The sequence below is a fragment of the Morus notabilis genome, unplaced genomic scaffold (assembly GCF_000414095.1).
Source record: "Morus notabilis unplaced genomic scaffold, ASM41409v2 Scaffold329, whole genome shotgun sequence".
NCBI classification, from domain to species: Eukaryota; Viridiplantae; Streptophyta; class Magnoliopsida; order Rosales; family Moraceae; genus Morus; species Morus notabilis.
In genome coordinates, this window is record NW_010358084.1 from 485,172 (window position 1) to 556,507 (window position 71,336).

The following is a 71,336-nucleotide window of genomic DNA, read 5'->3' on the forward strand; positions in this document are numbered from 1 at the left end:
AACTAACTAAAAGTCGTTTTTCATTTTTCTCTCATTTTACAATAAATTAAAAAATTATTTTTATTTCTATTTTTTATCTTTATTGTATCAAATGCCGTTTTAAAAATATATATATTTTTTTTTCTTAAAAAACATGAGAAAGAAAAATGAAATCAATTCTAAACACGGCATATACTTTCTACTTATAACGCTAAAGAAAAATACTAAACAAATTGAGTGTAATTATAACTACAAAAATTTGAATTCAGAAATATAATTTACCTCGAGTGTACGCTAATTTGGGTTAAATATCAATTGCTATAATTGCGAAGGTTATAGAGAGATATACCAACTTTTCCACTTGTAGAAATTTTAACCCAGAAGAAGTCATTATCCTCTAAAAGCTTAAAACGGCAAATAACAATGGTAATTTGGCAGGATCTTGATGGAATTAAAAATAGAGAGAGATTTATGGTAGGATACCCTATTAGTAGTATCAATAGTGTGTGCTCCTGAAAAGACATCGTTAAAAAAAAAAAATTGAGTCAATACAAAACTGGGATAACGTGATGAGATACGACACTACTTTAAAACGTGGTAGGATTCTTAAAAAAAAAAAAAAAAAAAAAAAAAAAAAAAAGAAAAAAAGTGAACAAGACTTAAGAGGAAATCTTGAGAGGTATGACCCATGTAACTGGAAGGGTGTTAAAATCGTGATTATTAGTTACTACTAAAACTGTAAGCTGTAAAGTTACTGGGTTCAGAACTTTTAACCTACCTTGATTTCTTTACGCAACAAAAGCACATATAAGATCATCACAAATGGCTAACACGTTTGGTTCGATCTAAAGAAGGATAAAATTGAAAAAAAAAAAAAAGAAAAGAAGAAAAGTTTGGTCGATCTAAAGGAAGGGCCCTGTGAATCCATTTGGTACATGTTCTAGAGCAAACTTTGAACTCAAATCAAATAAAAACGAGAAAATTGTAAAAACTGACATTTAAACCCATCATTATGGAGTTCTGCCTTTTTTATTGTAAGACCCTTATGATAATAATTTGTTAAATTATATATAGTAATCTGTTAAATTACGTTCGCTGTCGATGATCGGAGACCCGCTGTCGATGATCGGAAATCCGTCACCAACGTAATTTGTTAAATTATAGATAATAATCTGTCAAATTACTTACTTTAAATGGACAAAATTCAATAGGACAATATTGAAACTTAAAAATCTTTAATGGTACTATTTTAAGAAGTACTTATCAAAATTACCTGATAAAAACATGGATTCTGGTCCCAACTCAACAAACAAAAAGTAACATATTTGGGCCCGAATATGGAGATCTTGATTTCAACCAACTTCTTCTGTAGGGATTTTACATTTTGGTTGTGACTGTGTTAGGTAGTAGACTGCGAAAAAATTGAGTAACATGTAGTCAATTGAAAATAAAAATAAAAGTTTGCGGTGTGTGGATTTTTGGTGGTTGTTGAACGAATGAAACATATTGTAGTAGTTTCAATGTCAAGGAAAGCTAGCTAGATAATTGTGCCGGCCAAGTGCCCCAAAAATCTTTTATATATATATATAGAGAAACAAATATATATATATATATGTTTGTGTATAAAACTAACCTAGAAATTAATGTAATTATAATAATGATGCAGATTGGACTAGCTAGCGATCTGTACATGATGTTCACCTAAGAAAACAAGAAGGTTCGTTAGAATTTCAATTAGTAAACCTAATACCGATTAGCAATAGATGATAAGTCAAATGATTTTGTCATTAATTTTAGGACTATTTTGTTAGTACATTCTTGTCACTAAGATATATACTGTTTTTGCTGAACTAAGCCCCTACAATATATTATCAAATTAACAATATTATATTACACAGATACCTTGAAAATAACGAATGCATAACGTTAAGTGGGCGGTTAATTTTAATTTCTTATATAACACTTAAAAACGTATTTAATAGATAACAATGATTTTGATTTTTTTTGATTTATTTCATTTTTCACTGCAGATTATTCTAGTTTTAATTACCCCAAATCATTATTGTGCATACGACGTCCATTGGTAATTAACAGTAACATAAAAGAAAATAATCAAATTCTAGGTATCCATGAAATATTTTTTAGTGCAATAGAAAAATTTACGAGAAAAGAGACGAATATCTTTTAGAGTGCATAAGTTTAGATTTTTACCTCTTATTATTGATTAATTTTCTTTGTAGTCAAATAAAAAGGTATTAATCAAGAGTACATAAAAAATCTAGACTCATAACTCTAAAGATAAGTTCAACAAATTTCTCAAAAATTTAACTAGAAAAATGCAACCATAGTCTTTACAATGTATGTGAGTGTGAACTTTGGATTAATAAAGGCAACGACAATAAGTGTATTATTATGACCAATATTGCAGTTAGGCAGCTGCTAGGAAAGAGACGTCATGCAATTTGCGTTTGAAAATTGAACAAGAAAAGGGTGTTAAAATTCCAAATTCATTTGGTTCCACGCATTAATGGATAAGCTTTTGGCCTATGGGCCAGTTTGATAGTGTTCTATATTTTAAAAAAATTGATGTTAGTTGTGCTAAAAAAACAGCTGTTATAAAAAATAGCTGAGTGTTTGGTAAACTATAATTATATAAGTATTGGTTCTAAGGGTATTATGAAAGTTTTATTAATTGTACTTTAATGTGATTGCCGCACAATCTAAAAGTCAAAGTTACCTTTAGACTGTTATTGATTTTGATTGTAAATTTTTTAAAAATTCTTTAAGAATCACTTTATATAGTTTTTACTAAATACAAATTTCAACTACGGATTGCTGGAGAATTAATTTTATGCTCTAAGAATCCCTACGAGACATACCATATCTCTTAACTATATGAACGTAGGCAAAGCCTCCATTAATAATGTATATACAAAGACACATGGATATAATATCATAAATATATGCATATCGATTGATCGTTTTCAAAACTAGAATCTCATGAAAGAAACGTGAATTGGGAAAATGTTGAATGTTACAATTTTCTATGACTTGTGGTGATAAAAAGGCATAGTTTTTCGGATTAGATGACGCATTTTATTGACAAATGACAACATGGCGGTTAGGTCCTCTAGTCAATCAAACAATTTTTTTTTTTTTTTATCGTAAATTATAACATCTTTCTTTTTTTCGCAATTTTCTTTCGGTACTTCAAATATTTTATTCTCATGTCCAAGCTTTGAACGAAGATTACACGTAATACTAATTTTAAATTATTGGTGAACTAATCAAAAATATTGGACCATGATTAGTGCTGCTCTAGACACACTAACGGAAGAAAAGCAACTTCATCAAAAGTAAACATTTATGCTTCTTTTTTTTTTTTTTTTTTTGGTTCCTTCCGAAGTGTTGGTAACCCATCTATTTGCTAACAAAATATATAGAACTTTTAAATTGATATTTTCATAATAAACAAAATAGTAACACAAGAAAAATAATTTATTAATTAGTGACTGATTTGAGGGCGATGGAGGTTGAGGCTTGAGAGTAACACCTTGACGGATGGCTAGGTTTGCTTCTGTTGGATGACCAACATATGAAATAGTTAAATTAGAGACATATATGTCACATTATTTTTCATTGACCAATTGAGGGCCCACAAAAACTATGTAAGATTCGTACCCCACTAAAACGAAGAAGTTTGGATAGGAAATGCCTATCAAGTGGCGTTGTGCATGGCTAGCGTGGCAATCTCATCCTAATCACAAGAAGAATATGCATGACCAAGTTTTATTTGGTTGCCTTATCATGAAAAACTTATCCTAGTATATTGGTGTATATTCATCGTCGAATGTTGCTTTAAACTAAACACAATAAATATATGAGTTTCTTCGTTGTTTAACATGCAAAATAATGATAATAATAATAATAAAAAGGAAAAGGAATTAACATCCATGGAACTAATTTACATGTTGTTCATAATCCCCCTTAGATACAAAACCAAGCACTTTTATGCCATTAGAAAGAAAGGGAATTGCTTAATTTGGTGTACGTTTTTTCTTTTGGTTATCGCTTGAAGTGCTGAAATACTTCCAAATTAGTACTTGATCAAAGTCACTAGGGCATTGGTTTTGGTCATGGAATAAATGAAACGTGAAGCACTTCCCCTCGTGTATAATTAAAAGATAATTTTTAAAAATACTCATTGAAATGGAGCTTCTTTTTATGTTTATCCCTAACATTAGTACGTATATTTTTACCTTTTAAATTAGAACTACTTAAGGAGTAGAGTTTTTAAAAAAAAATATCTTTAATAAGTCAGGTATTTAAACAGTAGAATATGTAAGGCTTTATTAATTTTATCGATTTGAGTTTTTAATTTTAAGTTAAAAACTCTCATAAAATATCACATTTTAACTTGAGTTGAAAATTTAAATCTACGAAGTAAACGAGTCATAAATAACCCATAATTAAAGAACTTTGATAAGGCCCACTTGTGTGGCTGTATAGTAAGCATTCATGATCAGGAGGGATAAGCACCGCATTGGTTCTTCCCCCTATCCATATCCATGAAGCAGACTATTTCGTTCGAAAAATAATCACTCTTGAAAAGAATTATTTTCATATAGGTTTTTTTTGAAAAAATTATTTTAGTATTCTTTTTTTTTTTAAGGGAATTATTTTAGTATTATGAGTTTTTAATAATATTTTAAAATATTTTGATTATTTGAAAAATAATATTTGGTATTTAAGCCCTTTTTTAAGACTAAAGACTTATAAGATACCAAAATGTTATTTTCTTAAATCATATTCAAGGTATCTTTTTAATATATATAATTAAAAATACAGGACATCAAAATAAATTTTTGAAAAAATATAGAGTATAACCAAAGTGATTTTTTTTTCCAATTTTTTTCCTTATAGTATGGCAAACGAATTTTGCTTTAATACATTTTTCTATTTTTGTCTTTAGAACAGATTGATTAATTTCTTTGAACTCAGGGTGTGGGAATTTAAATTCTACACTTCGTGGTGGAATAAAAATCTAAATTATCCGTGAGTTATGCGTGTAACCACAAAACATATCGATTAATTGATTCTCAAGGAATTACGTCATATATCTTTATAATAAAATAACTTATAAAATTCTAAAGAGAGACCGCTTCAAATGGCCAACTCACTTTTTCTTGCTTAATGTATCATTCATATGATTAATATAGTTATTGGGGGCAATAATTTTGCTTTTCAAAGACAACAACTTTCTACTAACACAAGTTTTTTAAGTGAATTAGAAAGCTTTCACATCAATTAAAAAAAATACTATTTGATAAATAATTAATTTGGTTATTTCAATACTACTCTAATTAAGAGAAACTTAATTAGCGAAATATGTAGTGCGTGTTTTAGTTGGAACTTAGCAATGCCTATAGATCCCTAATCAGTGCTTTATCAGTTATCTATAATTTTTTGTGATTGTGTCCCGTGCACAATTAATTAGGGAACTAGAGCTTAATACGTCTCTTATAAAATAAATAAGCTTAATACGTGTATGGTTTATACTGCTCTTGAATCATATCAAAACACAAGATCATCAAAGCCGTCTAGTATTTTTCGATACTTGCACTATTTTTCCAATAAAAAAAACAAGGCACTAAAACAAGAGCCTCCTTTTTCCTGGATAATTCTATGACAGGAAATAACACAATATATATATATATATATTAGTAGGACCGAGGACACAGTTTTAAATAGTTAAATCTTTATTAAATTTCCCAAATTATTAAATTTTTTGGGATAAATTGTTTATAATTTTATTTAATATAATTTATAATCTCTGACGGTTTAGAACTATGATCCATGGTTGCTTTTCAATACCTACTTACCACAAATTTTCTCTTTTTTCTTTCTTTTTCTCTTCCTATTCTGATAAGCAAAACAGGAGACTGTTGTTCTAAATTTCTTTTTAACAAAAAAAAAAGTGCCAAAAGAAGCATTGGGATCTTTTTTGTTTTTAACTTGGTCACGTAATTGGAATGCATAACAGGATTGTAGGCACTTATATATCACTTTCGGAACACTTGTTCCTGTCGTTCATCTCTTTATATGCCTTTAGTGCATTGCTGTTTAAGATTAGGTATAACAAGAAAAACAAACCAAAAACTTTTCTTTCCTCCTTTTATTTTTTAACAAGTAAAATAAAAACGTTAAACTTGCATACTTATAACCCAGCGTTTTCTCACACAACCAAAAAATAAAAGTGGTATAGAGAACCTAGTATCTTTTTTCTCTCTCTCTGTTTTTTTTTTTTTTTTCTTTTTAAACTTTTAAATATAAAAATATGATGACGTGATGTGTAAACAATCTAATTTCGTTAATTGTCATAAAATTTTTTCATCAACTGTATAATTTATTAACACTATTTCGAGTTAAATTAGAAACAGTTGTATTTAATAACAAAATCCCGATTCCCGACTCCACGTTCAATTGAAATTTGTGAGATTATTTAATGTTTATCCGTGAAGCTCTCTCATCGCTTTGATAATTGTTTGACTAATAAGTCTTCCTTCATATTAAAATAAATTTATTATATACAAATATATATATATATATATATAATGACAATTTGCTTACTCTATTGACTTGGGAATTGGATTTGATAAGTTCCTCAAAATAACAATACATTTAAAGAAGTTAGGTCATTCAAATATCATGCTGCATGCATAATGGAACTCGTGGGATTAAATTAAGTTAAATATATCTACATGTAATCGTATATTATTTTTTATTTGTTCAAATTATATGATGTTAGAAATCAATAATTTGGCGAAAACCATCACTCAAAAGCAAGAACATTCATGTTAGATCATCAAGAATTAATAAATCTATAAGCGGAAGCGTACCTGAATTCATATTGCTTGATTTCTCTCTAGAGTCGTGCAGTTTGTCTTCCAGATCAACACGTTTTCCTAGAGAACCCTTTAACTTTCTCTCTGTATTTTTTATGATGATGGGATGTCAGAAGGAATGAAAATGTTACATGTTATATGGGGACCATAACTGCCATTTATTGATAACTTTCCTGTTATCTTTTGGTATTTCTATTTTAGCCCATCAAAAAAATAGAAATTACTCTTAAGTCTCTACACATTAAAGGCTCACACCTTATTAGATACATTAAAGCCCAAAATACTTAAACCTTAGTAGATCACTTTTAATTATGCTTAACCTTATATGACAGCCTGCAACACATAATTATTCACATATAAACCCAACATTGGATTAAGGATCCAACATATGAAATTTCAATGATTTACTCCAATCAATATGGAAACCCTCTATTCGAAACTTGACTTTAGTAATAATCATTTTCTTAATTTTTAGCGTGTGTCCTAAACATTGTCCTATACATTGCAATATTGCCTCCATAATTATTCTTACTTGCAATTTTTTTTGCTTGGACTTGACTCATCCTAAGATGCTAAATGAAGTTAGCCATTAATGGGAAAGCCGACAAAAACATAATTCAGATTTGATTTTAATTGTTAGGAATAATTCCTTTGTTTTTCAAGTTATGATTGTTTTATGATGAGTAACTCAAATCATCACTATTTATTTTGAGCACCATCGGTTTTCAATAAATTAGAATTAAGTTACATAATAGTATACTACTCAATGAAATTTATGTGTCACGGTGAATAATAAAAAAAAAATTGTTCTCAATGTTATTAAATAATGTTCAATACTTCTCTTAGTTTATAAGTTTATATTATGCTTCCACGCCAATTTAGCAGACTAATTTGGTTATGTTTTATTGTCAAAATGATGATTAATGTTTTTTTCCACTCCCTACTAAATATATTGTTTTCAAGGAGCTTATAAATTGTTTAGTTGGTCAAATATTAGCAATTGTAGTAAACAATCGTTTTTTAACTAAATTAAGTAAATAACAAGTTTTAGAATATTTGAAGTAAATAATAATAAAAAGATTTTTGACCTCGTAAATTTTTTTATGACTAAATTTTCTTAATTAAAAAGATTTTTTTTACCACATAAAATTTTAATTTACTGCTATTTATTTTAAATATAATATTTAAATATGCTATTTAAAACAATTATTTACTTCATTCTCCCCTCAAATATTTATGTCACAGCCCAAGCTCTAAACCGCACAATTTATAGCTAACACGCCACATTGTATAATATTAGTGTGGTTATGTAGATACCTTTTTTTTTTGCTTAATTTTACCATAGTTACTAAAATTCAATTAACAGCACTTGTAATTTAACGCATATAAATATTTATTATTAATAATCATTTAAATCACGTTGCACTCATCCTTCTGATTACCAACATATGAATTGGCCCTAATTTTTGTTCTCTCTCAGTTTCATGGTTTTATAACAATCAATTATCGTTTTCAAATCAATTATTGTTGTTATACTTCATGATGTAGAGTATAAATTACATTATGCTGTTTATAATGTCATTTTACTTAAGTAATCAAAAACGAAAAAAAAAGAAAAAAAATTAATGAGCTTCTCTAAAGTTGTTTTTGATTAAGGGGCACCGCAAGTTGATAATTACCTGCAAATATATATAGGGGTTGTTCTTTTGTAACGAAACTCAGAAAAAATTTGAACTCGAATTATAATTTTATTTAAGTTAATGTTCTTTTGTAAAATTTGAGTTTGAACTTGAGTTTGGGGCTAAACTCGAGTTCAAGTTTCCCCTTCAACTTGAGTTCATAAACTCGAACTCAAATTAATGAACAATATTTTTTCTATTCTTAAAAATATCATAAATTTTTCATTTTAATTCTTATTGAGATGATTTTTTTCTGTGCATTCACAATGAAAAGATTAATAAAATCCCACCCATATACCCTATTAAAATTTTTCATTACCATTGAGTTTTTATTAAAATACTATCTAAATACAAATTTAAGTTTTGATCCACCCAAACACAAACGAAATGATGTTTGTTTTCTGTATTCGTCTCTGATTCTGAATCATGATTTATGGTTCTCTACAGTGTTTTTCTCTCACAAAAAATACACGTAAAACGAGAATGATTCTGAATCATGATTTTAAATCTATGAACCAAACATATTCAAATTCAAATCATAACTCAAATGTGCACATTCAAACACAAACTCGAGTTACAACTTCAATTCAAATTATAATTTAAACTCAACTTAAAATCATCACTTAAGTCACTCTAACTTAAAAATATAAAAGAACAACCCCATAGTTTAACTAATGCTCACAACCGCATGCACTGTAAAGATTTGGATGCCATGTGTCTCACATTACCTCCGGTTTGACCTATTTCAGGATTGTGGTGTGTCGAATAGCCGATCGCCACGTACACTGAAGCATTTTCATATGTAGTTTTTTTTTTTTTTTTCAGATTTTAAGAATTTGCAATAATATTACTGTCCTTGATGTCAAAAGGATTGCTTTTTTTTTTTGGGTTGTAAATAACGCCAAAGTATTAATGGTGAACGCGTGACCACGTGGCGTTTTTGGATTGGTTCTCGATAGGATAGGGTCGGTAATAATGGGAGAATTGCGTCAGAGACGCGGCAACTTGCTATTTTATTCCTTTCAACGAACGTGACCCAATTCACATTATTTGCAAAATGTCTGCAGATTTAGGTTAAAAAAAAAAAAAACTGATTGTAGACATGCATTGAAGGCTTATTTTTTTTTTTTTCATGCAATGAAAATTTCACGATTTCTCAAAAAAAAAAAAAAAAAAAAAAAAAAAAAACAAATATAGTTTGAGGCAGATCATTGACATTGGAAATTTAGTTGTAATTAAAAAAAAATCTCCAACCCTTAAACTAATTTTCATGTATGATTGTTAACTATTATGCTCCATTTTTACAGGTCGAAGTTTGTTTTCCACGTCATTATCTAAAGGATGTCAAAATTACATTTAACTGATATGTTTATAAGAGTGGAATCCAGATATAGCAAAAATTTAAAAATAAATTAGGAATAGAAAAAATACACAGTAAGTATTGAATGAATAATGATTTTTCATGTTCTGTGTTACAAAATTAGTATGTAGTGACCAGCTTGATATGTTGCAGCACAAGGACTAAGACGATCTCTAATTATTAGTCTTTTTATATGTGTTATTAATAATTCTCCCATCTTAATCAGCGATCAAACGATGTCTAATTATTCGTCTTTCTATATATGTTATTAGCATTTGAAATAAAATGTGACAAAAATATAAGCATAAAACATAAGAAATACAATTGTGGAAGAAGAGTGAGACAAGAGTAAAGTTCCAAATTCCAGAAAAATTTTCCCCCCTAAGATATATTCTCTCGTCTCAAAGAAGGAAAATGAAGATCCTTACATTAAATGGTGTCCATACTTAATTAGAATCACTTTTATTTCATTTTTTTTCTCTCCTTTGTTGAGTACCAAATGCAAAATCTTATCATCACCCTTTTGTTTCTCAGGCTCAAAATAAAGCAATCACCTTAAGTACTGCATGATTCAAAGGTGAAATTCCAACAATCTCATTTCTCTTTTAAGTCATACTTTAACCATTCTTCAAGAATCGTGAATATTGCAATCTGAAGTTTTGAAAAACCACTTGAATTGCATCCTTCGTACACAATAAATAACAAATATAAGACTTTAATAACATGACAAACTCACCCCAAACGTTAAATTAAATCCATATTATATCAAAATTAGATAGAATGAAGACGAATATAAGGGAACATGATTGGAATTTTATGTTTTAAAAATTTGTACTATAAGTCACAATTCCCCTAAAGAAATGACAAACATCCTTTTCAGTAGTGTTGAGTGGAGTTAAAAAGATTCCCATATTACAAACGTATTTTTGGGGTTGTGGGGAATCTTAGTCCAAGGAAAATAAGCCAAGATACAACCAAAGGTGAAAAAAGAACACAAATTTGGTCTTTTTTTTTAGACACCCAAGGTGTCCAAAGATGACATTTTCAGACCTCATTCAGTTCACAAATTTTTAATTTGAATTGAGATACAATTTTATATAAAAATTTTTTACTATAATAAAAAAATTAAAAATGATTTTTTATAAAAAAAATTTAACTGTAATAAAATTAAAATTTAAAACTTAAATTAATAAAATTAACGAGCCCTCACAAGTTATAAATGCTTTCTGCTCAAAAGGAATACCACGTAAGTAAACCAAAGCCAAAAATTAAAAAAAAAATACTCATTTTCAAAAAATACTTCCATCGTATATAGTTATGTGTATACAAAAAAGTACAAGTTTCATTTCATAGAGATAGGCCCCACAACAAAAAAGTGACCGAGTGGGACCTACATCCTCCTAATTTTTCCCTCCGTTCTCCAAATGTTTATAAAGCGGTTGGGTGGGGGGAGAGGCTCCCCAAGCTCTCCGCAACAAAACTCTCTTCCATCAAACTAACTAAAAAGAAAAAAAAAAAAAAAGGAAAAACAACAACAACAACTCCAAACAGAAAAGATAGTGCGTGAAACAACCAAATCCAAATCTCATCCAATTATCTCTCCCTCTATATAAATAGTTCCAAATGAGATAAAAGAATCCAGATTAAAGGAAAAAAAGAAGGAAAAAAGTGGTGGTTTTTAATGGGTTTGAGAGTTCAAATGAGGAACATGAATTTCATGTTCTTGGTATTCTTTTCATGGGCTTTTTCATCTGCCACAGCTTCTGTGACTTATGACCACAGAGCTATAGTTATTAATGGCAAAAGAAGGATTTTGATTTCTGGGTCAATTCATTATCCCAGAAGCACTCCTGAGGTAACTTACTTATAATAATGCCAATGCAGTTCACGGGTTTCTTTTTCTGGCCCATGTGTTTTTTTTGTTTTTTTGTTTTTGTTTTTGTTTTTTTTTTGCATATTTTTCACGACGTTTTGACTTCTGGGTCTTTTTTTATTTCTTTAAATATAGTGCTCGTGAACTCAAAAGCTCCTATTTTTGATTTTTTTTTTGGTGGGCTTTTTGCAGATGTGGCCTGATCTCATACAGAAGGCAAAAGATGGAGGCTTGGATGTTATACAGACCTATGTGTTCTGGAATGGGCATGAGCCTTCTGAAGGAAAAGTAATGAAAAAATGTTCTTTGATTTTCTTCTTCTTTTTTTTTTTCTTTTTTTTTTTGAAAAATCCTAACTTGAAGGTTTCAATTTTTTTTTTCTCACTTGCAGTATTATTTTGAGAATAGATATGATTTGGTGAAGTTCATCAAGCTGGTTCACCAAGCTGGCTTATATGTTCATCTCCGGATTGGTCCTTATATCTGTGGTGAATGGAACTTTGGGTAAGAGAACATCAATTAATAAATTCAAACAAAAAAGAAAAGAAAAGAAAAGAAAAGAAATTTATGTTGTTTGTTTATTGGTTGATAAGTGTAATTCATTTACTCTGTTTTTATGCTCTGTTTCATATTTCAGAGGATTCCCAGTTTGGCTGAAATATGTTCCAGGAATCGCTTTTAGAACGGACAATGGACCTTTCAAGGTTAGGAAGCCAGAATCTTTCATAATCTGACATACCCTTTTTCTCAAAGTTCTTTCCTTTTGGTCTCAGAAATTACTTCACATATTTTTTATAATGATTTATTAACTGCCAGAATTTTATTTGTAAAATTAATTGTCATGAAGTGGCACATGCAAAGGTTCACAGAGAAGATTGTCAACATAATGAAAGCAGAAGGATTGTTTGAAACTCAAGGGGGTCCCATAATTATGTCACAGGTAAGGAAAATATAAGCTCAAATAAATTTTTGTCATGTTTCTAGAAGTAGTAAGTAATATATTATGAGTTTATTAGTCTTAATTCTCTTAGACAAGTAAGCAGCCGTTGAATTTTTTTAATCTCGTTTTCTTTTTTGGTTTAGTCAATGTATAGTTGCTTAAACTTCAAATTTACGCTTTTTCCACACTTGAAATTTGACAGATAGAAAATGAATATGGACCAGTGGAATGGGAAATTGGTGCTCCAGGCAAGGCTTATACCAAATGGGCAGCTCAAATGGCTGTTGGTCTTAACACAGGAGTTCCATGGGTTATGTGCAAGCAAGATGATGCCCCTGACCCAGTTGTAAGTTTTTTTTTTTTAATTTATTTATTATTATTATTTGGGATAAAATTATTTTAGTATCCTGTAATATAATTAAGCATGCAGTTAGTACCTTATGTTTTAAATAATATTAAAATGGTGTCTTACCTCTTTCATTAATTTACATGTTTGTTCGAGAAAGAAGTTTTTTCTTTTTTTTTGGGTTAATTTTTAAATGTTTAATAATAATTTTAGAATTCTTTTAAAATTATTGATTTTAATTTAATTAATAAGGAGGTATAAATGTCATTTTACATCTCAAAAAAGACTCTGAAGGTACTTAAAAGATATTTTTAAAAATTTTAAGCTATTATTTTAATATTATTAAAAATATAAGATATCAACAGCATGTTTTAATATAACACAAGGTACCAAATTGATTTTATCTTTTGTTATTTTACAAAAATCTCTCACATTTTCTTTTGTCTTTTTATAATGTCATTCTCAATCTGGCACGGCATAAGTGCACTCATTTAGTGCATCTCTTGTCGTTTTGTTGGTGGGGCTTTAAAAGAAACATCTCATTGTTTTGCTTGGTTGGTCTTTCAATTGTACATTCTCAATTCATGCCATCATGGGGCATGCCATTGCTTGCTTCCCATTTCCATATGATTATTCAGGGTCCTACCTGGTTTGGAGTGGTATTAAATTAGAGAAAGTTTTAGAAAAACAACTCCTTTTTGGTCTTTCTGGTTTAAAAAAAAAAAAAAAAACAAAGAGGCTCACATTTTTTTTTAATACTAAGTTTCAGCAAAGGGTATGATTTTCTGTCAGAAAAATAATGCATTTTAATTGCAAAAAGACAATTACAAAATATCTTTTCTCAAATCTACATCATTTCTTGTGTAACAGATTGATGCCTGCAATGGCTTCTATTGTGAAAACTATAAACCAAACCAAGTCTACAAACCGAAATTGTGGACAGAAGCATGGACTGGCTGGTAAGTCACACAAAGTTGGCTGTATAGAGTATAGACCGTGACTTTCTCGTATTTTCTTGAAAATAGTGCAATTATCTTAAATGTTACAACTTTGTCGTTTAGTGCTAAATAAACTCTTTCATAAAAACTACTTATTTGTAACTGTCTCACAGGTACACAGAGTTTGGTGGGCCAGTTCCTCACAGACCTGCTGAAGACTTGGCATTTGCAGTTGCAAGGTTTATTCAAAATGGTGGTGCTTTCTTTAACTATTACATGGTAAGTCAAAATCTTTATTCTATTATATAGTAAATTTTTATTTAGTTTATGTCTTTTGTCACCTATAATATATTCTTACCTTATATTTATTTTTTTTACCCCAACGTTTGTACAGTATCATGGAGGAACAAATTTTGGCCGTACAGCTGGTGGTCCTTTCATTGCAACTAGCTATGACTATGATGCTCCATTGGATGAATTTGGTATGCAAAACAGAAAGTCATCTGTCTTAGATTAGGTCGAGTGTCAAAGTTGTTTATCTGTCTTGTGATCCTTAACACATTTAAATCTCTGTTGACATTTTACTTTTCTTTTGCTCCCGTGGACACCTAACACTATATTGGAGAAAGTCTAGCATGAGCATTCCTATTCATTCTCATGGAGTTAAAAACCTCGCTGCTCACACAAGGCGGGTCCTGTTGAGAGACAGGTGGGATCCAACTTAGTAGGACCTACTATTTTGTGACTGACAGAGATTTATCTCCATGGGATGAATACCATTTTTGGTCTGCTATACTTGTGTCTTGGATGCACCTAATTTTAGACACTTTTTTTAACACGTGCAAACAGAAATGTTTCACGTGGATCTCAATGTGGTTGTCTATTCCTGTGCTAGGATTACCAAGGGACCCAAAATGGGGACATTTGAGAGATTTGCATAGAGCCATTAAGTTGGCTGAGTCAGCTTTAGTGTCCTCTGATCCCACAGTTACAAAACTTGGAAACAATCAAGAGGTAAGGTTTATTGGGTTGCGGCCATTGTGATCATTTTTCTTCTGTATGTTTTATTACCGTGCTTATTCTCACCATCACCACTATTGCATTTCTAGGCTCATGTCTTCCGGTCGAACACCGGTGCTTGTGCTGCTTTCCTCGCAAATTACGACACTAATTACGACGTAAAAGTGAGCTTTGGAAACGGGCGATATAACCTGCCACCTTGGTCCATCAGCATTCTCCCCGACTGCAAAACTGCAGTTTACAACACTGCAAGGGTGAGGAGATGGCCTTTCGTTGTGTTGGCTTGATGAGACTATTGTATTCTCACAAAACATTTATAATTAAACATGGATAATGTAAATGAATTTTGAATCTCAGTGTCTCTTATTGGGTTCTATAAGAAAAATGTTTGAGATGAGATTGTAATTTCTGTACAGCTTGGTGCTCAAAGCACAGTGATGTGGATGACCCCCGTCTACAAAGGATTCTCTTGGGAATCATACAATGAAGAAACTGCTTCTGCTAATAGTGGTGACACAACTGCATTAGATGGGTTGTGGGAGCAAGTTTATGTCACAAGGGATAACACAGACTATTTGTGGTACTTGACAGAGTAAGTACTGGAAAAATACGAACATTCTTTTCTTTCTTTTCCACAGTTAATCCAGAAATGCATCATTAAAGAAGAAAAAGGGCCAACTTGTGATCATTTGAGTTTTTTTCTTTCGAATTGATTGTTATGCAGTATCACAATAGGTTCTGATGAAGGATTTTTGAAGACCGGAAATTATCCTCTTCTCAATATTTTCTCAGCAGGCCATGCCTTGCATGTTTTCGTCAATGGCCAACTAACAGGTACATGAAATAGCATCCCTTTTGACTTGAAATTTCTAGTAGTTACTCGAAATGGAAAGTTTCAATGCATATCTCTCTTTCTTTTTTCTTTTTTTCTTTTTTGTTTGCAGGAAGTGCATATGGCAGTTTGGATAAGCCAAAATTGACGTTTACTCAGAATATAAAGCTTAGAGCTGGCGTCAACAAGCTTGCTTTACTAAGTGTTGCTGTGGGTCTGCCGGTTAGTTCTGTAACTCTGAAGCATGGCTATGGCATTTGGTACATCATTTTCAATGTCAGATCAAATTTAACCTTCTTTTCTCTGTTTTGTGAAACACCAGAATGTTGGTCTGCATTTCGAGACATGGAATGCAGGGGTTCTCGGTCCAGTAACACTGAACGGTCTCAACACAGGAACGTGGGATATGTCAAAGTGGAAATGGTCCTACAAGGTTGGTTGGCTTCCAAATTTTCCTCTTTAGCCCCTAATATCAAACTAAAAATTTGGGTTTGGCAGATCATATGCAAACCAATGGAAATCTTATCATGACAATCACAGAAAGCTAGAGACTAACCTTCTTTTCTTGTTCCTGAGCAGATTGGTCTGAAAGGAGAAAAATTAGGCCTCCACACTGTTAGTGGAAGTTCTTCTGTAGAATGGGGTCAAGGATCCTTTTTGGCTAAACATCAGCCACTTACATGGTACAAGGTGAGAACGATTCCAAGCCTGGAAAAACGCGTACCCCACTTTTCTAGAGTTTCACAAACATGAGCAACTCATTTTCTTGCTGTGTTTTTTTGCCAGACAACTTTCAATGCACCAGGAGGTAATGGTCCATTAGCTTTGGATATGAACAGCATGGGAAAGGGACAAATATGGATAAACGGTCGGAGCATTGGACGCCACTGGCCAGCATACAAAGCAAGTGGTGGCTGTGGGCCTTGTAACTATGCTGGAACTTTCACCGATAAGAAATGCCGAACTGATTGTGGGCAGCCCTCTCAGAGATGGTCAGTGAGAAGAACTTATGCTTAGGTTGTTATACTTTTGGTTGTCCAATTGGAAAAAAAATGTGATGAGAAGCTGTTATTTTTCAGGTACCATGTTCCGCGCTCATGGCTGAACCCAACTGGAAATTTACTAGTTGTGTTTGAAGAATGGGGTGGAGATCCAAATTGGATAAATTTGGACCAAAGAACAACAGGAACCGTCTGTGCTGATATACATGAAGGGCAACCCACAATGGAAAACTGGGGAGCTTTAGGCTCTGGCAAAGTAGCCGTAGCAAAAGCTCACTTATGGTGTCCACCAGGGCACAAAATCTCTCAAATTAAGTTTGCTAGCTATGGAGTACCGCAGGGGACCTGTGGAAACTACCGAGCAGGAAGTTGCCATGCCCACAAGTCATATGATGTACCACAAAAGGTATTCTTACAAATTTTCCAAACATTGATTTCATCTATACAAACTACTGAATTTGAGTATTAAATGCAAGAGTTGTTCCATGGTTTTGATCTTTTCTATTCAGTTACTCAATGGTTTGGTTTCTTGTTTAGATTCTGTTTTGACATTTGAAATTAATTTACCCTTGCAGAATTGTGTAGGACAACAATCCTGTACAGTAATCGTAGCTCCTCAATTTTTTGGAGGAGATCCATGCCCGGGTGTTGCAAAGAAGCTCTCACTTGAGGCTATATGCAGCTAAGATCCAGCAACATTTGTTGTACATGAAATAAAAGAAGCCCCCACATTAGTTCATCATACAGCACGTAATTTCGTCATTGCCCGTAATAGTTTCTTCATGGTAATTGAAGCATACAAGATTCAAGAATGTTCAGATACATACCTAATACGATCAGCCGATTCCAAATGTAGATAGTGAAGATGGTTGCATTTGTATATAGACAACATGTTGCATGTTGTGTGTCAAGAGTAGCTTCATACGTATACACAGGGCTCATTACCAGCAAGTTAATGGTCATAATTAAGCAACCTTTAACATGCTGGGTCTCAATGGCTGTAAGTTGTAACATTCTGGGAAAAAGCAATCTGCTTTTTTCTTTGAAATAATAAATTGGATAATAATAATCTCATTCATGAAATTTGCACGAATATTGCCTTGTATTGATTCATATGTAGTAAAAAAAAGGTGCAGTTGTATTCCCAATCTTTGTAGTGTACAAAAAGAACAAATTTAGTCGCTTTTATGCCCCATAAATATTCACAACAGAACATAAAAGGCTACATGTTCCCACACTTATCTCTCATAATCTCTTGAGGGGCAAAATCTTTACAACATCTCCTCAAAGAGAAGATAATTTATGACTAAGAACATTGATAAGATCATCTAGTTCTTTGTGAATCTCTAGTACTATCCGCCCTTGGTGCCTCCACTGCTTCAATCTTTGGCAAAGATCCATCACCAAAACATTTCCGTCTTCATCAATTTTTAGTTGAATTTGCCTCTGGATGCATTTTACCAAGTATTTACCAACCTTCAATTTCACCTGGCAAATAAAATCTAATCCAGCCTCTTCCGTTTCAAACAATGAAGCAGACATACTTTCAACAGTATCAGTTAAATTAAAGACAAGACAGGCACCTGCCACAGATTCCTCCTTGTTATATTCATCAATCCACACGATTACGTCTTTCTTCCCTTCATGATTACATTTCACCTTTTTCAAACTTGAAGTCTTGGTTTCTCTTGAGTGCAATACTCTGTCGGTTGTGGCATAATGCAGCAGTAATTCACATGCATCTTCATCTATATAATTGAGACGTCCAAGCAATATGCCTAATGCTATTCTCCTGAATAATGCATTTTGTTGCATACTATGATCACAGGAGAATTTAATGTCGCATGATGCAGAACTTTTGGAAATTTTGTTCGAGTACACTGTGTACACACTTTTGAATTCCTTAAGCCAGAGTGCTATGATTTGACAATCATAACGTTCTGTATGATTCTTGTATTCCTTGTCACATAATTTGGGTTTCTTGAGCATCTTCCTGTCATAAGCTGCCTTCTTCTCATATATACCTGAGCCAAATTGTTTAGAAGCCAGAAGTTTTGATATCTTAACCAAAGAATCGGTTAGTAAGTCCTGATTCGATTTACTAAGAGGGTTCAGAATCCAGGCAATGTACCTTGCCGCAGCAGAAGGTGATTCTTCATTATGCGTGTTTCCAATATTGGATGCCTCTGATATACATTTTGAATAAATGTTGTCCTGAAAGCTATTCTTCGATAAGAGCAAAGCAGAAGCAAAGTAGAACCAATTTGGGAAGTTGATTGCCAGAGCCCTGATATGCACATGTGAAAATAAGTGTTGGGAGGAAGGATTGCTATGGTGTTCATGCCATCTGTTTTCATGTGGACATAAGAAGTAAGGATTTTTACCAGCTAGACTTGTGGTCTACTTGTTCAGCCTTCATTGCAGGTGCCTTAATAATTGGATCAAATTGTTTATCAGTGCAAGAGAACAATTCACTTGTAACGCGGACTAAATGTAGAAGACTAACGTGAGAGAGGGGTCCAGCCAAAATCCTCAGTAAGTGGTGGTGATGGGGAAAATAAGCATTAGAGAATGGCAGTTTTGCTCCCAATTCCGATGAGATGTCCCACCACGTTGGTCGGGAAACTACATCTAGTATCACTGAGCATAACGCGACTAGAAGCTCTAGCACAGAAGCCAGACCCCTGTTGAGCAAGTTCAGTACATAATACATAAGTATGCTTATTTAATCCAGTAAGATCAGTTCACCTACACAAATATACAATTGAATAAGGATGGATCAAGAATTGAACTCACGTCAGTAGGAACCATCTGTGCAACAAAGCTCTCGTCTCAATAAACATAACAGGAGAAAGTACCAAGCATATGATGACGGAACGCCAATCCATCCTCTCATGAAACTCCTTACACAGACAAATGAAAGGTCTCTTCATCGACTCATGCAAAACCTTTTCAATGTCATGCTTTAAAGTTGGCGGGTCAAGAAACCAGGACACTAGTCTGCAAAAAGATAAAAACAAAATATCAGAGTTTGAAGAACACTAAATGAGCTCCTATGGAGAATTTAGAGGGAATATTTTTAACCAGGTTAAAATAAATGCTAACTAGACCAGACCTAAATGGGATTTTGTTGTTGTCAAGGGAAAACCCCTTGGGAAAAGTACTGAGAAACTTTGAAACTGTCTTTTGTCTTGCATCAATTGATCTCAAATCAAGCATAGGCCTTGGCGGGTATAGATATCGATAGGAAGACGATGAAATTGCAACCCTTAGAACAGCACACAGTAGATCTTCATATTGCTCACCTGCAACATACCCGCATTACGCATACAATTTACAAACTTAAGATGATCCGGACATAAACGACTATTTAAAGCATAAATAAAACGAATCACTGTTTATAGAAAAAACAACATCTCAGAAGTAAAATAAAGTCTTTGAACAGATACGTTCACATATCGCAAGTCGAACTTTATTCAATCCTGCATTAACAAGTATCATAAAAATTTCCTTGTTTTTTGGTCTAAATTCTATCCATAAACGATAAGAGACCATGAGTACGCAATTGTGAAATGCAATATTCCAATTTTGACAAAACCAACACATTGAAAACTTGCAAAATTAAGGGGGGAAAAAACCTACGGTGTCCTTTAAGCTTTCCAAGAACATCGGAGCATGCCTCGATCAAATCCCCACAATCGCGGCCAGAAATCGAGCTGCCGATCAGCAAAACCTCGTCTTTCGGAAACCGCAAGACCTTGCATCCAACCGAAGACGACAAAACGCCGACGATTGTTTGCACCGAGTACTTCACCACCGAATCGAAAACCTAACGACAATACAGAACAACCCAACGACAATACAGAACAACCCAATGACATGAACAGAAGAACATCAATGAAAAAGACTAACTTGAAGAAGTAAACAAAACCTGTGGTGCTTTGAAGCACATCAGCGACAGGGCCGCGTCCAAAACCCTAACCCTAGAATCGTCGTCGAGGTTCAGGGACCGGTTGAGATTCGCGACGGAGAGTTGCAGAGCTCGGTTGGCGTCTTCTGGGAGATTGTGATGGGAAGAAGAAGAACCGTCGAGGTGGGAAGCGAGCCTCGTGAAGAGGTCGGTTAAGTCTCGTACGGTGGTCATTGTCCGGTGATTGTGCGGCGGAGGGAGAATCGGAGACGACGGGGCTCGGAGGATTTTCGCGCCAAAATGTTGCAACCCTTGAAGCCAAACCTAAGGTAAGGTTTGGGTCCTTTATGGTAATTTTCAGTTTTGTTTTTTGTTTTTAAGAAACATACAAATAAATATACAAATTAAAGAAAAATAAAAAAGTAAATTTATTTTCTTACAAGTTATGGGGTTGTTCTTTTGCAACAAAACTAAAAAAAAATTTAAACTCGAGTTACAATTTTATTTAAGTTCATGTTCTTTTATAAAATTTGAGTTTGAACTCGAGTTTGAGGCTTAACTTGAGTTCAAGTTTTTCCTTCAACTTGAGTTCATAAACTCGAACTCAAGTTAATGAATATTATTTTTTCTATTCTTAAAAATGTCATATTTTTTTCGTTTTAATTCTGATTGAGATGATTTTTTTCTATGCATTCACAACGAAAAGATGAATAAAACTTCACCCATATACTATATTAAAAATTTTCATCACCATTGAGTTTTTATTAAAATACTATCTAAATACAAATTTAAGTTTTGACCCACTCAAATACAAACTCAAAAAGATTCTCAATTCAAATCATAACTCAAATGTGCACATCTAAACACAAACTCAAGTTACAACTTCAACTCAAGTTATAACTTAAACTTAACTCAAGATCATCACTCAAGTCACTCTAACTCAAAAATGCAAAAGAACAATAATATTACAGGAGACTAGGTCAAGAGTAGGTGACATTATAAAACTTTCGGTAACTGACACCATTAGTCCCTAATCTCTTTAACCCTAACCTCTTTAACAGGTAACAATTTGATCCCTCTTTTTTTTTTGGCGAAAAGGTTGTTAAACTCTACAAATGTTGATAATTAAGCCATTTTTGTATACTTTTCGTTAATTTACAACATAATCTTACATGTGACCATCACATGTCTTTTTCCCATGAAAAGACAAAAATACCCTCTGACCTAACAAAAAAAAACCCCTCAAGTGGCGTTTGGTTAGGAGGAATCAACATGAGAATAGAATGCCCAGACCCGCGATCACTCATTGCCTAGAATATTGAAAATAGATCTAAACATACCCACATAAAGAATCTTCAAGAAAATACATCAAAGGCCCTTTCTTTTGAGTAAGCTGAAATATTACTAACTTTTTCCACCAAAAATAGAAAAATCTTCTTCCTTAAAGTAGAGAATTTAAATAATGAAATTTACTCAAGTTTATGTAGAATTTTTATTGATGATTATTTAAATAATGAACTCATATAGCTTGCTTGCTTGTTGATTAAGATGCAAGAAAGTACGATTCTCAATGAAGGAACCCATTAATAACTTTATTCTTATTGTCCAGGCCTACGATCGCCTCCACCCCTCTCCCTCTCCTCCGCTTAGTTAGTTCCTGCAAAGATCAATTTATGTTCCCCCGTCGCCGTCACCTCTCCCAAACCCATGATCGTCCACTGCCCACACTCACGCTCGCACAGTGTCGCCGTTGTCCAACGTTCTCACCTCCAATGACGTCCTATTCTCTGGAGTCGTTGTGACGACCGTCTTAGGAGGCCGCCACTGTAGCTGAAATTAACTTGTACTTATTGGGATTTCTTAAAATTTACAGAACATTTTTTTTTAAATATAAGAATGAATAATTTCATAAATCGTAACAATAATTTCAAAAAATGAATCACTAAATTTCTTAAAGCTTTTCTTAATTTCAACTAAGATAAAACCTTCTAAAAATATCTTTCGAACTGAGTGACGTTTGAACTCTTGTTTCAAATACTCTTTAAAAGCTTTTTTAAAACTAGCCAATACAATCGGACCATCTAATTTGACTTTAAAACAAATTTCGTGAGAAATCTTAAATTCAAGTACTTCTTAAAGTCCTTTCAAAATCAATCATTTAAATCGTCATGTTTAAAGTTCATTTATTTGTTTGTTGCATGCACTGTTGCAACGTTCTAAAACTTAAATACTCAAGACTAGGGTTGTTAGCTACAACCTCACTTCTCTTAACATACATATGTACATATACTTTTTAAACATACTTGGTTGAAACCTTTGAATCATATATACTTATACATGATTTTACTTAAACTTACTGCGGAAAATTTAAGTGTGAGCGATATCCATTCTCATCTCCACCTTCGCCCGCCATTCGTCATTGCCCTTCAAGAATTGCTAATAGATTTCTTACCTACAACATGAACATATCTGAAGGAGCTTTCACTCAGCAAGTAGGAACTATCTCTTGCAAAATAATTGTAAGTACACATGAATAAATATGCATGAGCCAATTATGCTTAATTATGATCATGTCTTATCAAATTCTTATTATCTGATATTATCTTTCTTACTGATGGGCCCGAGTGCTCGTACCCGAGTGCTCGTACCACTTGCGCGCAATCATCGGGACGTGAGGGTTTGCAAGGTCCTCCACGACACCGTGATTATAACTGAACTGAATGCCTCCCTCTCAGAGGACATTATTATATTTTTTTTCTTCTCCCTTGCGGAGCCTGAGTCACCTCTCTCTCAGATGCTGGTACGGCACTCAACTGAGATTATTCTTATAAGTTTCACTTGACTTATTAAGGTGTATGTAGTATGACATGGCATCGCATACAATACTTAAAGCATAAACATACATATGTAACATGTGTAACTTTTTATTTAAAATATATTCATATTGTAGGTGAGATTCCTACTTACCTGATTTACAGAGCTGGAATCCACTTTTCGCCAAACAGCCTATTCTCTTACTTGCTTACTTCTGAAAATGAACTCCCATTGAGAGTGTGAGATTATCTGTCATTTGCTATTTTATTTTAGCAGCTTATGAAGGAAACCTAGCCCTTTACTTAAGGCATGTATTCCTTTCCTTTACTAAAGGATAATTTACTATAAGGATCAGTTTATTAAATCCTTAAAATCTTATTTTTCTTAATTGTCCTTAACATACTTATGTCTAGGTTGAAATCAATTATCCAATCTAGTAACTTATTCTCCATAATTTACCTTATTGGACTTGTTCTATCACTAAGGCCCAATTTAGCCTAGAGATTTAGGATACGTTTGGTTCATGGATTAGAACCATTTTTTATTTACGTGTATTTTTTGTGAGAGAAAACACTGTAGCGAACCATGAACTATGATTCGAATCAGGGTACGAATCCCCTTACTAAACACACCCTTAGTAACGGCATTCTAACTCTTAGACCGTTGATATTTAGACTTAAATGGGGTCTCTTGAATTAATGTGGGTGTTGGACCCACATCCAATCTTTGTAATTCTAAGGACCTAACATGTTGGGCTCGTACGTGCCCGTCAGGATGTTTTGCTCGAAAAACTATTAAGTTTTTAAAAGAAACTATTTTTCTTGAAAACTTTCTTCACGAATATTTCCATTAAAATGAGGTCTAACACCATAGTATTTTACTGAAATCATATCTCGGATTCTTCGATAACCCTTTGTTAAAAACCAATACTGTGTTAGTTTTGTTTAGTTAGAACTGTGCAGTTTCTGAAATCTATATTTTACTGCATCTTAGAGTCAGATTTAAAAATCTGTTCTTCATGAAAATTCTTTCTCTCGTCGAGATCTAAAATTGTTGTTTTCAAAGAAAGCTAAAATTAAGCCTCTAAAGGCCTCGTTTGGCTGAAACAGTGACTGCCAGTTTGTTTTTCCGAAACTGTTTTGGACAGCCTGTACTGTTTTTGAAAAATGGTTTAAAACTTGCTTTTAGAATTAAAACTGAGTTTTATCACAGTCATAGAAAAACGTTCAAAACATCGAGAACTATAAGTTTAAGTTTTGAAACACTGAAAAATCCTGCTGTAGGGTCCTTATTTTCACGTTCAAAGTAACCAAAATTTTTTTCCTCCAACCCAAAATAAGCAAACTTAAACCAAACATAAACATACCACATAATACTAATCAAACTAACCTCAAAACTCACCAAACCACCGTTAAACTCACACACCCTTATTACAAACTTATTTCCTTGAGAACCACAAATTACATCAATGGATTCTCAAACTTAAACTTTGCTAGAAAAGAAAATAGAAGAGAAAGGTTTTAGAGTTTATACCCTTAAGGAAAGAAAATCATTGGTTAAACTCCTCCTAGAACACTTTGATCCTCCTTCTCCTTCTTGATCTTAAGCTAGTATTTGTATTTAAGGGAGTGGAAGAAAAATTAAAGAGAGAGCATAAGAGAGAGAGTTAGGGCCGGTTTTTGTTTGTAGGAAAATGAGAGAAGAATGAGCAAATAAGAAGAAAATGTTGCTTACACCAATGATCTAGTATTTATAGCCCTTTGCTTAATCCCCTCTTAGCTTTTAATCAAGCCTTTGTATCCAACTTAATTAATCAAAACTTTGCTTAAAACACCTTAAGCTTGGCCGATTTGGATGCTTCAGGAGAGAAGTGAAGTAAGCATTCTTGTCAAATAGTTAATTTGATTCATCTCATCATGAAGTCTTCTACCACACTCAACTAACCAAAATTTTTGCTATACACTCCCTAAGCATGGCCGGCCAAGTGAAGAAAGAGAGGGAAAAAAAACAATCATGAGTACTCTTCATCTTCCATCATCACACCTCATCCAATTCTACACATTAACCTACCCCTTGTATTTTTGTCTACTCTCTTAAGTTTCCTTTAAAATTGTTAAAAATTATACTGACTGTAAGGAAGTACTTAGCCGACAGGAAATTCTAGTTTCAGACGGTTCCTTTTCTACTACTTATTTACAGTTCAATATTAATCCCCGACTACTTCGATATCACATTAAATTTATACTTGCGCAATATTTCGATATGTTTCAAGTCTTGAAATTTATTGTAGACTAAACAAATTCTAAATTTAAATTTCTGCATTATATCCCGAGAATGACATTATTTTTTACGGTGTCAACTCTCGAGCTCACATTGTACCCTTCTACTATAAGTATTTATCTTGTGACTTCAACCTAGCTGTCCGACAATTAAGAATTTTCTCTTCTTTTAAAATGACAGAGCGTTTTTTTATACGCTACTAATATCGTGCTGTGCTTGGAGATTCTAAATTCTTGAAATTAAGATTCTCAAACTATATACATACTGAAAATTCTTCCGCCTTAAAATACGGTGAGAATTTATTGGTCGAATTTACTTGATCGTACAACATGAACTTAGCATGAAATCTGCTACAAAATTTAAGAATACAGATATTAATTCTATAAATCCTTCAGTCACAAAATATAGCATAATATTTTCTAGGGAAAATTCTTGGCTTAAATATATAAATTGTATTATTTAAAGTCTGAGATTTTCTCAGTCATTACAGTCCTCCTCGCTCGTAGCACCGTTATCGCCCCCGCGCCGTCGTTGTGTGTTGATTTCCTCCTCTAATCAGATTTGCTCACCTCCTTCGATCAGATCAGCTCACCTCCGCTTAGCTAGTAGTCGTCGGCAAAGATCAATTTTTTTCTATTAATATATAGTTAATAAACGTTTTGAGATGAGTATTTCAGTTTTTAATTATGGGTTTCTTTAAGTTTTTGAGACCTACAACATTTTCTTGCAATTAAACTATAAACTAAAAATTATTTTACCAATATTCCCTTCTAAATTGGAGCACATGTTTTGCACGTGACGAGTTCTGTCAAAAACTTAATAGAAGTAGACGGAAAGGGCTTAATTGCCAACATTTGTAGAGTTTAAGGACATTTTCATCAAAATTAAAAAAAGAGAGACCTAAGTGTCACTGTTAAAGAGGTTAGGGATTAATGGTGCCAATTATCCTAAAACTTTTGATTAATTTTTGAGAATTGTGTGCTAAATTAGAGGGAAAATCATAAAAAAAATATGATTAATTAACTAAACTGTTGATTTTTAGGATTGTAATTATGTCATAACCAAAATATGTTAATTTAATGAAATTCAATGAAATTTTGAGTTTAAAACTAAATAATAGCTATACAGTTGTTTTCTTTTTTCCACAATTTTTAAATGAAAAATAAAAAGAAACGACATGTTGGATTAAAGTTTGTTTTAAGAGTTTGTGCTGATCCATGATAGAAAAATGACTTATTATTCGTTAGACTTGTCTAACTTTAAAACGACATTGTTGTTGTTTGAGTAAACAAACGACACTTCGTTCAGTGGTCAGAAGTTCATACCTCTAAATAGGGATGACAATATTCCCCGTGGGGACGGGATCCCGTGGGGATTCGCACTAAATAAAATAAGGATGGAGAATAATAATCAGGGATGAGGACAGGGATAGGGACAAAATCTTATCCCTAAATCTTAGCGGGGCGGGGACGGAGGAAGCTTTTCCCACCCCGATATACATATGTTATATATAATATAATATATTTTATATAAACATACATACATACACATTTTACATATATATTAATTATTATTTTTAATAAGACTTTTCTTGACTCTATTACTATTTTTTTCATATATTTTGAATTTAGTTTATATTGAGTAACCTTTCATTTCGGTCTAATCTTATATTGAATTTATACTCTATTTTGATTTAAGTCACAATAATTTTGAAATGCTTAATTACATTTTATAAAAATGAGACGGGTATAAAAAACACCTCCCAACAGAGAATCCCCGACTCCGCCCGAGATGGGGATGATTTTAGAGGGTGGGAATGGGCATGGTAAATCATTTCCCGTCCCGCCCCATTACCATCCCTACCTCTAAAATTTTTGCACAAGTCTGTTGTCGTTTATTGTAATGTTGTTCTTATTGCATAATGTCACGTCGTTTTCACGAAGATGACATGTCTTTGCTTTCAGAAGTTTGATATCCATATCTAGAAAAGCTTTTTTTTTTTCCCCCGAACTGTAAGACTGTAATTTCGCCGTTGCTAAATGTGATTGTTTCATGCATTAAACAGGATGTCCTTCTAGTTGCACAGTTTGATGTCGTTTGAGGAGACATGACGCGTTATAACTTGAAAGTGATGCCGTTTGAATAAAAACGACATATCTAGAAAAGCTTTTTTTTTTTCCCCTTACTGTAAGACAATTTCGCCGTTGCTAAATGTGATTGTTTCATGCATTAAACGGGATGTCCTTCTAGTTGCACAGTTTGATGTCGTTTGAGGAGACATGACGCGTTATAACTTGAAAGTGATGCCGTTTGAATAAAAACGACACGTTAAGAATACGATGTCGTTTTCCGTAAAAGTGTGCACTCCTTTAAGGTAAACAAGATTTCGTCATCTTTATCTTCATTCAATAAAACAAACAAAACAATGTCCTCATCTTTTAGGAGTTTGCTTTGTGTAAAAATATGCCGTTTTCAGGCAAAATCCGCTGTCTTTTACCTGTCGTTTGTGCTGTAAATGTACTATCTTTAGATTCCAAAACGACATGCGCTTCTGTTGCGTAATTGGATGTCGTTCAAAGGAACTTTTTTGGTACATATCCATATAGCAATGCGTTGTCGTTTTACATGATTAAACGACGATTGTTTTTAAAATTTTATATCGTTTAAGAAAGAAACGACATTCCTTTGACATGTCAGTGGTCACCAACCAAAACAAACGTTGTCATACAAGTTACAACCTTATTATTGGAAAAATGATTTTAGTGTTAAATTACTCTTTTCAGAAAGTAAAAATTACTTTTTCCTGAAGGAATAAGAATTACATCTTCCATAATATTGCAGTAATAATAGCATATCTTGTTAAACTGTCCCCTCTCACATTCCCTCGTTCAACTTTTGGAAGGTGAACAAGAACTTAATAATTGATAGGTAGGAATCTGATATTTATATAAGTTTACTCGAAACTTTTCTAATTTCGCATATTTTTTGTTGCTTGAAAGCTTAAATAACTGAGTTAAAAGACAAATCACAATGGACGGGTAAAAGTCTTGGCCCGTCATTTATGAGGAAAAAAGAAAAACGTGTTCACTCATTTCTTACTAATTTTAGTTGATCAAACACATTTTCTTTTCTAGATTTTCGGGCAAAAGAAAGAATAAGATGTTTGGAAGCTTCTTAGCTTGTATAAAAGCCGTTAAGGGCTCAGCAAAATATAAGAAAGAAAACTGAAGGAGGCAAAAAAAAAAAAGTCAAAAGTTCATCTTTCTTTCTTTCTGTTAGTAAGGCTTTAAGAAGTCAGTATGGCTTCAGCTTTAAGAAAGAAGATGATTTTTTTGTTGGTAATAATCTGTTTGTCATGGGTTTTTGAAGTGGAAGCCAGAGTGTCTTATGACAATAGAGCTATTATCATCAATGGCAGAAGAAGAATACTTATCTCTGGTTCCATTCACTACCCAAGAAGCACTCCTGAGGTATGCATGCATTTGGATAAATGGGTTCACTTTTTTTCTTTTTTTTTTGGATAATGTTCTTGAATATTTTCATGGTTTAGTTCTTTTTATGTGTTATTGCTTTTATATATTGTTAATGTGTGTTGTTTGATGGGTTCAGATGTGGCCTGACCTTATTCAGAAGGCCAAAAATGGAGGGTTGGATGTCATACAGACCTATGTGTTTTGGAATGGACATGAGCCTTCTCCAGGAAAAGTGATTCACATACATTTTTTGTTTTTTGTTTTTTTTTTTTTCTTTGGTGGTTCAAAATTCACTTACTAGTACTTAATTTCTATTCCAACAGTGCCTATAACATTTGTCCTTTCTTTTTTTTTTTTTGGTTTCTTCAGTACTATTTTGAGGGAAGGTATGATCTAGTTCAGTTCATCAAATTGGTACAAAAAGCAGGTCTTTATGTTCATCTTCGCATTGGGCCTTATGTGTGTGCTGAATGGAACTTTGGGTAATGCTTATAGTATTCAAAAGTTTAGGCTTTGATGATGTTTCTTTTTTTATATATATTTTGAATTTTATCTGAATTAGCCAGTTTTGCAATCAGGGGTTTTCCTGTATGGCTGAAGTATGTTCCTGGTATTGTGTTTAGAACAGATAATCAGCCTTTTAAGGTAGATAACTTTCAGTTCTTTTTCCATGTCTTTAGTTCATTATTTTGTTAGGAATGCGGTAAACTTAAGTACCATATAACTATGTTGAAGGCTGCAATGGAAAAGTTCACACAAAAGATTGTAAATATGATGAAGTCAGAAAACCTGTTTGAACCTCAAGGAGGTCCCATTATTCTGTCTCAGGTATCAAAACCAGTTTCTTTTCTTCTTCTTCCTCCTTTTTTTTTTTTTGCAGAGCTTATATGATTTATTTTTGCTGTTTTAGAAATATTGTTGTTATGATTCTAAACTTGTCCAAAATTATGCTTTCAATTTTGTGGCAGATTGAGAATGAATATGAAATAGTGGAAAATTCATTTGGTGATGCTGGCAAATCTTATGCAAGATGGTCAGCAAACATGGCTGTGGGGCTCAAAACTGAAGTACCATGGGTCATGTGCAAGCAAGGAGATGCCCTTGATCCAATAGTAATAAACTCAACTTAGTGTTAACATAAAAATAAAAAATAAAAAATAAAAAAAAAAACCCTTCTTTTGGTTAAGAAATATAAATTTACCAAAACACAGTCTAGTCTAATTTACTACAACCGTAGAAGTAGTTGCCTCTTTAAAGCTCATTAGTTATTTCATTGTTGGTATGCAGATAAATTCCTGCAATGGTTTCTATTGTGAGAACTTCTTACCTAACCGGGACAATAAACCCAAAATGTGGACAGAAGCATGGACAGGCTGGTAAAAACCTGGTGTCTTTTTTTTTATTTTTTTTTATTTTTAACTAGTACAGACAACAATTTCTCATTCTCTACATATATATTTTTTGGATTTTGCATTCATTAGTTTTCAATTGTCTACATCCAGGCTATTGAAGTTTGGTGGTCCTGCACCTTATAGACCAGTAGAAGACTTGGCATTTGCAGTGACAAGATTCATACAGAACAAGGGTTCATATATAAACTATTATATGGTAAGCTGATCCATTCAATTATTCAAGGGGGACAAAACTTATTCAATACATATTTATTGCAATGTATATGTAAAGGTTTCATTTTTTTTTTCTTTATCTCTTTCTTGTTTTCAGTATCATGGAGGAACCAATTTTGGTAGGACAGCTGGTGGCCCATTCATTGCCACTAGCTATGACTATGATGCACCACTTGATGAATATGGTAGGTGATGATTTATAACAATCTACTTTAGTTCTTGCTATTTTGTCTAAAGGGTCTGTATAATAACTAGATTAGATAGAAAAAGTAGGTGTTTCATGCCACATTTGACCTAGTTGCACATGGATATGATATTTAGAGCAAGAGCTATGCTGTGTAGCCCATTGGGCTAAATGAACTGTTTAAGTTTTATTGGTGTTTAAAACCTATTTTATTACTACAATTATCATAGTAGGCCTTTGTTTCAAACTTGTCAAATGAAATTACTACTTAGCTTTACTAAGAAAAATGCTTAGGGGCACCACCGGTGCTAAACACCATCACTCATAGAAGATGAACCCCACTTGTGGGTTCCACACTGCGAGACCCACCTTCTATTAGTGGGTGGTACTAAGCACCACTAAGGCCCTATAGCATTGCTCCTTTACTAATTGTCACCGCACCATGTCAACCAATCACAAATTCACATGTCACGTTTGGGACCCACTAATTATGACACAAGGTCCTGCATGATCTTACATGTCAATCTTTGACCAGTTAAAAAATAGTGGTGATAGTCATCATGGGTGATAACTAGCCTTTCTAATGATTTATGATGGAAAAGAAATTCAAGACACACACAAGTACACATTTTTCTCTCTCTCTCCTGAATATAAGTATATATAGCCTTGCAGTGAGATGCACAAATGGATGGTCCTTCACCGTCTTAGAAATTACTTGTTAGTTTTACACTAATTTATCGTTCATTACATCTCAAGTGAAACACACATAAAGGGCATTTTAGAAAAACAAATTTTCCTTGCACTCTAGGATAGGCATGTGAATTTTACAAACTACCTTTAGCAGATAACACCGCATCTGCTAATTGTGAGTGCCATATTGTATCTCTGGACATGAAAATTGGCTTACTTGTGAATATATTAGGACGTCTCTCGTAATGTGTATTTTCTAACTATCATGAAGAGTTTATTCCTTTATGCTAATGTCAGGACTAACAAGGGAACCAAAGCACAGTCATTTAAGAGACTTGCACACAACCATTAGACTATGCGAACCAGCCTTAGTTTCTGCAAACCCCGTGAGAACGTCCGTTGGGAGAAAACAAGAGGTATTCTACTATTCAGTTTCCTAACTTAACAATGACTAAACTGTAAAATTGTACTTTACAGTCAATTATCTAAAATTACAATTCTTATTATACTCAAATTGAGAATTCCTTTCTTTTCGGTTTCTTTCATTTGCAAGGCTCATGTTTTCAATACCAAATCTGGGGTTTGTGCTGCATTCCTGGCAAACTATGACCCTCAATATTTTGTTAACGTGACCTTCAGAGGAAGACAATATGGCCTTCCTCCTTGGTCCATCAGCATTCTTCCACACTGCCAGGAAGCAACTTTCAACACTGCAAGGGTAAGGAAAAGACAAAACTGCTTTCTACTATTTTTCTTTAGGACACTGCTGCTTATGTTTACGCTTCTTTTGGCTTATATATAAACGTGTTATTCAGACTTGAATTCTTTGGCTAGAACATGACAAGTGTTAGATAATATAATAGAAAATACAAAGAAGAACAAGAAAATAAAGGAATAACAAAATAATGAAAAATTGTTACAACCCGAAATCAACCTTTCTATGGAATTCGGAAAACGGAATTGTATGAATGTCGAGGCACGTGAACCACGTTGTCCTTAAAATAGATTCGTCCCCTCCGGCGTGTGCTTGAGGTTACGTTGGACGTCCATCTCCCAGGATACAACGACAACGACGGTAGCTCGATGCACTTTCAGAACCGTCCGGCGAACTAGAACTTGATCTTTCCTCTATCACCAAAACCGAACTACAAGAACTACTCAAGGAAATCCGGAACAAACCAAGACAGAGAGAGAACCGAAAAGAGGAGAAGAGAATTGTGAGAAATTGTGTTCCTATCATGTGGAGTTTTGGCCTTTATATAGGCTCCAAAATCTGGGTGTTACACCAAGACATTATGGTGTAATAACCCAGATTTATTCCCGGAATAATGGTGATTAAAACCAGCCAAAACGTTTTTTGATTTCCCATGGTGAATCTGGCCACATTCTGGCTAGTAATTCAGTTTTTGATGATGAAAAACCGAAGCCATGAAAGCTTGATTCGGTTTGCCTCCATTGATCACCATTAAGGTCTCATTATGGTTTTTAACCATCATTGCTTTATGCCAAACGGAAGCTGGAAAGTCTTGGCTAGAGCAAAAGAAAAATCGCAAAAGTAAGCTCGCACGGAACGGGTTTTTCGGTCCAGCATTCGTGTCCGCACACATTAGGCCCCAAACCCGCCGGGCCCGTGATTCGCCCCCCCCCCCCCCTGCGCGTGAGAGAGCCTCTCTAGTATACATGCTTACCTAGGTTTCAAAGTGCAATCTCTTATAAACACCACATTGGCTTCCCTCCTAGCCAATGTGGGACTTTTGCAATTTTCCTTCTACATATGCCATTTTAGGAACAATACTTAGACCATCAATTTCTTATTCACCCAAAATCCATTTTGAGTGTATGAATACTTGATTTCGATCTCCTCGTGACGAAGAACGCAAATCCATCGAGACCCGTCTCAAAACCTATTGGGCCCCTTTCAAACATGGGCCTCAAAATGGGCCTTTAAAATGGCTTAATAAGCCATTTTTTCCAACAACAAGTATGTAAGGAGTTACAACCTAATCTCTGATATTTTATAGAGCAATAATAAGGCAATGAAAAACGATAAATAGAGCACATACGAGATTTATAGTGGTTCACTCTAAATGTGAGTGCTACGTCTATTTTATCGGTGCAGATTTTCACTGTATATTAAATAAAGTGTAGAATATGATCTTAGACCTCTCAAATCATCGTATGAGATGCTTGGCTCCTCTATCAATCTCACAAGAAACAGCTGCCCTCAAAAACCCCTTTTATAGCACAAAAATATTATGTCATACTAATACAAGTGTACAGTATAATTAGGCTCGACACAGCTCAACACAAAGTATGATACATGAGAAATAATTAGTCAGCTTCCGCACGTGAGAATATTCTTACCACTCATAACATTCTACATCTCTTTGCATGAGAAGAAGTGACAATAATAACACAAAGAAGTTTAGTGTGCCACATGTTTAGTTTGGATGTATGTATTGTAGGTTAGGGCTGCAAGCTTAGATGTGAAGATGGAGTTTGCAAAGAAATTCTCTTGGGAATCATACACTGAAGGAGTTCCCTCCACAGATGACATGAATTCATTTGTGGCTCATGGATTGTTGGAACAACTAAATGTTACCAGAGATACCTCAGATTATTTGTGGTACACAACAAAGTAAGCAATTTTACATGAATTTTGTTGGGTTTTTTTTTCAATGCAAATCAATTAAGAGTAATATCTTGCTGCAACAGTGTCAATATAAGGAAAGATGACGGGTTTTTAAATTATGGAGACTTTCCTATCCTTAAAGTTTCATCAGCAGGCCATGCTTTGCAAGTTTTCATCAATGGTGAATTATCAGGTTAGCTTAGAGTAAGTCAACGATGAAACACATTAAGCACATTTCTTTGTTTTACTTATCATTTTGTATTATATTGGCAGGGACTGCTTATGGGAGACTTGCAAATCCTAAGTTAAAGTTTAGTGACAAGGTGACTTTGAAAGCTGGTATTAACAAGATCTCCTTGTTAAGTGTCACTGTTGGTCTCCCGGTCGGTTTACATATCTCCAATATGCTTATTCCTTTGAGTATTCTATTGGATTTACTAGGCACTTTTCATGTCATATATATCTTAGTCTTCTCTACTCAAACTCTCATAATTGATCAATTTCAGAATGTTGGCCTGCATTTTGAGAAATGGAATGTTGGTGTTCTTGGGCCAGTGACATTGGAGGGCTTAAGTGGGAGAACATTGGACTTCTCTAAATGGAAGTGGTCCTATAAGGTTTGTCACCTTAGGATTTTTTTTGCTGATAAATGTTCTATTAGATATTTAAGGAAGTTCAAGGAGAAAAAGGTTTCTTCTTTGTGTTTTCCCTTTGATCATGGCAGCAAGCCAGCAAATTGGAAAATTTTGAAGTATTCTTTATTGTGTGAGCTAATACAAATAATCCAAGAGAATAGACTTGGAAGTCAAGAAAATGTTTGTTGAAAATGCAACGGATTATAGCTCTAATCCTTTGTTAACCAGCGTTAGCAATAATATAAAAGAAAGATGAGAAAGCACACACAAAGATATATAGCGATTCAACCTTACTTAGTATAAGAGTGACATCCACGTTGATGAAGAAAAAGATTACAAGAGAATCGCATACCTTACGGCTCTCATAAAATAATCTTCACACACTCAACAAAAAAAATGCATATAATACATAGTAAATATAACGTTTGTGAGAATAAATATAACGTATAATACATACTAAATATAACATATGCAAGTTAATCACTTGCTTTTGGCTCTGACTCTGCGCAGACTGGTCTAGAAGGCGAAACATTAGGCCTGTATTCATTCAAGGGAAGCTCCTCTGTCAAGTGGGCTAAAGGATCATCAGTGCGTAAAGAGCAGGCCTTAACATGGTACAAGGTGAAAACCATCCCATTGCTAAGCCAACTAATGCCTGTTCATGACTCGGAAAATTCAAAATTTCCAAGTTCTAATAGGAATCTTTAATTTACGGTGTCATGTTTCTAGACCATATTTGATGCGCCAGAAGGCAAAGATCCACTAGCTCTAGATATGAGCAGCATGGGAAAAGGTCAAATATGGATAAATGGTCAAAGCATCGGACGGCACTGGCCTGCACACAAAGCATCCGGTGGCTGCAGTCAATGCAGTTACTCCGGAACCTTCCTTGAAAACAAATGCCTACGTGGTTGCGGAGATGCCTCCCAGAAATGGTGAAATGGCACATCTTTCATCTTTCTTATCAATCAATATATCTGATACCAAAAAGTGAACTATACTGGCACTAAATTATAATACAATGCAATTTATTACAATGTGCCAAAAAATGTCCCATGTAACAAGTTTAATGAACCTTGTGAATTATGATATCAGGTACCACGTCCCGCGCTCATGGCTGCGCCCGAAAGGTAACCTATTGGTTGTGTTTGAAGAGCAAGGTGGTGATCCAACTGGGATTTCTTTGATGAGAAGGACAATACAAAAGGATTGATGAATTTTTGTTGGAAAAAAGATCATGTCATGATGAGTGTAAAATATCTCAGTGGCACACATATTTTGACCATAGCTGAGCTAAGGGACAAACATGCATGGATTATTGCTAAAGATTTCAATCTTTTTTGAAAGTTGATGGGGACACTGAGTATAAGGAAATGGTTCTTTCGTTGCGCTGTAATAATAAGAACAAATGAGGGGGGAAAAAAAGGTAAATATGAAATGTCTGCCATTACTATCAATTCACAGACACAATCATTCTAGTATTTAACTGTAAAGAACTTTCACCTTCATTTGTGTTTTTGTAGGGAAAATATTCTTCTTACAACTTTTCATTTTGGGGACATCCAAATCTTTTCTTTCTTTTATTTATGCATCCTAAGAAACCAAGGTTACTTCTGCTATATTGCAGACCAAGTGCAACAGAATATGAGTAAAATTTGAGGTGAAGAATTAGCAAATGGTAAAATCATAGTTCTTAGTAGAATTGATATTTATATAAGAAGTTGGCCAAGAACCACAAGTTTTAAGTATAGCAGATCCAAGAACTGTCCTAAAGTGATAATGGGCTATATTCTGTTTAGAAAGGATTTTGGAGTGTCCCATCCAAATTCCTAATGTCTGCTTCTCGTCTGAACAAATTTTGGGCGTAGGTCATGATGTTGCAATATAATTGGGGATTGTACAAACTTGAATGGTCTTATAACGTGTCAGATTAAAATTCCCTTGAAAATCGAAGGGTCTGTTTTGTACATATAATTAAACCCCTAATTCTGCTTTAATGTTTTTCAGACCTTAAGGTACTTAAAAACTAAGTCTATACTTGTGATTTCTATATTCTAACAATTCTCCCTCCTTCCCTCCCTCCCTGCCTCCCCCCTCTCTAATTTAGGAATACATCTGTATTTAAATTAGGGTGCGGGATTTACACTTTATATTTTGTAATGAACTAAAAATCAAGTGTGTGATTACCGTTAGACTATCACGCACACACACATATATATATAGGATTAATTTTAATAATAACACTCCTTAATAAATTATTATTAATTTTAGCATCATTTTTGTATACGTTCACAACTAGCATTGTCATGTCAGCAGTGTGAAGTAAAATGACTTAGGTCAAAATTATCATTTAAAAGCACCTCAATGAGACTCTCAACTCTCTCTCTCTCTCTCTCTTTCTCTCAAGTTTGGCCTCTCTCTCTACTCAGTCTCTCTCTTCCCTACGCCCTCATTTCCTCGTCGGCAATACTCCGGTTGTGCACCAGATTGAGGTTTGCACACAATTTTTTTGTTTTCTTTTGTTTTTTCTTTTTAAATTTATTTTTTCGGGAGACTTAGTACATAGAACTCGAAAAACATGACTGGGTTGAACTTAATGTGATAAGAATTGATACTATCCTTCGTTAATTTGAGATTTTGGATGGTTTATTATTGATATGTAAACTGATTGTAACGATCACCACGTCAAAGACATAGTTGACCTTGGGAGTCATAGTATTGTGACTCATAGTGTTATATGTCTGGTCATAATACTATGACCAATCAGTCATAACAGTATGAGTCATTGTTTATGAGTCAATTTATAACAATATGAGTCAAAATGATCGGTCATAGTCCTGTCATAGCATTATGATCGTCCATAAGGCAGTCATAGTGTTATGACTGGCACACTATGATTGCCTTATGACCGGCCATTACACAGTGTTATGACTGGTCATTTCTATTGACTCTATGCCGACTAAGAGTAATTGCATGTTGACTAACAGTTATTCTTTTTAAAATTATTTAAGAATGACTGTTGGATTGAACGTCTTCATCAAGTACAATGGACATTGGGACCATGCTTCGAGATACGTCAGTTGTGAAATGAATAGGATATTGGTCCCCACCAACACAACTTATATTGGTCTTATAGATTTGGTGAGAAATGTGCTTGGGATTCAGCTACAAGGAAAAAGTTTATCCTTAAGTTATGTTGTTGAAGATGGAGAAGGTCCTGTGAAGATATCGTCTGACTATGATGTCACATTCTACCTGTAATTGTTAACTGACCTTCTTAGTATTTGCTTTATCTTCCTCCAAAGTTTTTTTTTTCCTCTAAGATGACAAAAATTGGTAAAAAAAAACAATAAATACAAAAAAAAAGAAAGTAAATAAAGTTGTTAACCAATGTACTATGACTGGCACACTAAAAATCTGACAATTATTCGGTCATAGTACTATGACCGACGGTCATCCCATAAAAAAGTATTATGACTGACACACTAAGAGTCTGACAATTGTGCGGTCACATTACTATGACCCTAGGTCATAATGCTATGACCTCAGGCTCATCAAACAGGCAGTCGCACTATGAGCCTCACAATTGTGCGGTCACATTACTATGGTCGAGGGTCATAATACTATGACCGCGGGCTCATCAATCAGGCAATCGCACTATGCACCTGCCTGCCTAATGGGCGGTCATAGTAATTATGACCGTCAGTCATATTACTATGACCGCACAATGTGCATGTCTTATGACCGGTCATAATAAAATTACCAAGCGGTCATAATGATATGACCGGCTATCAGGTAGAGTCACAGACTAAATAAGTAGCACAATGACAATCCAATGACCCCTAAAATTTTCAAATAACTAACTTTATCTGCTTTTATCTCCTCTTCCAAAGCCTTTCTTTTCTTCTAAGATGACAGAAAATGGTAAAAGAAAATAAAACAATAAATACATAAGAAAAAAAACAAATAAACAAGAAAAGCCAACAAAGTTTTCACCTTTGTCTTGGAATCCGCCATTGACCTCATCTGTTTTGTGGCTGATTTCTTCAGCGAAGAGGGTGAGGTTTCCTCGGTTCGTTCTTCTCCGACGAAGAGGTTTAGGCGTTGATTTCTCCGGCGAAGGTTCGTCGGTTCTCGTCGCGTGATTGCGTGGGTTCTCGATGTCGTGGGTTTTCACTGTCGTGGGTTTGTCGGTGCTCAAGGTGGTAGACAGTGGTAGTCGTTGGGTTTTCTTAGTCTCTGTGCACACCCGCGTACGTTCTCCTCCTCATTTTTCTACTTTGAATATTTGAATTATAAAATGCTTCATAATATATATTCAAGGCTTTAAAACTGAAATAGAGCACAATTATCATTTTAACTCAAATAAAAATAGTATAGTCTCACTTTTATTAACATGACGATACTAATTATAAAAATATATAAAAGTAATGTTAAAATTAATAATAATTTATTTACAAGTGTTATTATTGAAATTAACTCATATATATATATATATATATGTGTGTGTGTGTGTGTTTATTTGTATATGATTGATCTATGCAGTCTAAAATGGTCACGTGCTTATGCAGGTGTATATAACACTTATACAGTGACACGTAGTAAGACGAACTTGGAAGGTCAATTCAGGACTCTTAAAGTATAACAAGAAAATCTACAAGAATTTTCAATGAATCTTGCAATCTGCCAAAGAAAAGGACGGAGAAGAAAGTAAAAAAAAAAAAAGAAGGGGCAGTTTTTAAGGACAGCAGTGTTTGTAATTGATCGTAGCAAATGGTACTTCATTAATCTAATCTTCAATTCTTTTATACCAATTAGCAAAACTCTGATCTTTTTCTTTTAGTCGTCCCAATCAAGTTTGGTTTGCAACTAAATGGATCCAAAAACGTGACCGAAACACAATTGGACTAGGACAAACCTGGAGGCTGAAATTAGGTCTCGTTTATTATACCGATTCAAATTTAAAATTTGAGTTTTATTACAGTAAAAAAAATTTCAGAATTCGTCACATTTAACTTTTTTACTATAATAAAAAACTCCCGTATAAAGTTACATTTTAACTCGAATTAAAAACTTAAATTAGCAAACTAAATTAACCCTAAAATTATCACTAAGTGGGCACAAAAAATTGACTCACTTAACTCGGGTTTTGCCAACTCATAGAGTTTGTTATTATTTTTTTTTCCTTTTGAAGAATCAATGCATTCAGTTGATAAAAAAACTCATGACTAAGCCGGTAGTCTAGTAATATTAGGTTTACTCTCAACTGGTTTGGGTCAATTTAGGATTATTGGTTTAACATATTAACATTTAATGCGGTTGAGACGACACATTTTATCTTCTTACGTAAATAATTATGACTCAATACTGATAATTTTAAACGTGTGAGGTGTCTATAGTCACGTTTCTATACTTCTTAGTACAAAAACATAAAACAAAAAACAAAAAAAAAACAAGTTCTAAATTATGGGTTAACTACGTATAACTTCCTAATCAGAAAACCAAAAAAAAAAAAAAAAAACGAAAAAGAAACACACTACCCCGGTAGTCTAGTAATATTAGGTTTACTCTCAACTGGTTTGGGTCAATTTAGGATTATTGGTTTAACATATTAACATTTAATGCGGTTGAGACGACACATTTTATCTTCTTACGTAAATAATTATGACTCAATACTGATAATTTTAAACGTGTGAGGTGTCTATAGTCACGTTTCTATACTTCTTAGTACAAAAACATAAAACAAAAAACAAAAAAAAAACAAGTTCTAAATTATGGGTTAACTACGTATAACTTCCTAATCAAAAAACAAAAAAAAAAAAAAAAAAAACTGAGAGAGAGAAACTACTAACCACTAAAGGGCAAGGGGTAAAAGGAAAAGCAAAAACAAACAAGAAAAGTGCAAAAGGAATAGGTGTTTTCCAAGAAGGGGAAACACGAAAGGATGGTACATGGTACGACTAATAGACCATTCATCCAATAGCCTTGTCTGATGCGATTCCCAAGTTACTTGCAACACCCCCCCAACTTATTGTTAGTTATTACCTGCAACTCTCTTCTTCTTTCTTTCTTTTTTTTTTTTTTTTTTTTTTTTTTTTTTTTTTTTTTTTTCCCCTCCCATGACAATTACATGAAACTACACAAAGCCAATGTGACTTCAGGTAATAAATTTTTGTTTTCTACTGGTAGTTTTTCTAACTTGGTTCAGTGGCGCTGGACCATTTGTACCAGCAGGACAAATCCAAAGAAGATGGTGTTTTTTGAAATTTGCTGTCAAAGACAGACAGGTCCAAGACTATATATATACACATACATATATGTATATATATATATATATATTGGTTGTTGCTTTTTTGCATTATTTGTTGTAAAATGTCATTGTTGGACTTGGACACAAGATCGTATTTCAGTTGGGGCATTAAGTGGTATTTAATCAGTTTCTCCAGAAAAAGGTGAAGCTTCTATAGACCCTATGTATTGCCCTCACTCTACCGCTATAGATTCCCTCACTAAAAAAATAATTAGATAGGTCACTAGGCTGTTATTTTAGTTAAAGACTATGAACCACCGCGAATTGATCATTTAATGGGGTAGCAACATCCTTCTTCTTTTTTTTAATAAGATTTTGAGCTCGAGTAGCAACATCATTCTTTTTTTTTAATAAGATTTTGAGCTCGCAACATCGTTCTTTTTCTTAATAAGATTTTGAGCTCGAGTAGCAACATCATTCTTTTTTTTTTAATAAGATTTTGAGCTTCTTTTTTTTAATAAGATTTTGAGCTCAAATTATTCTCACAATGTTGAGCAAAGTATATAAACAATCCACTGCATGACAAATGCAAACATGAGTCGGTAATGCAAACTCAAAAAAAAATATAAATTATTTGAGTACATCATCTACTGTTCATATGATTCCTTTTAATTCAACTAAAAAAAAGTTAAAGGCTATAAAAGTATAATTTATATTATTTCCCTTCCTTTTTAAAGCAACGTGTTAGATACCAATATGATAATTTTCTTAAATCAGCCATCTTCTCTGCGGACATCATTGGTTCTCTAGGGATTAGAAAAAGCTACTTTCATTTGGAAAGAATAAAGCAGAGAAGACAGCTGCTAATACGTCATTAGGACTCCTAATCCAATATTTGCCAAAAAAAACAAAAGCAAGCGCAAATCGTTTTGTCAAAAAAGCTAGACATTTTAAAGATAAAATATAAGTGTTATTCAGAGGTGGAAGACAACGAGATTCACATTGGGAAGAAAAAAAGCAAAGTGGGTTTAGTTTATCCATCTAAACTGAATAAACAGAAAGCGAGGCAAATAAAATGGCTTAAGACTTTGAGCTAAGAATTGGGCTAAAACTTCTCAAACCTTTAACTTTGCTCTAGATAATCAGAATTCATTAACCAATAATTCACTATCATTAATAAAGTTATATATGAGTAATGATTGATTAGAGGGGAAAAGATGGTCAAGTTGAGTAATTAACATGTTCGATTAGCCAGTGGGTGGGGTGGGAAGGTGTTAGAGAATGGAGATTCTCATTTGTTTGTTTATGAATGAGACAATGAATTGTTCACAGATCGTTGTGTGATACGCAATATCATCAAAGAGGCAAAAAGAGACAGCAAGTGGGCCATTCTACTTCCTTCCTCTTTTTTTTTTTTAATATTATTATTTATAAAAAAAAAAGGATGTTTACAATAATAGAGTCTCTATGAATTGCACATGATTTGACCATACAATGGTTGCAAAATAGATAGCCTGGAAAACAACCCAAGGCAAGCACAATAAAAAGATGAGCAGATAATAGAAGAGCCTTTAGATGATCATATGATCCGTATGATCTTCTCTGTTCTTCTGATGGTTATGAAAGATACAGACAGAGGCATTTATTAATGGCACCTGGTCCCGTTCAATTCATAAGTTTGAGAGAAAATACCGTAACAAAAAATACTTCCAAGCAAACGGACCCTAAGGCTCGTGGATCCTCTTGGAGGTCATCTTAAACCACTGATTAGTCCCGGGATCTCCCATCCGACGGCTGGGAGTGGATTAATGTGGTAGATAAACATGTTTGGACAGAGTACCTGTTATATACCTAGGTTGTTAGTGTTGATTGTGGACAATCATTTTCTGTCTCTACTAAAGCGTATGGTTTTGCACTGTAGAGAAATCAAAACCCCTCTTGGGTATGTGTCTGGCACATGACACCTATCTAATGTGCAAAGATAATGTGGTATGGTCCTTGACGGGTCAGATCAAGAGGGATTTCTGAGAAAAAAAAAAAAAAAAGAAGTTAGCAAAAGCAACCAAGATAGACATTAGCATCTCTGGTTCTGTATAACACTCAAATACAATTTTTTTTTAGCTATAGAAAAAAAAAGATTATTGGCCTCATCTTAACCCAATCCTCTTCATCTATCACATATTTCATGTGTTCACTAAAAATCGGAAACGACTTGGTCCATTCCTAGCGATTGGATCAATTTCACTTCCATCATCACAAGCTTAGCATCATGCACAATATCATCAGAGACCTCAAAGTAGAGATTTAGAACATTAGTGAGATGTTTGTTTTAAGTGTTCGTCTCTAATTCTGAATCATGATTTTTTATTTTCTACATGGATTTTTCTTTCATAAAAAATTTAAATTTTAAAAATCAGAGTCATAAAGCATGGTTATAAATCTATGAACAAAACGTTTCATAAATCTTAAACTCATCATGCTTGGTGAAAAAATTATGAAAGGTATCCTAACAGCAACACTACCTTTAGTAGTAGAGTTAATGACAATTTGGTAGTGGTCTAGTGGTCTGATTGACCCGCATCTTTAGCCCAATGAAGCACAAAAAGATGGGACCCAAGAATTGGGTGGGTATGTTCCAACTCCAATGTGAATTACAAAACTTAGGCCAGCTCATTGATTGTCCCAATTTGTCTCATGGCTTGGGCTCTTCAATCTCCATCAAAAGGGTGCCTTGGAATTCTCTGTTGGAAGTGTTTAGGGGCTTTGTTTGCATACAAGAGCACAAATTGCCATAAGCTGGAAAGGAAGTGCTGAGGAGACTCCTAGCTGGAAAGAGCCAGGTTTGTCGGATCCTGTCCTTTTGGGCAAAACCAAAACCAAAACAAGAACACCTGGTGAAGAGAGAGAGGGAACCAAAACCAAAACAAGAACACCTGGTAGAGAGAGAGAGAGAGAGAGAGGGTGGGTGGTATCCAAAGCTTACTTGGGTTTGTTTGTACTTCCTAAACTTTGAAACAGTCCAATGTCAAAAAAACACAATCACTAGCGTGTTTTTTTGGCTTGATGATTAATAATAAGATTTCAATCAGAAAAGAAAACTATACCACTACTCACATACAAAGAGAAAGGGGGCAATATATATATTTTTTAAAGAAGGATACTTGTTTTAGTTCAGCATGAAAATACACCTAAAAATGTCCCCAATTTCTGTGTCTCATCCTAATTTTACTTCTTTTTTCTTTTTCCCCTCACTCTCACCAGCTTCACAGAGAGAAAGACACAAAGAAATTGTAGATGGAAATGAAAATAATATCATAGCAATAAATGTTCCAAAAAAAAAAAGCAAAAAAGGCCTAAAATTCATTAAACCCCGACACAGTGATAATGTTGGAGAAGTCTGTTGGCTTCTCTAAGACCACTAAAGTAAGCTCCATGAGTGGTGGAATAATGTGTTCTGTGTGTTGCTTCCCCAGCAAACAGAAGCTGAAGTGGAGGTGAATTAGCAGATTCATGGCTTCCAATTCTCGGCAATGGCTCAGCCATTCTGTCCAAATCATCTCCACTCGACCCGACCGCAACATAACTATAAGACCCCAAGAAGAGAGGATCATTTCCCCATTGGCTCTTCAAAACCTTTTTCACTTTCACTTCATACCACTTGTTCTTCTCCTCCTCCTCCAAACTCCCATTCCCATTGCACAACAACTTGTCGTGGGGTTTGGCCAAGAAGCTAGAAATCGTCGCCGAAACGCCGCCTATGATCTCCTCATCCCTCAATGACTCAAGCTCAAGAGCCTCCTTGCCGGCAAACCAAGACAAGAGCACATTGGAATTCTCATAAATTGGGAACATAGAAGCAGTCTTCCTCATCCACCACGGCACCTTCTCTTCCCTAAGCTCCGAATCCGCCTTGCGAAACACCATTTGTAGAAATGGAAAGTCGTTCTTGCTCTTGTTGTTGTTGTTGTTGTTGTTGTTGAGCTGCACAAATAACTTGTTGACAACACCAAAACCAAGCCTTTGTATCGCCTCAGTCTTGAAACAAGGCAAAGGAGGATTGAACATATTTCCGCTCTCTTGGACACCGGCTTTAAGCACACCCAATGAAACCGTCACAATAACATGATCAGCCACCATAGTAGACCCATCACAGAAGTGTATCTTCACAGGCCTATTACTATCATTATATTCACTATCGTTATCACTGCTTCCATAGCCATTTTCCAAGCCATTCTTCTCAATCTGCCACTCAATTTGCTTGACCTTTTTCCCAAGCTGAACCAAGCCAGGTGGTAGAGCAGAAGCCAGATACTCAATTATACTCAAATACCCTTTTGCTATGGTGATCTCCTCACCTGAGCACATACGGTATTCGCTCTCGGTGACGTAGTCCAAAGTGAACAAATCACCGGCGGAAGTGTAAGTTCTCTGGGTGTTTTCATGGACTCGAAAAACCCCTTCTTCTAACGACTTTCTGTTCCAATTCCCGTACCCCAAAACCTCCTCTTCTTCTTTTTCTTTCGAACCCCAATACAACTCGAGTCCTTTTCTCAGAAAAGAACCGACGCTGAGACTGCCATTAGTGGAGGGAAAAACGTTTGAAGACTTGCAAGCAATTTTATAGTAGTCATTGTGGTCGACCGTTTTCTTCTGGGCGTAGTCCATGAGGGACTTGAAGAGTGTGGAGACCGGTTCGACGAGGGACCGGTCGAGCTCGAAGCCGCCCTCGGCGACGGTGGTGAACCGGGCCGGGTCCTCCGACGAGCCGTCCATGCACTCCCACGGCTGGTCGGAGCTCAGCGCGTGGATTTCACGGGCGATTTCGTGGACCGGGCTCCCGCCAATGCCGTGGATCCACGTGGCGCCCATCTCGATCCTGTCGCCGCCGAACTCCGACGTGTTTATCCTGCCGCCGATCCGAGATCCTCCCTCCACCACCACGAGCTCGAACGCCGCCGCCGGAGAACAGGAAGTGTGGAGCTTGTTCGCCGCCGTCAGCCCCGCCATTCCAGCTCCGATTATCACGATTCTCGGCTTCTTCGCCACCATTATAACCAGATTTATTGAGAGACAAAAAGAAAGGAAGAAAACAGAGTATTAGTAGTAGTAGCAGCAGTAGAAGAAGTGGCAGTAGCAGGAGTAGTAAAGAGAGAGTGGACTTTTGAGGTGAGATTTTTGAGTAAGTGATGAGGAATTTATAAGAGGGTCTATGCGTATTATTATAGATTTTTTTTTTTCAAAGCCTGAATTGTTTAAAAATAAAAAATAATAATTTGTCTAATAAAGACAGGGGTCTACTTTTGAATTGCTCTCACAACCCAAATCCAAAAGACTTTTTTTTTTTTTTCCCCATTTTCTCTCTTATTATGTTAATGTCAAGATCTCTTAAAGCTTAAAAAAGAAGATTGAAGGTTAGCATTGGAGCTAAATAAGTTGAGCAAAGGCCAAAAGAGGAGAGGATTTTTTTTGCTATTAGTGTTTATGAGAGGTTTTTGATAGAGCCTTTCACCAAACTTCTTATAATATATATAAATTGGGTAGGGGACGCCCCACCAACTGAGCAATTCAATGGTCCTCATCAGTTGATGGGCCGTCGTTGGGTGGGGCCACAATTCTTGACACGTGGTGGTCTTCTTCTCCAACAATCTTTAACCACTTGGTCGACAGTCTTAGTGTGAGGTCATTAACATGACTGTGGGTGTTTGGAACATATTAGAACACAACCCCAAGTCTTACAAGTTTTTTTTGTTTCCTCTTTTTTTTTTTTTTTTTTTTACCCCTTTTAATGTCGACATTTTTCCTTTCCCTCCTTCTATTGTTAGCGCTTTTTTCCTGATAGTCTATTTAAAAATAAATTTTTTTAACCGTTAAATTTATATTAAAATTTATTTATTTTGTATATTTTTTTAATCTGATATGATTTTAACTGGATGTCACAACAAAAAAAAGTTAAAAAATTAGTCTGTAAGGATATGTAGCTCAACAATTAAGTTATAAAGTTCACATCGAGCAATATTACTAGACTACAATATAAAATGCAACATTTGCATGTAGACCCTTCACTTTCATAAGGCAAAATGTAATTATCATAAAGTTTTGTATGAGATTAGATAACATTTTCTTAAGATTATTGTCAGATCTCCCAAGACTTTGTGCTTATTGGCCTATTCCACATAGTGGTCAACTTATACTTTTGGATGGCATGCCTATGATATAAAGGTTGGAGATGGATCTTGGCGGGCATAATAAGCACTAAGATAGCATTTATTACCGTGACCCATCATTAATATTATTTTTTTTATCAATCGTACCCTTTAACAAAAGATTATCGTTTAATTATTTAGGATATCCATACTTTCATTGAAATCTTCATCAAAGGCAGTGCGGATATGAAAGTAGCCTTAGAGGTAAATTTAAAACACAAAAGGATGGGGAATAAATGGAGTTGGGATTTTTCTTTAAGAAACTTTAAGGTGGAAAAAAAGTTGACTAGATGTCTTCTTTACAACGCTTTTGATTGACAATCAATTGTTTGTTCTACTAGTTTTACTTTTTCTTTTTCTTTATTCCTTCAAACATTGAAAGTACTATAAGTTTTACTTGAGATGGAAAGCAAATCACAACTGTTTTTCTTAATCTCCAATCAGCATGCACCAAGTAATCGTTTGGCCGAACATTGTATTTATTTATTTATTTATTTGCAAAAGAAAGATTATTATTCTAAATCCAATAACGCTCTTTGCACCGATGAAGTGAGAATAATACTTCATTAGCGTCTTTTTAACGTCGTCTAGTAATGAAGCATATTAAGATTCTTTTTATTTTATTAATTTGAGTTTAAAATTTGAATTTTGTTATAGTAAAATACTCTTAAAAACTGTCACATCTAACTTTTTTACTACATAAAGTCACATCTCAACTTAAATTAAAAACTCGAATCAATACAATTAAACGGGCCTTAAATTATCTTAATGGCTTTCATCAGTTGCAATGGTAGAGTAAAACTTATTCACCCCAAAACATCATTAACTAGGCAATTAGCATAAGAGATTAATTATTATAACTTAAGTTGATGCATCATTATCAAAGCTTAATCAAGCTAAGTCAAAGCCTTGAGTACCAAATAATACTCCTCATCGTCTCTCGTGATAAAAGTTTAATTTCTTGAGCACTGCAGCTTGGATCCGAGGGTTCTGAGTAGGATCACGTGCATTTGGAGGACTTGAAACGCTAGAGAGATTCAATTTGATTGATTTTTTTTTTTTTTTTTAAGAAAACCCTTAATAAAAATTTAAATATGATTCGAAGTAATAAAATAAATGAGACTTAATTTTTTATTGTTTTTATGCCGGTAAGAAAAATGAAAATGTGTGCGATTTGCTTTTGGTGAGCCTGACATTGATGATTGAGACCCCATATTACTCTTTTTGTTGAGAGGAGGAAGGAATTGATAGGAGAATGATGGGATTGGGATGGGGTACAAAAGTAGCCATGGATTTTGCATCATTGCCTAATTGTTTGTTGGCTTTCACTTTTCCTTTTCTGATCACCATTTTTATTTTATTTGTATTTGTATTTATAATGTTTTTAACTTTGCATATGGTTGAGAAGATCGATACATTTACATCATGCAGTGTTCGAGAGTTTGGCTTTGTTCTTTTTTTTTTTTTTTTTATAAATTTGCTTTTGTGATTTTACTGGTTCCAATGGCATAGGGGTAGGAATAGGATAACTTACCTCTTACAAAGAAAAAGCCAAATCTTATTTGTCACTCCTTTTATTTGCTTCACCAGTGTCAACATAAATAAGATTATTGTATGGAAGGATCAAAGGCAGAGGCCCTAAAGATTAGGGTTCTCGAGCCACAAATTGTCCCTTAATTTTGGACATTTAATGTATCCTTGCATGCAATTCCAAAATTTATATTTTATGAGTGCCGTTGGCACTCATAATTGGTGATTGTGTTAGTAAACGAGAATTTTTATTTGTCATATGGAGAAAACAAAAAAGTTAAATAAATAAAGGATGAGAAAAAAAATAATTTCACCATTTTATGCGGCAGTTTAAAGTATATATTTCTTATATTACCAATTTACCAATAGTACTAAAATACATGTATATATATATATTCAATTATTTATTACATGTATATATATATATATATATATTTAATTATTTATTGTAAAAACAGAGAAACGGAAATGAAGAAATGCTTAGGGACCTTCAGTAATGGAGCTCAGGGAGTTTGAGCTTCTATCCTATTATTTGTAATTTGACTATACGACAGGAAAAACAAAGGACCAAATCTTTGAATCTGGTGAGGGCTCTAATCTAGCAACACCCAAATGGGCCTTTGTTTTGGCTTGGGCTAGGCTTTTTTACTGGCCCATTGTGTTCGGCTTAGTCTTCTAAACGATGATCTTGATTCTTGGGTTGGTTGACTCTCTAGAAAAGACACTACGGCATTGTTCATGAGTTAAAGTCATTCTCACAAAAATTTAAATTTAACTTTTTCGCTATAGTATTTTTCTTTCGCATACACAAATCAAGTCATGACTTGAACTGTACAAATGAACATACCCTACATTGGTCTGGCCAAGTTGGGCAAAATGAGTTAACAATAAGCTTTCATTGGAAGGCTCAAAGATGAATTGAATAAGAGAAAACAAGGGGAATTCCACTCAAATAGGTACCTTAATCTATTTCTAACCCCTAAAAATTAGCTCATTGATTTCTACCATTTTACAATTAAAATAATGAAAATAGTTAAATTAAACATTTTTAAAATTCTAAAGTTACCCTCAATGGTCCATTGGTAAATTACAAGATATGCATGCGGTCTCCTGTCGTCGGCCGGCCACCAACCATAACCTGATAGATTATTATCCATAACTTAACATATTACACAGGCCACCGGTAGGTCTTCATCAATAACCTGACAGATTACATCAGCTACCGGTAGGTCTCTGGCCGGCCGGCGGCCATAACCTAATAGATTACATCGGTTACCAACGGGTCTCCGGCCATAACCTGTTTAGGTTATGATCCATAACTTGACAGATTACACTGGCGATCGGCGAATCTCTGGCCATAACCTGACAGATTACTCCAGTCACTGGCATCAATCATAATATGATCCATCATGTTATGATCCATAATCTATTGGGTATTTTAGTCTTTTAATTTGTAATGAAAATATCTCATATAAATAAAAGGGGTATAATTTTTTTAAAAGAGTAGAATTAGGTGGTTTGGTAATTATGGGGTAAAACATGTAATTCTCTCATTGAATAAACAGCCTATGGGTTGAATGACGAATGGACAATGCTGCAATTTTCATGGAAAAATATGTTTGCCACAAAAATTTTCGTGGAAAAGTATTCATAAACAATGCTGCAATAGTTTGGAAAAAGCATGGTGAGAGGAAATATCATTGTTGGATGTCACTGACAATATACAATGGTAATCCTATTCCAATTGCATTAGAATATAGTATGTTCTTTTTCTCTTATTTGGGGTTGAAGAATTCGAACTCCTAACTTTATTTATAGACGTAAATTTACTGCTAAGTTATACCTGTAAATTTGCAATCATTGTAATACTTTTTTTTGACTAAATTTATTTTAGCATTTGAGAGAAAAAAAAAAGTATATTTTTTGAGTAACAGTTATCTAATCATCTATTGATATGATCAGACATGAAATAAAGTTATCAAAAACTACTATCATTCTATAAGTATAAAGTGATAGTATGGTTTTACATGAAAGTGCATATTTTTAAGTAGTCAAATGTATATACTACATTGTCGTGCATGTAAAAATGCACACTATATAAGTATAGATTGAGGATGCTTAAGGGCTTTTTTTTGCTGAAAATGCCGGAGGGCTTATATAAACATGATAATTTCAAGTGTGGACCAAAAAAAAAAAAAAAAAAAAAAAACCTGTGCGTTCCCAAGGCAGGGCCAATTCTAATGACCTAGTTAGTAGATTAAAATTCTATTTATTTTACTGAGTTAAATTTAAAATTTAAATTTTATTATATAAAATTTTTTAAAAAATAATAATATTTAATTTTTTTATTATAATAAAAAATTTTCATATAAAATTACATTTTAACTCAAATTAAAAATTTAAATTGAGAATTTAACAATGCTCTGAGAAGCGAAACGGTGCATTGGAAGGTGGACCAACAAGGCAGTAGTGAATAGTGATGATGGGTTTCCATGCATTTTGGCTTTCTCACAATTTCTATATGGCGATTCCATGACATTCTTGGATTTTGACCCATTTCTATTTTCCATAATAACAAAACAGGCAATTTCTCTTTTCTAACATATAATAAGCCAGTGGCAGTCGGCTCTGTACACTGCCACTGGCCCCCTCTACTTTTGGCCTTTCCCTCTTCAATTAGAAGAAAATGTTTGCTTTGCTTACCCTTTTTTATTTAAAATATATATATATATATAATAAATTACACGTGCTTCCGAGGGGTCCTTAGAAGATTCCACGAGACACCCGAGAATCGAGACCAAATGTAAAACATTTTTTTATAAACACAAAATGCCAAAAACCCATTTCCATCAAAACCACGTTTTATCTGTTTTAACCCATTGGCCAACTCCATCTACCCTCTTTTTGCATGCCAAACTTATAAAATAATCATATGGACCCAAAAGAAACGGAAAAGAAGCAACAAAAATAAATAATAAAAAAAAAAGTTTGGTTCGAAAGGACGAATCAAAATATGGAAAAACTACGGTAATGGTTAATGCATGTTCTGAGTACCGTATGCCTTTTTGCAGTGAAATGAGAAATGGAAAGAAAATTGACACAAACAAAACAAGGAGTAAAGACAACGTATTTTTTTTTTTTAAATAAAACTTTCCATCTTTTTTCTACCATGCACGCTTCTATTACCATAGAAAGACAAAAGTAGATGAGCAAAATGCTTCCTCTTTTACTCCACTATATTCCTTTTCTATTCACATTTTTAAACAAAACAAAATCCTATCACTAATCACTCTTCTACTTCTAATTACTGATTTATGTCACCTAATCACCACCCAACACCATTAACAAAACCCACCCAAAAACGTAGAAATTTCAAAAAAAAAAAAAAAAAAACCTGTCCAATGTCTAAAATGCCCCTACCGGCTTCCCCTACGCTAGTGACTGCTCCGGAAAGATCTCACCCAAAAACCCCGTAAACAAACCCCCCCAAAAAACGTAAAAATTTAAAAAAAAAAAAAAAAAAACCTGTCCAATGTCTAAAATGCCCCTACCGGCTTCCCCTACGCTAGTGACTGCTCCGGAAAGATCTCACCCAAAAACCCCGTCAGCGAATCGTCGTCGAGGTCCAACCCATCCCACTCGCCGCCAAACCCCTCCTCCGCGCGTCCTCCCCACGCTCCGTCCATATCCGCCGTGAACCCGCTAGCGAACAGCTCGGACCCGGCGGCGGAGAAGCTGGCCATGTCGACGCTGGCCTCCCCTACGCTAGTGACTGCTCCGGAAAGATCTCACCCAAAAACCCCGTCAGCGAATCGTCGTCGAGGTCCAACCCATCCCACTCGCCGCCAAACCCCTCCTCCGCGCGTCCTCCCCACGCTCCGTCCATATCCGCCGTGAACCCGCTAGCGAACAGCTCGGACCCGGCGGCGGAGAAGCTGGCCATGTCGACGCTGGCCATGACGGAAGAGTCCCAGTCGGAGAACGACGAGCCGCAGCTCTCCTCGTTGCCGTTAATGGTGACGTATGACGACGGCGTCGTTTGGAAGACGCTCGCCGGCGACGTCGAACGGTAGTACGGATTCTCAGTGAACCTCACCTTGTTTGCCTCCGCCGCGCAGCCCTTCTCCGCCTCCAGAAGCTCCACAATCAGCCGATTCTCTTCTTCCTCCTCGTACTCCTCCATCGACAGCCACGCCATAATGTCCTCTCCGACGTCGTCACTTTCGTCCTCTCGCTGCTGCCTCTTCGCCTCCGGCGACGTCTCTCTCTCCTCCTCTTCGCTGTTTTCTGGTGATCTCCTACGTCTGTCCTTCATTTCAACAGAGAAAGCAAGAGACAGAGAAGAGAGCGAGTATTTCCAGTGTTGCATTTTCGAGTGTGTGTGTATATATATACACGTTGTATTTCACCGATACGTACAGTTTGTTAGGTTCCGAGAGAATCCCCAGGAAAGGAAGGATCTGGACTGGACCCATCTTTCGGTGGGTCCTACTAGTAGCATCACCGTTTAGAATATTGACCGTTGGATTGAAGGATTTGTGCTTTGTGCGTAATCGGACGGTGAGGGCTAGGAGGTTGGTGCCAACGAGGCAAGAAAAAGTGTGCCACGTGGTATTTGGTTACGTGTCAAGATACGAATAGACGGCGGGAAATCGTGGATGGAAGAGGAAAAGACAAAAATGCCAGCGAGGTTTCTTAATCGTTGCAGGCGCGTGTTCGTACACGCGAAAAACAGTGGCGTTTTCTCTGTTGAATTTCCTATTATACCCACGCGGTGATTAGGAAACGAGAATTATCTCTGTAGGAATAATAAATAAATGACAAGTGAGTTGGTGAAGGAAGCATTTAGAGAAGGGTAATCTGGATTTGGCGTCTTATCCTCGATTTTGTTTTCTTTTTTAATTGAATTTATAAGAAAGGAAAATACGTTGCCTATTAAAAGGAGGACAGATGTATGTGTGTAGATGTTAGATTATAACGCAATATTAATGTGATTTTAGTCCCTATGGTATGATGAAATTTTATACAAAGAATTTTCAAAACAAAAAATATAGGAAGACAATAATTATATTGATTTGTCTTATTTAAACATTTGAAAAGAAGAAACAAACAAGTTTTCATTGCTCTTTATTTTTTCTAGTTCATGTCACCTTTTAAAATTTAACTTGTGCATTGAAATAGAAAACGCTACTCACAATCCTTATAGAATTTGATGCAAGATTCACATTGTCTTGTGTTGAAATTTGCGTAAATATACATGATCGAGAATTTTAACTTGTTCAACATGTATATTTTATCTCCCGTAAAGAGATTTGTTTATAAGAAATTAATAACTTTGAGATTATTAAAAAGTAAGGCCGGTAATATGGATCACGATACGACAATACGACTCGAAAATGACATGAATTTTGCGGGTTAAGGTTGAGAAAAAAGATGTTCGGATCAGAATTAGATCGACTTGAAATTGACATGAAAAACACGAGTCAATTTTAGGTTGGACCCACCTAGTCCGAACACGACACGAAACTCGTAAAAAATTAAAAAATACATATATTTTTCATTACATATTTTTTATTTTATTTATCATGATAGTTATATTTAAAATCTTATACTATTATTTGCTTAATTTTAATGGATGTTATTGCCCGTTCACTTCGCTGATTCGAGTTTAGAATTTGAGTTGAGATGTGACTTTATGTGAGAGCTTTTTACTGTAATAAAAAAGTTAGATGTGATTGTTTGTGAGAGCTTTTTACTGTAGAAAAACTCGAATTCTAAACTCGAATCAGCCAAGTGAACGGGGCAGTGTATTATGAATTTTAAGTTATTTTTAATCGTTTCTTTCTAAATGTCCTTATAGTAAAAAGTTCTCATAAATAATCACATTTAATTTTTTTTTTTACAATAAAAAACTCTCATATAAAGTCACATCTCAATTCAAATTAAAAACTCGAATCAGTGAATAAACGAGCCTTAAAAGTAGATAATTTTTGTATTAATTTCAAATTTACAGATTAATTTTATGTTACAAATTGTGTTTAAATTAATTATAAATTTAAAAATAAATAATTAAAATATAACACGTGACACGAATTCTAGTTTTTCCAACAACCGTTTTAGTTTTAGAAATTAGAATTCACGTGTCAAGAAAATACATTGTACGAAAAGGGTAAAAATGTCATTTACGAGAAATACGAAACTACAGTCTGATGCCTACAAGCCTACCAGGCTACGAATACGATTGACGTTGACGCTAGTAATAAGATATCGTAGGAGGCTATTAAAGAAGGAAAAAAAAAAGACAAAACAAAACAAAAAAAGAGAGAGAGAGGAGGAGAGCGTGGAAATGGGGCGCGTGTGTTAAGGGGGACAGAGAGAATTGTGGGTGTGGCGATCGTGGGCTGAGACCGCGCTGCTCGCCGCACTCGGACACGTTGGATTGGGAAGTAGGTCGGCGGGCATACGCACCCACCAACACGGTACATGGCTCCTCCATGTGGGCCCATTTGACACGTAAGCCTAATTAAAGCCCAATTTCGTAAAACTTTCTTCCACCAACAAATTTAAGTTTGCAATATTAGCCCTTGAACTATGATCATTTTTATTATTTTAGTCCTCCGAGCTTTTTCTGGCACATTACTCCCTGGATTTTGATTATTTAACAGTTTTATACCTCGTATTAAAATTAACGCAAAATTTCTGATGTTCAAGAGACACATTCACATCCCTAACCACAGTAACCGAAAAGTTTTACAAAAATATGTTATAGTTTCTAAAAGATTGTAACAACAGTAAAAAGAATGACATGTTTGTCGTGTTTGGAATTTTTTTTGTTTTTGTTTTTGTTTTTCACTTTTTTTGAGAAAAAAAAAACGATTTCAAAACGGAGTTTGACATAATTAAAGATAAAAAATAAATAAATAAAAAAATTTTAGTTTAGTGTAAAATGAGAGAGAAATGAAAAATAATTTTTAGTTATTTTTCATTTTTTATTTTCGTTTTCTCCTCTCTCGAGCAGAGAGAAGGACATTATTGGGGTTTTTTATACAAAATAATCTTTTGATAAAACTACCAAACGTATTTTTAAAAATAATTTATATCTAAGATTAAAAATGTTTTTATTTTTATTTTTATACAAAAAATAAAATTATTTTAAAACGAGTTTCAAACGCATAAATTATTTTACTCTATTAATAGAGTAAGTCTTTTTAATCGTCAGATGAAATTTAGTGATCGAATCTATGAGTGCAAATGTTAAAATGACACATTATTGAACACAAAAACTGTTTCACATATTGATCCAATCATTAAAATTTTGTCCAATAGCTACAAAAACTCGTTCTACCAGTAGGACAAAAAAATACCTTATCGTAAAAATTTTAATAAATTTATTCATTCTTAAGTAATATGATCAGCTTATTTTGAAGAAGATTAATATAAGTCAGTAAATTCTGAGTTTTAAGTCTATTACCTTGTAATTTATAGAATTAAGATTTGTAATCTAACTTGTTAGTCATGATGTTAAGATGTTTCTATTCATTTCTAGTGAGAAGTCTCTTTCTCTCTCTATATATAATATAAATAATTTTCCCTTACTAAAGCGAAGGGGAAAGTCTTCACTTAGTAGTCAGCATTCTACAAACAACTTGTCAACTCTACGAAGTTTTGCTTTTTGTAGCCGGCCCATAATGCCTCTCTCCATTTGCTCATAATACTGGTATCGTTCGCTTCACCAATTTGAGTTTAGAATTTAAATTTTATTACAGTAAAAAGTTCTCAGAAACAGTCACATTTAACTTTTTTGCTACAATAAAAAACTCTCACATAAAATCACATCTCAACTCAAATTACAAACTTAAATCAGCGAAATGAACAGATCTTCTAAAATAGTCAATTTTCAACATGAAATCGATTTTTTGGACTCGTCTTTGTCCTGAAAGCGCGAAGCTTCTAAAATGAGTCAATTTTCTCTTTCTCAAGGTCCCTGAACTTGTCAATTTTTAGTACTTGTGTCTCCAACTTAAAATTTTAGACAATTGTGAGTCCAAATTTCAATTCTTTTTTGTCCTTGGGTCTTTATTTTAAAATATTGAAAACTAGGTCCCAAAACTCACATTTTCTTGACAACCGTTAGTCACCATATGATTTTTCTTTTCTTTTTTACACTTCAAATGCCATGAAAGCTCAACATTTGAAGGATTTCTTGCACCTCAAGTCCCAACAAAAAAAAAAATTTGTTTTTTTTTTGTTTTTTTTTTGTTTTTTTAAAAGCCCCCAATCGTGTTGTCTTTAATATGGATATATTATGTTGTTGTTATTCTTATTCTTCTTCAAATTTTTATTGCTTATTTTTATGGAATTTCAATTATGATGATAACTTAATGATAAAAAAGTACATAAATAATCTAATATAGAACTTAATCATTAAGGTTATGTCCAACAAGAAGAGAACAAATTGAAAAGAAAAGGAGATAAATAACTTAGCTAACAAAACGGAGAGTGAAAAGAGAGGATATTCTCTTATAATTTTATATATAGGAGGAAGAAAAGAAAAACAAAATTATCTCCTCTAATTTGCCTAAATTTGAAGTGATCAGAAGCAATTAGAATATTGATTTTGAATCTCCCATAAAATTCAATTTTCTGTTAACCTATCATGTCAAATAACTATAGATCTAAAATATCACACATTGATCTTCTCATACTTATCCCTTAAATCTTCACTTTTATTTTGTTTGAAACTTGTATTTCACATTTAAAATAAATGTGAAAAGTAGAAAACCAAAATTTCCTAAAAAAAAAATCCAAAATAAATATTTAAAAACTCTAAAACATTTACCATATCAATATTCTAGAGACATAAGTCATGAATAAGGATACATTGTAACATGTTCATTTTAATGAGATTTCACAAGCCACTTGATTTTTCTTTTACATTGATTTAATGAATTCAAATATTAATCTAGTTTCTAAGGCAAAAATAGTAAATAAAGTTAACTGATTATAGCTTCTGCAAAATTAAATTCATTTGTACTCCATGATTTTCAGTCCATTTAATCACATGTTAAAAGATAATAAGTTTTTTGAGACTATTCCATCATAAAATAAGTTTTTGAGGACTTAAGGCGCAAGAAGGTGGGAGTTTGGGGACCCAGTTACCTAAAATTTTGAAATAAGAATCTAAAAGTTAAAGAAAATAGGAGTTTGAGAATTTAGGCTATATTCATTTTACTGATTTGAGTTTACAATTTGAGTTTTGTTATAGTAAAAAAATTCTCAAAAGTAGTTATTTTTAACTTTTTTATTACAGTAAAAAACTTTCATATAAAGTCATATCTCAACTAGAATTAAAAATTTGAATCAACAAATTAAACAAATCCTTAATTGTCTAAATTCTCAAAATAGAAACCCAAATGTCAAAAAAGTTTGGACGCCCCAAGTGCAAAAATAATACTTCGTTAGAAGACAATAATAATTGTATAATCGAGATTAGCAATAAAAAATCATGATTTTGTGTTTGTGACACGATTGTAGTACAGTATCTTTGACTAATAGGCTCTACCATAGACAGGTCATAACTCATAACTATAATTCTTCTTGAATATTATCTTTCTTAGAATTGTCTTAATTCGTGCCACGGATTCCACATGAATATTATTGTGTCTTCTTCACCCACTATGACTTGAACATCTTTCAATTGGTGCAACGTGATCATTCGTTTCTACTACACACACAAGACAAATTTTAAAAAAAGGGAAAATTACATATTGATATCTTATATTTTAACATATTTGTCTTTTAGTATAATGTGTTTTTAATAATTTTAAATTGATAAAAAATCATTTTTTAGTATTTTAAGTTCATTTTTTGAAATGTAAAATGTTAAAATTATCACTCTCATTAATTAACTAAAAAATTAATAATAAATTTAGAAAAATTTTGAATTTTTTTAAACATTTAAAAATTAAAAATTAAAACAATGCTTGAAATTAAAAATATTATTTTTTTCAATTTTTTTTTAAATTTATTAGTTTTTGTTAAAGTAATGAGAATGATAAATTTGACATTTTACGTCCTAAAAAATGATCTCAATGTATTAAAAATAATTTTTTAAAACGTAAAGATATCAATTTAAAATTATTAAAAATACATTGTACTAAAAGATAATTACACTATATAACACAGGGTACCAATATAAAATTTTTTCAAACAAATAAAAGAATTTAAAAAGTGATATTTTCTCACTGGTTAAACCCTCTTGTTTTTCTCAATAATCCGACTAAGACGTCCGTTCTTGATACAAACATGGTAATTCCTCATTGGACTAACCAGAGTACATTTCCTTGGCGTAACTTGATCAACCACAAGTGGTTTGACTTTGACCAAAATGTGTGCATGGTCGTGACTCACCGGTTCGTCCCTCCATAGACTTTTTTTAGTCATCCTTTGTGCTCATTTCCACATAAGAATCATAACATATTATTGTCTTCATTACCACTTTATTATTATTATTTTTTCAAGCAGGGTGAATATTAGGAGCCTATAACCGATAGTGTAGATTTCACATACGACTTTTCACAAAACGACATCTGTATGTTTTTTTGTTTTGATAATTGACATCCGTATGTTACAGCGTCAACAACAAGGACTCGTGTCTCGTCACTTGAATTTATAGAGCAAACGACAGTAGAGATTTGCCGATAGAAACTTGTCATGGCCGATTCGAGATTCGTCCGTAGAAAATTGTCGCGTGCTATCTCAAGGATTGGTGAAAGGACATGCGACTGAAAACGACATGATTGTTCCATTCAAGAGACTAATGTGGTAAAGTTTTTATTTATTATTATTATTATTATTTTTTGATAATTGACTAGTGTGGTAAAGTTACCAACCACCATAAAACCAAATAAATAAAACACCAACCCCGCAGGAATAGATGAGAAAAGGACACTATCTTTTAAGCTTATTTATTTCATTTTAAATAATTAAATATTAATCTTTAAAACAGTCCATCCGTGTCATTAAGCCTTGTGGCTTTTAAAGACACTGAGAAAGGCATCCTTCATAAATGCCGGAAGGTATATTAAACCCTGCACTGTTTATGTACATGCCTTTTTTTTTGGCCCATCAAATGGATTTTTATTGAGAAACCTCGTTGAGCAACGTGGTAAAGACAAGAGGGCCTACCATCCCAAAAGACACAAAACGAGTGAAGTTTGCACATCTAGCCCACTTAGGCTTAGTTTAGTATTATTTTTTAATCTCAAAATCAACTTTTATTTGTAGCAGAAGTTAATTTTAATATTTGATAAATCTTCTCAAAAGCTTTTTGAAATTTTTTTTAAAAATCTACAGTTAAAATAAAAAACAGCCTAAAGACAACTTTAGTTTTTAAACTGTGCGGGAATTCGCATAATACAATTAATGAAACTTTAATAATACCCATAATACTCCTAATAAAATTTAAAATTTACAATCTTTTCAATCTAAAATTCAAACTCGTAATATAATATAATATAAAGTAATATTGTAACAAATAATATCATAATTATATTAATAACTATGATATTATTATTTTATCATATAATATGATATTGTAATTATTATTTTGTAATATATTATATAGTATATTGTTTTGATATAATTATATTTATTATAATAATAATAATATAATAATTAATATAATTAAATATTAATATAATCTTATAATTCTAATATTATTATATATTATAGTGTATTACACACGTTATGATTATATAATATATTAATTATAATATATTTGTTTAATAAAATGGTCCAAACCGCCTACCATTGGGCAGAGACTCATGCAATATCCACTATAAAAGGGAAGAGCCCCCGAGAGAGAGGGGGATGGATTTTTCTTTTACGTGTATGTAACTTGTAAGAACAAAGACAAGAGAAATACAATACAGTGGATGTAGCTCTTGATTAACAGAGTGAACCACTATAAAATTCTTGTGTGTTCTTACTTTCATAAGCATAATCTCACTTACTTCATAACCTAGCAAAAACCCTACTACAAATTCCAGCATATTCAGTGAAATCATAAGTTCGAAATCGGTAACCCAACGGGCTACCGTGGGGTAATCTGGTAAGGTCTTGTTGACAAAATTCCACCATCAACAAATAGTATTATATTCTATATCATAATCATATTATATTAAATATAATAATAAATATATATTATATTGTAATTATATATATATATATATTATGCTATAGTATAATATAATATTGTAATTTTTAACTATACACAATAATTCAACCTCATAATTTATCAAACGCTATTATATCGATTTTGAAACCAGCACAGCTACTATAATTATAATTTACCAAACACAATTACTTTTTGTAATAGTTGCTTCTTCTTTCGGTATAACTAAAAGCAATTTTTCTAAAATTTAAATCACTACCAAACTAAGCCTTAACAATACTGTCTGCCAAATTGTTACATTCTCTTGGGACCCAAGACAAACAAATCCTTTTGAAGTTCTTTAAACAAGTTTAAACAATTAACAAATTGTGGAATAACATCCCATTGTGGGCACTGCAGATCCTGAGTCAGCGCATTAACTAACTCCAAGCAATCACTTTCCATAACCATGTTCTGCAGACCTCTGAACTGAATCTCTTGGAGAGATCTAGTGCAAGCCATAATCTCTGCTCGAAAAGCAGAATGAGCCTTCAACACCCCAGCCCAAGCCAGCAAAGGTTCACCAAGGGAATTTCGCACCACAAAAGCTATTCCTGCATTTCCGTTGCCGTTACTTTTGTAATGGCCGCTAACTATCACTTTAGTCTCCATTAAGAAAATTAAGTTAGGTTTGAGTTCCCCGACATACCCCCGAAGAGCCGAAAAGCCGAGTCTCTAGCGAGACCACGGCAATTCCACGAGAGGATTAGCATTACAGGGTTAGGCCAACCAAGCCGAATAGCCGAAAAACAGCGAGCAACCCCGCCAAGAAGGCTAAATAGCTGAGAAACAAGCGGAGGGAAATCGAACCAGAGTGCGAGCAACCCGCCAAGAAGGCTAAATAGCTGAGAAACAAGCAGAGGGAAATCGAACCAGAGTGTTAGTAACCCACCAACCAGACCAAACAAAGAGACCCAACACCAGAAATTGAAAGGAGAACGAAGTCACTGGGAAGAGCACGACAAATTCCAAGAAAGCAAAGACTTGAACAGTCCAAAGAGGAGCAGCGACTCTCTATCACCACAAACAATCCACACAATATCAAATAGATGACAAAAACAGAGACAAACCTCACCCACAAGGAGCAGCAGCTCCGAAAAACAAAGGGGATCCGAACAGGAATCCAAAGTGACCCGCAAATAATCCACACCCACACGAAAGGGCAAAGAAACCCACAGAAGGCGGCCCCACGCAGAGAGGGCAAGGCTGGGCTGAGAGGAGATCCCCCAAAACGGCACAGCTGCCGTAGAAAAGAGGCAATCAGGTGGCTAGTCTACCGCGGCGGCAAGGGCACCGCAGAGATGTGTGGAAGAACACATTGAAAGATATCAGCACGTATGAAATATCGTTATGTACACGCCCGTTTGGTTCATAAATTTAAACCACAAAGTTTGAATAAAAATTTAAAATTTTATCAGCAAAAATATTATCACAAAAATGTTTGAAATATAATTCAAACCCGCGAACCCGCGAATGGGCTTCGCATATGAATTAGGCTCGAATCTTTCCACGGAAATGATTACTGAATACCATTTCTTTAAAAGCGGCGTTCCTTATTGAAACGACATCCTCAAAAGAAAATGGTAAGTAGTTCTACCCATACAAACGCTCAAAGATTAAATTCCAAGATACCAAACTGTCGGGCTCTAGCAAGAACCAAACTAGTCGTCCCAGATATAAAACAAGGATTTAATACGGCAAAAAGGTTTCGGAATAAAAAACACTCTTTGGAAGGTGGAAAAATTCATCTCCCGCAATTTGAAAAGCTAACAATAAAATCTATAACATTGCAACTAAACAAGCATCCCTACCTATCTAAAACGTAATACCTAGATGCGTACAGACACACATTGATATAGCTACGCTTTCAGCAATCTAATAATTTCTGCTCTTTCAAGCCTTGGAAGTGCATGCCACGACATGCGACTTGAACTTCTCAAGCTCCGCCAAAACTTCCTCCTCTGGCCTGTAGATTAAATCGCTCATCCGCCATATCTGCACGGCCAAATCAAGGCATTTTGTTATCGACGGACGATACATGGCTAAGCTTTGTGGGACCAGGAAGCAAAGATTGCGTTTTGTCTCTTTCAAAACGAGATTATTTGTTAATCATATCATTTTTATTCTCCATCATGCTCGTGTGGAATTTAATTCTTGCAAGTATTGTTTCACGCTTAAAACAGTCAAAAAAACAAAAGCCTTAAAAGTAGGCAAAAGTTACGAGATAAAAGCATTCCGGTACCTGCAATGTCCCTCCTCCACCAGTAGTATCACAGTCATCAGACACACTAACAATAGTCCAAGGATCAGATGCATTCCAATGAAAATCAACAATTTTGTCTCTGCATGAAATGAATGACACGGTGAAGATAAAAAGTTGACTAAGAGCAAAGGTTAAAATAAAAATTCACCAAGGTGATAAATTAAAAATACATTAAGACATGATTACAAAATCATAGCAACATTAAGTCCCGTAATATGGCACAAAAACCAATAGTAGAGCAACAAGGAGTGACCTCATTCTGGTAGTAGATGAAGGTACAACCGTACAAGGAGAATATTAGGATTTGATAAATGATGATTTTAGACCGAAAAAAAAAAAAAGAAGCCCACTTCAAGGTACATAAATAATTACATGGCTAAAACAAATTCTGCATCTAGAAGATAAATAACTAGAAAAGGCATTAAAAGATATTTCTTAATTCATTAGTGGGGTCTCTGGAAAATTAGAAACCTGTGCCCAGCATGCTGAAAAAACAAGCCCGGAGGAGAACTTGGATTTGCTCGCTCAGCCTTCTTCCCAACCTATAATAATTGCATTTATAAAAAGTCATTTACAGCTAACAAATCTATTACACAAGTCATGGACAGATGAAATCAGTATGCTACCTTCTCATAATCCCAAATGTTCAAGAGACCATCTTCCGCAGAACTTCCAAAAACGGATGATCTATCCGGAGACCACTGGAACACAAAGTTATCAGTATATTAAATACCCACCCTTTCCTGCAAGTATAGGAAATGAGAGAATAAAAAAAAGCTGCAAAATTACTACCTGAACACAAAGAACAGCAGCTTTGTGGCCTTCAAATTTATGAATAGGTGCCCCAACTCCATCGGAAGTCAGATTCCGCCGATCAAATATTCGAACAGAATTATCTGCCGACCTGGAGACATAATATAACCAACACTCCTATTACGGAAAAATATTAAGAAGCAAAGCCCAGAATCAATCAAGTCAAAAAACCAGCAGAAAGAGAAACCATGTCAAAAAATACCCTGTTAGAATATGATTATCATCATGGGGACTCCAATCAACACAGTGAAGATCAGCATCGTGCGCCTTTTCAACCTGAAATTAAAAAAAAGAGAAGCAAACTCAAGAACATGTATCACAAATTTTACAAGATAGAAAAATGCAATACAACCAAACACTTGGTTGATACAATGAAAATTATCTGCATCCACTTGCACCTCAATCTGCATTGATTAGCTCCCACAATCAAGTATAACTACTACCATCAATATCGTAAGAAGCAGTACTCAAATAGTAGACTCTAAAATAAAAGATGCAGAAAACTCGAGTTGAGCCAATTTTATAATATGTTTGGAAGTCACCCACTGACACTTGATTCCTTCTTATGTAACTAGGTGAGTGGGTTTCACATTAAACAATAAAAAATAAATCTGAAAATGATCAAGAGGCCAAACCTTAATAACAGGACTAGAGCCAACTCGTGCATCCCATAATATAAGGCAAGAATCATCACCAACACTACAAAACTCCTGCGAGCTTCAGTGGGGGCAAAATCTCATCAGAAACGAAAGGCCACATCACAACTTCAAAAAGTTAATATACACATTACATAAAGCTATCAAAATGATAGTAGACAATAGGCACACTACTAGACATGAAACAGGAGGACAAGAAGCAACAAATTCTTTATGTAAAAATAAAAATCCATGTAGCAAAATCTATAAATCCACTTTCAAGTTACCTAGATGGACAAAATGTCACGTCTTCAACTGTATCTTCATGCCCATAGTAAATTCCTCGTGGAGCAACAGTAGGGCCATTAGCAGCTTTGTCATTACCTTCCCCGGATTTGGTGTTTTTAATGATTGACCCTGCACCTGAAGACTTGGTTGCAGCTGGGTCGGTGGCTGTTGCTGATATATGATCCTGAATACTCCACAACACCACAGACTTGTCTTTCCCTGCGACAACAATCTTTATTTTTAAGGGAGAATAACTTAATAATAAGTCAATTTATTTTAAGCTTTTAGGCATGAACTAAAGTTTTGTCGCGTGACGTGTAATGTAAAGTTGCTCGAATAATGAACACTTTCTAAATTAGACGAGTAAAACTTGATGCTATCATCATATAAAAACACCAGCCACAAATTTTATTGATAATAAAAATTAAATGGGAAAAAAAACAACAGAGACTGCCAACCTCCAGATAGGACATAGGGCTCCGTTGGGCACATTGCAAGAGCAAACTCTGCATTATCTTGATGTCCAGTCAAAATCTGCAAGAAGAAGACTACTTAAATTAACAGGTATTGAATCTTAAAAGACTTTTAAAAAAAATTGAATAATTAACACAGGGGATGCTTGTCAATATAGTTCCACAAGAAAAATTCTCCGAGTGTACATTGTTAAAACTAGCTAAGCAAAGTTGAAGTTACAATGCAAGGATGTTCAAATCAAGACCAACGAACCATTCTTATACACCCTTTATTTAAAATAAAATAAAACATTCACGTGCACAACTTGTCCAAAATGTAAGAACATTTGTAGTGATAATCACTTGCTCATAATTTGACCAAGGACTCTCCTAAATCTGGCTCAGATTACATACACAACCATTGACATCATGCTTTTATCATTAATTTGGTAGTACATGAAAATTGCAAATAAGGTGATCTGGCACAAGAACAAACAAACAACTAACAGAGATTAAAAAAGACATTCAGAACAAGAAAAATGTATGGAACAGACATACCAAATCTGGACGAGAGTTTGTAGCCCCAAACACAGCATGGCGGTTAGGTTGGGCCTCAACATCCCAAATCAAAACCTGAAATTTTTTATTTTTGTTAAAAAAAAAAGTGAAATCAACCGACAAACATTAAATCAGTTTAATATTAAGCACAAAAAAGATAAGTTAAAAGTCTCACATCAGGACTGTCCGTATGTGTAGCTACTATCTTAGTATTCTGCGGAAGTTCCCTAATTCTGTTCACCTGTCAGAAATGGTCACTAAAATCTTAATAATCACTCTACAAAATAAAAATTGAACAACACTTGAGGAAAAAGAAAAAAAGACAAATTCCATAAACGTTGAGAAAAAATCAAATGAAAACATTACTTCCCCCACTTTTTTTGCATCAAAAGGACAATCATATTTCTGTTTCTCTACTGCATGAAAACAAATATCAAAGCAAGCGATTCAACACAAAAGCCAATTTTTTTTTTTAAAAAAAAGTCCATTCACGTTTCATCATCAAAAGTAACCAAATGTATAAAAGTGCATTCAGCCAAAAAAAAAAAAAAGAAAGAAGAAGAAGAGAAAAGAAGTATAAAAGTGCATTACAATAGTCCATAATTCATACCTCTCCTGGATGTATGATGGTTTTGTACTTCTTTACAAATGGTGAGCGTGCTTCTTCATTGAACTGAAAAAACAAACCAAATTATCACTCACCAATAATTTAAAGCAACAATCTGCCAACAGAAATTCACGAAATCAATGACGCAATAATGTGTTACCTGTGATATGTGCTCGGCTGCTGCAACCCTAGGTTTGACAACTTCACAGTTTGCAATTACCAGAGTATTTGGAACACTGCCGTCAGTCTGAAAGAAGCAAAAATATATAAATATTAATTTTCTTTCCAAGACAAATTTTAGAATCAATAAATTATCAATTATAAGACCAAAATATTTTCCATTCCGGTTTTTCTTTAAACACATGCTATATTTTATGGGAAATTTAAATGTATATTATAATATCTTCGACTAGTTATTAGATAATTATCAATCATTTTGGTTATTGTTCCTTGTAATTATTACCAAAAAAAAACTTTAAGGCTAAAAGGACAGAACTTTTTTTAAGTAAAAAAAAAGAAAAAGAAAAAAAAGAAGACAACTTTATTACAAACATATTGAAGTCATATTTGCAAATCGACATAAGAGAAAATCTAAACAAGAAATCGGTTTGATATATCAGAAACACTAAGTTCTTCATCTACGAAGCTCTGAACAACGATGAATTCAAACATTTCATCCAAAGAACTTTCAATGGCGACGAGGAAATTCACCTGTTCAGAAAGGTAAAGACGCTGACGATTCTTGTAAGTCGCTTGTTCAAGCTGAGGCCCCCATCTACGCAGAGCAAGATCAACTCATCAACAAATCTCGTAACAAAATTCTAAAACCCTAACAAAAGTCCCAATCTTGAGCAAGCAAACAAATTACGAATCCCTAGAATTCCGAAACCACGCGACACAAAGCCCTAAAAAGCCAGAAAGAAACTGCGAAGAGACAATGTCACCGCCATGCGAAACCCTAGAAAGCCAGAGAGAGAGAGAGAGAGAGAGGAGGTTGGTCGTACCGGCAAGAGAGGGAAGGCCAGACGAGGTTGTGGTTGGAAAGCCAGTCGTAAAGGACGGGGACGACGGACTTCCACTGGGAGTACTTGTCGTCGACGGAGGGCTGTTGATGAGCCTTCTTTATCTTCCCTTGTTGCGGCTGTTGCTCCTCCTGCTTCTCGTCCTTGGGCTTCGGCTTCCGTCCCCGGGTCTCCTTCTTCTTCGCCGGGGCTTGCTGCGACTGGGCGTCCATGGCCGATCTCTGTAGCTTCTTGGTTCTGGCCGGTATTGGACGGGACTGGACCCTCGCTACTGTACAGCAAATAGGAGTAGCTTTTAGTAAAGTCACCCTCTCTCTCTCTCTCTCGGTGTCCGAATATATTAGTGTTGTGTCGAGGAGAGAGAGAGAGCTTTGTAATGCTGGTCCCACTTTTTGCTCGTGTTGTCTTCATTTGTCAACTTTTGGTGTGCAATGCGAATTAGGAAAAAAATAAAAAATAAAAAATAAATGTGCGTTTAGAATTAATTTAAAAATAATTTTATTTTTAATAAAAAATAAAAGTGATATTATTTTAAAAATTATTTGAGATTTTTTTGAGTATAATAAAAAAATAAAATCGTGTTTATTAATTAATATATTATAATATTATTAATAAATATTAAAAAATAAAAATAAAAAAGTGAAAATAATTTTTAACTATTTTTTAATTCATTTACAAAAATTATTCTCACTGTTTTTATTTTTAAAATATTTACTAAATAAATATCGTTTCATTTTTATTATCATTTTTATTTTTCAAAATACGTGAAAATTATTTTCAAAACTTATTCTAAACATTCACAAAACTTTCCTCATTTTTTCTCATATATATTATTTAAATATAATATAATATAATATAATCTACATATAAAACATTAAATAGACAAAAAAGATGATAAGAAAAGTGACACTAGTACTAACATTTCTTTTCAATTCAACTAGTATAATGTGTAAAGATAGTAATCTCCAATTGGTTGGTGATGAATCCGACGTGATCGGAGGAGTTGCTAATCAGTAGGAGAAGGCAAAGGCAAGACTTTCAACTTTGGGGCGGGGCCGAATAGAATGTTCTTCGAGCGTAGCTTAGGTCTATGTTCACGACATGGAATGGAGCTATAGTCTTGGGCCTTTGAGAAAGGCCTTGTACAAACACAAGTATAAACAACCCTCAATATCATTTTAAGAAGCTTAGGTGACCTAACAGTTGTGTTTATAGTTCCCGTTCACTTCACCGATTCAAATTTAAAATTTGAGTTTTGCTACAGTAAAAAGTTTTCAGAAATAATCACATCTAATTTTTTTGCTACAGTAAAAAGCTCTCACATAAAATCACATCTCAACTTGAATTAGCGAGGTGAACGGACCCATAGTTGTTTTTGTTTTTGTTTTTTTACGTTTTTTGAGAAAGGAAAAAGGAAAACGGGAGAGAAACGGTGTTTGACACAATTAAAGTAAAAAAATAGAAATAAAAATGAAATTTTTAGTTTAGTGTAAAATGTGAGAGAAATGAAACGACTTTTAGTCGTTTTTCATTTTTTTGTTTATGTTTTCTCCTCTCTTGAGTAGAAAGAGAGAGACATTAATAAATTTTTTTATATTGAAAATAATCTCTTGATAAAATTACCAAACGCATTTTCAAAAATGATTTCTGTCTGAGATTGAAAACATTTTCATTTTTATTTTCATACAAAAAAAATTATTTTAGAACGAGTTTCAAACGCACCCAATATTTTTCAGATATGCAGTTTGACCCTCTTTTAGTAAATCATTAATAGACATGAGACATGTTATAGCAAGAAGATGATACATAAATGTTTGTTATCCATCGAGTAGGTACGATCATCAGAACCAACAAACTACCGGAATCAATAACTGAAACCGAACCACCCTTATGGTAGGCAGTTTGGGTTCTAGTTTTTTTGTCACATTACCTTCCGAACTTTGAAACTTAGTCTGTGCACACCCTGAACTTCAAAACTTGCCCATTCTGTTAAGTTTATTAACGGATATGATGATGTGGTCGGATTATTTTCATAAATGCCTCCTGAAGTATGTACCTTATTTAAAAATACCCCATAATCTATGACAACATATCAAATGACCCTTAATTTATAAAAAAATAATAATAATAATTTTATTGATGCCATTAAAAATTAATTACACATATTAAATTCGAATGAAATCAATAAAAGCGATTAAATATTAAAAATAATTAAAAAATATAAAAATTTTACTTTAAAGAAATTCAAAAATTAAATAAATTAAATATTTGTTAAAAATAAAAAAACAAAAGTAAAGAGGAATTTTTTTTTTTGAAAAACCTACTTCCTCTTTGTCAATATTTATTTAAGTTTGCAAATTTTTTCTTTTCTTGTTTTGATTTTTGAAAAGAAATTGATTTATTTAATTTTTCAATTTTAAATTCAAGTTTTTTTATATTATTTTCTATTATTTTTAAATATCTAATCACTTTGCTTGATTTTATTTGAATTTAATATGTTTAATTTATTTTTAATGGCATGTCACGTTATTTTATTATATTTTCTACATATTATGGGCATTTTGATATATTTTAATAGATCATATGACATTTTTTAAATATGGTACATACTTCATGAGGCATTTATTAAAATAATCTATTAAATTACCACTCCAATAATTACCACGTCATCAAATATGTTAATAAAATTAACAGAAGGGGCCAAAGTTAATAGTGTTTCAAAGTTCAGGAGGTGTGCATATCAACTTTTAAAGTTTAGGGGTAAAGTGACAAAAAAAAAAAGTTCAGGAGGCAAAAATAAAATTTATCCTATTAATTTTACTAATATGCATATTGTTACTAATCAAAAGGCATTAGTTATTTATTTATTTATTTTTAAAAAAACTACACAAAATGAAACCATAACTTATATGCTTAAAATTGCTTGGTCTAGTGTAAGGGTGACAATTCGTGTTAGTGGGTCGTGTTCGTGTCGACCCGTTTATTAATCGTGTTAGAAAACATCAACCTAAACACGATATGTTTATTAAACATGTCAAAAATGTCAACCTAAACACGACCCATTTATTAATCGCGTCAACCCGTATAACCCTTTTAAATTAATATATTAAATAAATAACTAATATAATAATGACTTATTTAATACAGCCATGACAGGTTTAACATGTTTATTGGTCAATTTATCTTTTTCTTTAAGAAAAATAAATGAATTTTACCTACAAATATTAAAATTCACATTATTTGTATTTAATATGTCATATAAACTTTCATGTTATATCACATATCATTATATTGCAGATGACACATATAGTTAATCGTATCAATTCGTGTCACTCCGTGTTAGGAGGTCAACCCTAACCCAACCTATTTATTAATCGTGTTAATC

The 71,336-nt window shown here is 33.8% G+C and overlaps 6 protein-coding genes across 7 annotated transcripts; 2 read left to right on the forward strand and 4 right to left on the reverse strand.

The window, feature by feature from the left end:
* The first annotated feature begins 11,365 nt into the window (after nt 1-11,365).
* On the forward strand, nt 11,366-17,966 carry LOC21409894 (beta-galactosidase). Its single transcript, XM_010091738.2, has 19 exons — nt 11,366-11,778; nt 11,989-12,084; nt 12,188-12,300; nt 12,434-12,500; nt 12,644-12,736; nt 12,939-13,082; nt 13,953-14,041; nt 14,194-14,299; nt 14,415-14,502; nt 14,916-15,034; nt 15,130-15,294; nt 15,457-15,632; nt 15,765-15,874; nt 15,985-16,094; nt 16,195-16,305; nt 16,452-16,562; nt 16,659-16,864; nt 16,952-17,279; nt 17,449-17,966. Exons 1-19 carry the CDS (start codon nt 11,605-11,607, stop codon nt 17,557-17,559), a joined length of 2,517 nt encoding a protein of 838 aa, XP_010090040.1. The 5' UTR covers nt 11,366-11,604; the 3' UTR covers nt 17,560-17,966.
* A 131-nt stretch (nt 17,967-18,097) lies between these two features.
* LOC21409895 lies at nt 18,098-21,116 on the reverse strand. Its single transcript, XM_010091739.2, has 6 exons — nt 20,805-21,116; nt 20,516-20,702; nt 19,989-20,178; nt 19,670-19,873; nt 19,258-19,557; nt 18,098-19,160 (listed from the first exon to the last, which is right to left on the reverse strand). Exons 1-6 carry the CDS (start codon nt 21,015-21,017, stop codon nt 18,158-18,160), a joined length of 2,097 nt encoding a protein of 698 aa, XP_010090041.1. The 5' UTR covers nt 21,018-21,116; the 3' UTR covers nt 18,098-18,157.
* Nucleotides 21,117-29,107: 7,991 nt separating this feature from the next.
* Nucleotides 29,108-36,667, forward strand: LOC21409896 (beta-galactosidase 1). The gene is made up of 18 exons (XM_024161381.1): nt 29,108-29,347; nt 29,487-29,582; nt 29,720-29,832; nt 29,929-29,995; nt 30,086-30,178; nt 30,319-30,462; nt 30,638-30,726; nt 30,853-30,958; nt 31,073-31,160; nt 32,147-32,265; nt 32,403-32,567; nt 34,315-34,487; nt 34,565-34,674; nt 34,755-34,864; nt 34,988-35,098; nt 35,627-35,737; nt 35,846-36,051; nt 36,212-36,667. The coding sequence occupies exons 1-18, from the start codon at nt 29,177-29,179 to the stop codon at nt 36,327-36,329; spliced, it is 2,190 nt and encodes a 729-aa protein (XP_024017149.1). The 5' UTR covers nt 29,108-29,176; the 3' UTR covers nt 36,330-36,667.
* Nucleotides 36,668-44,279: 7,612 nt separating this feature from the next.
* On the reverse strand, nt 44,280-46,846 carry LOC21409897 (probable polyamine oxidase 5). Its single transcript, XM_010091741.2, has one exon. It carries the CDS (start codon nt 46,413-46,415, stop codon nt 44,730-44,732), a length of 1,686 nt encoding a protein of 561 aa, XP_010090043.1. The 5' UTR covers nt 46,416-46,846; the 3' UTR covers nt 44,280-44,729.
* A 5,747-nt stretch (nt 46,847-52,593) lies between these two features.
* Nucleotides 52,594-53,445, reverse strand: LOC21409898. 2 transcript variants are annotated; one of them, XM_024161470.1, is made up of 2 exons: nt 53,055-53,445; nt 52,594-52,854 (listed from the first exon to the last, which is right to left on the reverse strand). In XM_024161470.1, the coding sequence occupies exons 1-2, from the start codon at nt 53,412-53,414 to the stop codon at nt 52,660-52,662; spliced, it is 555 nt and encodes a 184-aa protein (XP_024017238.1). In that variant the 5' UTR covers nt 53,415-53,445; the 3' UTR covers nt 52,594-52,659. The 2 variants fall into 2 exon arrangements, with proteins under 2 accessions (XP_024017238.1, XP_010090044.1); XM_010091742.2 differs by having other exon boundaries at nt 52,605-52,684; nt 52,885-53,445.
* A 9,462-nt stretch (nt 53,446-62,907) lies between these two features.
* LOC21409900 (WD-40 repeat-containing protein MSI4) lies at nt 62,908-68,291 on the reverse strand. Its single transcript, XM_024161370.1, has 15 exons — nt 67,934-68,291; nt 67,641-67,704; nt 67,090-67,176; nt 66,933-66,995; nt 66,498-66,563; nt 66,323-66,397; nt 65,771-65,846; nt 65,312-65,531; nt 65,025-65,106; nt 64,592-64,665; nt 64,369-64,480; nt 64,203-64,277; nt 64,048-64,118; nt 63,556-63,655; nt 62,908-63,308 (listed from the first exon to the last, which is right to left on the reverse strand). The coding sequence occupies exons 1-15, from the start codon at nt 68,161-68,163 to the stop codon at nt 63,207-63,209; spliced, it is 1,497 nt and encodes a 498-aa protein (XP_024017138.1). The 5' UTR covers nt 68,164-68,291; the 3' UTR covers nt 62,908-63,206.
* Nucleotides 68,292-71,336: the final 3,045 nt, after the last annotated feature.

What these genes read in the sequence shown, in the direction of transcription:
- LOC21409894 (XM_010091738.2), top strand. Translation starts at nt 11,605, where the DNA reads ATGGGTTTGAGAGTTCAAATGAGGAACATGAATTTCATGTTCTTGGTA. An exon ending in ATGAGCCTTCTGAAGGAAAA is followed by an intron (nt 12,085 to 12,187) that starts GTAATGAAAAAA and finishes TCTCACTTGCAG; the next exon opens with TATTATTTTGAGAATAGATA. An exon ending in CGTCAATGGCCAACTAACAG is followed by an intron (nt 15,875 to 15,984) that starts GTACATGAAATA and finishes TTTTGTTTGCAG; the next exon opens with GAAGTGCATATGGCAGTTTG.
- LOC21409895 (XM_010091739.2), bottom strand. Translation starts at nt 21,017, where the DNA reads ATGACCACCGTACGAGACTTAACCGACCTCTTCACGAGGCTCGCTTCC. An exon ending in TGTGCTTCAAAGCACCACAG is followed by an intron (nt 20,703 to 20,804) that starts GTTTTGTTTACT and finishes TATTGTCGTTAG; the next exon opens with GTTTTCGATTCGGTGGTGAA. An exon ending in AACAACAAAATCCCATTTAG is followed by an intron (nt 19,874 to 19,988) that starts GTCTGGTCTAGT and finishes ATCTTTTTGCAG; the next exon opens with ACTAGTGTCCTGGTTTCTTG.
- LOC21409896 (XM_024161381.1), top strand. Translation starts at nt 29,177, where the DNA reads ATGGCTTCAGCTTTAAGAAAGAAGATGATTTTTTTGTTGGTAATAATC. An exon ending in ACCCAAGAAGCACTCCTGAG is followed by an intron (nt 29,348 to 29,486) that starts GTATGCATGCAT and finishes TGATGGGTTCAG; the next exon opens with ATGTGGCCTGACCTTATTCA. An exon ending in CAACTTTCAACACTGCAAGG is followed by an intron (nt 32,568 to 34,314) that starts GTAAGGAAAAGA and finishes TATGTATTGTAG; the next exon opens with GTTAGGGCTGCAAGCTTAGA.
- LOC21409897 (XM_010091741.2), bottom strand. Translation starts at nt 46,415, where the DNA reads ATGGTGGCGAAGAAGCCGAGAATCGTGATAATCGGAGCTGGAATGGCG.
- LOC21409898 (XM_024161470.1), bottom strand. Translation starts at nt 53,414, where the DNA reads ATGAAGGACAGACGTAGGAGATCACCAGAAAACAGCGAAGAGGAGGAG. An exon ending in ACTGGGACTCTTCCGTCATG is followed by an intron (nt 52,855 to 53,054) that starts GCCAGCGTCGAC and finishes AGCGTAGGGGAG; the next exon opens with GCCAGCGTCGACATGGCCAG.
- LOC21409900 (XM_024161370.1), bottom strand. Translation starts at nt 68,163, where the DNA reads ATGGACGCCCAGTCGCAGCAAGCCCCGGCGAAGAAGAAGGAGACCCGG. An exon ending in GCTCTAGTCCTGTTATTAAG is followed by an intron (nt 64,666 to 65,024) that starts GTTTGGCCTCTT and finishes TTTTAATTTCAG; the next exon opens with GTTGAAAAGGCGCACGATGC. An exon ending in ACATTTGGGATTATGAGAAG is followed by an intron (nt 64,119 to 64,202) that starts GTAGCATACTGA and finishes CAATTATTATAG; the next exon opens with GTTGGGAAGAAGGCTGAGCG.